Genomic DNA, 70,609 nt, shown 5'->3' on the forward strand with positions numbered 1-70,609 from the left:
AAATGCAGAGTTGTCGAGCCCAGTCCCAATGGGTGCATCTAAAAACCAGTTCTCACATCGAAGATTCAGGGAACATTGTGGAAGAGGGGCAGAAAGATTTTAAGAACTGGAGGATCAGGGGGTTTGCTGTGAGACAGTGTCTTCTAGTAAGGACAGAATCTATACTCATGAAGTCTCAACATCTTGGCTTCTGAAAGATAAACTTAGCAAAGACAACTACAAAAGACATGCTAATTTGGAAGGAGGAAGATCCAGGAATCCTCAGGTTTATACAAAGAGACACCATCTACTAAATATGCTGAGACTAGAGACATTGTTCCCTAGGACAGACCGTACCAACTGATTATCCAATGTTAAATAGTCAGCCCTGAAATGTAATGTTACCATATATAACAATATTACAATGCTACATTGTACATAACATACAAGTAATGATATATAGACTGAGCAGATTGTACTTGTGTATTAAGGACTATATATGTATATACATATACATACATGTAAAAAAATTAATGAGAAAGCAATCTGTGAATTTGAAGGAGAGCAAGGAGGAATGTATGTGAGGTTCAGAGGGAGAAAGGGGAAGAGAAATCATATAATCTCAAAATAATAAAAAATAACTCATAAGGGAAATAAAATGTAATGAATAAAAAGTATAGTCTATAGAAACCAACACTACAAGGAGAAATACAAAGAAGTATTTTATTTATGTACATGCTATTGTTGGAAATGTAGCCTCCTCCCTACTTTCACCTATCTTTAAGTATATCTAAATAATCATGATTGTTACAGGGAACAGAAGCCTAAGGAACGAAAAGCAGACTGAACAAGCCATGGGGGCAGGGCCATTAAGCGGTGCTGTTCCTCCATGACCTCTGCTTCAGTTCCTGTCTCTAGGTGGCTACAACCTGCCTCTCTCCTTCTCTCCCTTTCCCTCTCCCTTTCCCTCTTCATTTCCATCCTCTCCCTCTTCCTTTCCTCCCTCCTTCTCTCTCCCTTTCTCTTCTCTTACCTCTCACCCTCCCTCTTCCTCTCCTCCCTCCCCCTCTCTCATGCATGCACACAGGCCCGCTGCTCGCAATCCTGCAGGTAGATGTTATGACGAGAACCTGAGAAGGAATCAGCCAGGATTCCTTCTTGCATTCCCAACACACACTCCTATGGTCATTCACAACAGCAGCGTCTCCACTCCTGTGGAAACATCTCTACCCCTCTCTTCATACTGCAGGGAGCAGAGCTTTCCCTTCTTCCACTACACATGCCAACATTTGAGAAGAGCATTGCACAACAAAACTTACTGGTCTGTTTGCATCAAGTTGGTAGAATTCACTGAACATGGAACAAAGCATGAGGCAACGTCAATAATTAGGATGATAAAATGCAGGTCTTCACTCAATGTTCTTTTTATCTGTCTTGGCAGACAGCATGCAGGAAGAGCTGCAGTGGGCAAAGTGGGCTCCCTGGAGATGGCCCACTGTCTTGCTCAGCTGTGATGAGGGCACTCTGGTAAGGCACAGCCCCAGGAACGTTGTTCCAGGATTGCTTCTGGCTCCTGATGTGCTTTCTTGTGTTTGTCATTGCCACACCTCTCATTTATGTGCTTGGTGTGAGTGGACACAAGGAGGCCCTCACTGCCTGTAGCCTGGTGTGATTATTTCCTGGGTGACATTGGACAAATTTCCTGCAGATCAATGTGAAGCTGAACTTTTTGTAAACTTAAGGAACTTACTTGTAAGCTTCAAAGAATCCACATGAATCCACCTCTCATGGGTCAAGTGGACTCCAGATAATTACTCCTGTCAACCAACATTCAAAGTTTCTGACTTAATTGTGTACTCCAGAGGGAGGATTCCTTCCCCTTTCCCTGGTTCTGGGACTCAATTTTCAAATGTACCCTCAAAACTTTGTCTCCTTAACCTACTTAATTTTATCTTCTCCTGCATATCTATCTATCTATCTATCTATCTATCTATCTATCTATCTATCTATCTATCTATCTATCTATCTATCTATCTATCTATCCCTGTTCTAAGATCCTGCAAGGCCAGGTGCTTACTCAAATTCTGCATCCAGGACAGCAGTTACCCACATATGCTGTGGTCCAGTCTCACAGACTATTTCAACTGGGTTTGCCCTCTGCCAGCCCCAGATGGTCTCACAGGAACTGGACAACAGTGAAACCCCCAGCTCTCCAGGGACTTGGCCAGCTTCCCAATTTTCTTCAGGTGACCAAAGATGACATCACCCCCATTCAGCAAGAAGTAGTCTAAAGAACACAGAGACCTCACTCCTGCTCCACCATCACCCTTCCTAGTTCCTCATTTTTAATTAAACAGAAAGGGAGGAAAGTTAGCTTACAGGTGATCCTGGCTCCTCTCCAGACACCTAGCAATGGCTTCTGTCATGCTCTGCCACCATCCAGTGCCACCGAAGCCAGGTGTTCCAGGTGTGGGCTGTGTATAAAAGGACTGCCTGCCACGAGTTCTCTCTCTCTCTCTCTCTCTCTCTCTCTCTCTCTCTCTCTCTCTCTCTCTCTCCATCCTCAGAGAACCCTTTCTTTCCTGCCTCTTCTCTCTTTTCACTCTTAGCTCCCTCCCTGTCTCTATTCTTATCCAGGTCCTAACGCTTCTCCCTTCCCCCAATGACCACTCCACCCCCCCTTTACCAGATCTGTTTCATGGTGTCATTTCTCAGGGCCAGTCAGGTGCCCCCTTGCCCATCATATTTCATAACAACTAGGAACTGGTTTAACATGGAGAAATGAATTTCTACTCACCTGAAGGACTTATTCCTCCTGGCTGGCTTTCATATGCTGGAAGGTGCTGCGCCCAAGTTCCAGCTGTGAGCTACAGCATCCACTGGCCTGGCAGGACAACCCACTGGTTTACAATAGTGGCAGGAATGTCACGGGGGTACCCAAGACTTTTCTGTTGGATCTAAAGCACACTCCATATGGTGGTTTAAATAAAATGGCCCCCGTAGGCTCATAATCTGGATATTTGTTACAAGATTGGGAAGGTTTTCTGGGGCTTTCAAAGGGGGTGTGTGTCCCCATTTGTGATTTATGCCCCATTGTTCTGCTCCAGCTCCAGCGGCCATATCTTTATTGCTCAAATAGCATATTTCTTTCTCAGAATAAAAGCTGTTAGCATAGTGGGAAAGATTCTTCCCCATGGCAGCTTGCCTTTCTTTTGGGGCAGCTGAGGAGCTGACAAACATTTACATATCCTGCCATCCTGATAACATGGGCAGAGAAATTAACAATTGAGAACAGGAGGAAAATTATAAAGACCATGAGATGTCAACATCATGATTGCCTAAATACGACCTGAGTTGACCTGCCATAGTGAAAGGGGTAGTTTCCTGGGGCCTCACCCAGAAGTGATAAAATACAGATACTTACAGATTGTCAAGAGAGGGCGTCTTCCACACGAGTGAGGCCAGTTGTCTATCCAATATCAAGTGGTCAGCCCTAAAAGACATAGGCACAAAAACAGCATTAACTGGACACAATAGGTTGTATCAGTGTATCTACTCATACACACAGAGAACAGTAATAATGAAAGAAAGAGGGGCAAAGAATTTGACAGGGAAGTGAGTGAGATGGGGAGATAGAGGGGGATAGACGGAAGGTATAAATACACACATACGGAATCTACAGAGGAGGTCCCATGATGCTGAGGTAAGTCTCAGGCCTTGCAGGAAGGGAATTTTGGGTTGAAGTCTAGAGAGAATGATGTCTCTCCTAATCATCAGAAGCCATCTGTACATACCAGGGAGTACCCAGCCTGAGTGGAATGAGAGAGCCACATAGCTTTTTGCTGACCTCTGAAGCCTGTGGGGGATTTAGGGGTAGGAAGAATTAATTCCTTTAGCAACTGAAAGGACACCACAGCTCAATGATGATGGCACCGATTAGTAAGTAGCCCCGTCTCTTTCCTCCACTCCATGTCAATGATCTGTATTGGCAATTGAATGAATGAATTAGTTATTCATTCATTACTTTAAGGTTCATTTCAAACCCTTCATCTCAGGAGCAGCCCCAAGTCATTTCATGCCTAAGACTGAGCTCCTACAAGATTTGCTGAAGGCAAAGTGCTTCTGCGTGTAACTTTCATTTATTGAGGGTGGGCGTTCTGTGGTCCAGGCATGGAATGGGCACCAGAAAAGCAGCAGTGCAGATGATTTGGCAGAAATAAACATCGGTTGGCTGAGGCATGTGTCATCTGCATCTTGAGAAGGAATTTGTATTGAGCAATAAGTTAGTGTGTCAAAACCCCAGAAAGCCCAGGAACATGAAAAAAATAAGGTGTATGGCAGAGTTTCAGCTGAGAGTCCACATCTGATGTCTCAGCTTCAGGTTGGGTAACCCTTTTGTGACTGTCCCTTTCTGCTCTTCTCAAGACTTGGGGACTTCACAATGCTCAGGGCTCAGGTGGTCACCTGGAGTGTCTCTGCTGACAACTTCCAAACGTGCTTCTATCAATTTCAGCTCTCAGGCGGTTACTCTGATGGCCTCGTTGTCCTGCCTGAAACAGAAAGTCCACCACCTACTTCTGTAGCATCAAGACTTCTGTTCTGGGACTATGCTTCCTGCCTACACAATAGCCGGTGGGAGGGGCCAAATAAATTCCACTGGGGCCACGCCTACTGGTAAAACATAAATAGTGGTCTCTGGACTTGTCATCAGAGCTATCGTGCCTTCACCATGAAGTCCAGTGGCCTCTTTCCTCTCATGGTGCTCCTTGCTCTGGGTGTCCCGGCACCCTGGAGTGTGGAAGGGGGCAACAATGGTGAGTGGGTGTTATTTTGGTCCAACACTGAAGTATCAGAGGTGGGGGCTTCTGATGGTTTTAGGTGTCTTTCTCACCTTACCCTGGACCTCAGGGAGACCTCGGTGTCTTGCTGGAGTCTGAAGTCTCTATGAGGCTTCAAGGCACGTGGAGATGCTGCTCTTATTATGCAGACATTCTGTCGGCTCAGGTCTCACACAGCTCCTGGTCCCTCAGTCTTTCTGTTTCTGCCTCTGGCTTTAGTTCTCAGCACCTTATTCCTTCCCTTCATATTTATTTCTCTTGGTCTCCATTATCCCTACTCTCCCCTTCTGTCTTTATGAGGTCTAGCTTAGCCATGAGATGGAAGAACTTGACTGGGAACCTTGTGCCTTTAAGCCTCAATCTCTGATTTCCCCTAATCACGTGTCTTGTGTGTCGAAGTCTTTCTTTTCCCGATGGGTCAGCCATGTATTTCTTTTTGAAGTTATGGGCCATTGGAATGAGGGTCTGTATTCTGAGATGTGAACCTTTTTTGAGGAATAGTGGCAGTCCATGTCCTCTTAATATCTTGATCATCTCTTTAGATGCTGTCAAAATCGGAGCCTGCCCTGCGAGAAAGCCTACCCACTGCCTTAATCCTCGGAAATCACAGTGCATTAATGACTGGGACTGCACAGGAAAGGAGAAGTGCTGCGACGTTACCTGTGATCTCAAATGCCTGAGGCCTCTTCCCATTGGCAGACCAGGTGAGCCAGCAGAAATCTAGGTAGACAAAAAGGAACATGAAGAGACAGCCCTGAAGGGGACTGAGTGAGTGAAGTGGTCCTCCCAGGCATCCATGTTTCTAAGAGCTGTTGGGTCCAAGATGCATCTTGATGCCGTGGGCAGGGAGAGCCACTCGTCTGAAGTAGCCACACTGTGACGATGATGGTTTATAAGAAATCACTAGGCATTAGGCATTCTACAGCTTAATGGAAACCATTCAACCCTCTCAGTTGGTCCCCTGCACTGGCTGTAGGCTAGACGTTAGAGTAGACCATAGAGAGGAACCAGGTACTCCTTCAGGAGACATGTTGGGGTGGAGGTGATGGAGGTGAGGGGTGGATGGGGATGATCTTTCTTGCTTGGCCAGGAGACATTGGATTCACGAAGTGGAGATGTAGTGCCTGAAGTTCAAGATCCCCTGTCAATCTTTTCTCACCAGTGAAGAAGAAGTCTGGGAGTTGCCTCAAATTTCAAGGAAAATGTCTGATGCTTCCCCCTTTAAATCAGTGCCACAACGATGGCCAGTGTGATGGCAAATACAAATGTTGTGAGAGCATGTGTGGGAAATTCTGCCTTCTCCCAATGTAAGGTAAGGAGTGGGCTGGTGTACGTAGATCTCGGTTCTCTCCAGCCCTGTTCTGTGGCAAGGTTCCAGAGCTCAAGACTTATGCACCAGGAGATTCTACTCTAATCAAGAGCCCCTGTCTGTTTGTCCTTTAAGGGAACTGTCCTCTATTTCTTAGGGCAAAGCTTAGAATTGCCTGAGGCTTTGACTCTACTGTACCCTGTCTGGGTAATGGCTCTCTGAATCTCTTTGCTTGCAGACTGGAAATGCTGAAGTTGAAATGTTTTGCAAAGGCACTGTGTACATTATGTGTTACCCAGGTTCTATACTTCATGGTGTCTCTGGTCAGAGCACAAAGGATAGGTATAATCTGAGAAATGTCCACTTCAGTGCTCTGAGCTCTAAGTTTTCCCATGACAACGAGACTTGAACCTATTCTCCTGAAATCCCAAGACCTCTCAAGTACAGCCCCACTTCATGGTTTGGTCTTTCTCAGCCCGTTCACTTACAAGGACTGTATAGAAAGGATTTCACTGGCTCCTATATTGAGGGTCTTATCTTTTTTTCTCTTGTAGTCTGATTCCTGACATTTGGAAACAGCTCTGGACCCGTGCTCTGTGTGCTCTGGAAACTACTTCCCTGCTCTCAGGTTTCCCGGTTCTGGGTTCCCAGGCTCTGGGGGTGCCTAGGCTTAGGTCCTTTGGGTAAGATTTATTTCTGCCACCAAAGCTCTTTTTGGTCCATGCTCAGCGTTCATCAAACCCTAAGGAAATGCTGTTGGAGAGCAAATAAATAAAGGCAATCATTTCTCTAAGCACACCCTGACTGTGTGATTCACTGAAGGCATGGGCGTGGCCGCAACCAATAAGGGAAGGATTGCACATGAGGCCTCCTTCTTATATTCTTGGAGGAGAAGGAGGAGGATTCCAGGCTTGGGCAGTCTTGAATTCACAGTATGAATCTAAGGGCACTGACTCTATGGCATTTGGAAGAGTTTCTCTACCTTCTAAATGTTATGTTTTCATCTACAAAGTGGCAATAGAAACCACTCTCTTCCCACCTGTAGAGCATCAGAGGTTGCAGAGTGGTGCAAAGTGTGTGTGTGTGTGTGTGTGTGCGCGCGAGCGCGTGCGCGCACGTGACAGAGAGAGAGAGAGAGAGAGAGAGAGAGAGAGAGAGAGAGAGAGAGAGAGAGGGAAAGAGAGTCTAATGTAACTGAGGCTGGCCTCAAACTTTTGCTCTCCTGGAATTATGGGTCTCGGCGTCTTGCCACACCTATCTTAAATAGTATTGTTTTAATTTGGCAATTGAAGACTCAGTAACATTAGTAAGCTAAGATTCATCAAAGTTGCTGAACTTACAGCCTACATAGAATTCTCGAGCATTTTAGTCAACAGAGATTACAGACATAAAGAAACGAAGAAACAACCTGTACCAACAAAAAACCAATCCCTAAACAATAAAGTTTCGACAACATTTATTCACTGCAATGGTAATCTCTAGCCGTTATTTGTTTTTTTTGTTTCCCCACCATAAGTAATCGTTTGATTTGTATCTGCTCTTGTAGTGTTGGCAAATTATAATCGTGTATATTTATGGAATACAATATGATTTCTCTATTCTTTAAATTGACAAGTTATGATTGTTCATATTAATAGAGATGGTGCAATGTTTTAGTATGTGTACACAGCATGGGGTAATTGGCTTAAAGTAATAAACATATCTTTCATCAGGGTTCTCTAGGAGATCAGAAATGATAAAACAAACAATAATCATCCTGGGTGACATAACCCAGACCCAGAGAGATGTGTATGATATGTGGCTGCTTCATGTAGATGTTGGCCATTAAATAAATGATAGCCTACCTACAACTTACACACCAAGAGACGTCAGGCAGAGAGGAAGGGATGAGACACGTGGGTCTCCCTGAGAGTGGGAAATAGAATAGACTTTATAATTTTACAGATTAGGAAGGGAATGGGAGGAGAAATAGGGTTGAGGTAGGAAATTTGGGGCGAGACAGCTAGTATTGGGGGGCATTTACGGGGTGGGAATAGAAACCTAGAGCAGGGAAACTTCTTATATATATGAAGGCCATTCTAATGAGGTTTCCTAATAATGAGAGAAATGGAGCCAAACTGGCCAACTCCGGTCACCTAATGAGGCTTCCAGTACTGGGTGTGGATTTCATTCATTTGAATTGTTGGCCAAGGAAGTCTCAGAAATCGCCAAACAACCCCTGGATTGCTAAGGCAATGGGTTGTCCTTGGTTGCTGAACACAACACCCACACAACTCATTGAACATGGAGAGGTCAGGTTGTGCCTATGTGGAGCCTTTACCCATATATTCCAATGTCTTTGGTGTGGGCAGGTTCTCTGCAGGCTACCAAAGGAGAAACGCAAACACCAACCTCGCCACTAAACCTTTGACCCACATTCAGCTCTACTAGGATAGTTGTAGGAGTAACGGATTTGCACTGAGTAAGGACTATCCTTGTGTTATCCAATTGCTGATTTCTCTGTCCTCATCCCTTGTTTCAATCGGATACTGTGTTGTAATGCTTAGGTCTCAAGTTTGTGTAAACAATTCTTACCATTTATCCTCTGCCTTGTCAATAAATGCAGATTATCCAATGGCTGGGCAGAAGAGACAATAGGGTGGAAACTTCAATCAGCCAGGGGAGGAGAGAAAGAGGGAGATTCAAACTGGTCAAGAGGAGAAGGTCTAATAAGACACCATGGGAAGAAACATCTGAAGCAGAGGGAGCTAGAACAATATTAAAGTATGGTGGGGCTGGGGCTGAGAGGTGCCAGATGAGCATAAGGGGTTAAGGCAGATCATTTAACTGATGAGATGTTGATGTGCCACTTGAAATAAATTTTGATTTCTTTGTATGGTTATCGGGAACTAGAAAAGGTAAAGAAATACAGCAGCCAGATTAATTCATTGATTACATTTACATTAAAATATTCATTTGACACATAGTATTTCATTTTAAATGCCACACACCCTGTCTTCTCTTATACTGACAGACACTTACCTCGACCAGGTGCCCCCTGGGTAATAAATTCGCATGTATTCAGCTCTTTACCCCACTGACTTCGAATCAATTTCCACACATAGAGAAAACTGGGATTACTGGACTTTATGGTAGCTCGATTTTTAACTTGTTTTTTTCAGTGTGTGAACAATAGGTGTTTTTATTCTAATTTTCTTTAAAAAAGAGTCTCACTCTGCATCCCAGGCTGTCCTCGAACTCATGAAGAAATATATGTTTCTGCCTCCCAAGTGCTGGGATAAAGGGATGTGTGTCCACCTCTGACTTTATGTGGTTTTGACTTTTGGAGAACCCTGTAGAAAGTTTTCCAGCACTGGTGTAGCGATTTACATCTTCATCAGTGCCCTGTACAGGGTTGCTCTGGTTTCTATATCCTTACCAATGTTTGGCCCATCTTGTTGCCAGCATTCACTCCAATGATGGGCAATGGAGCTGGTATTTTATTCGGCATCTCCATAGCCATTAGCGCCAGTGGATATTTTCTTCATATATTTGCTGATCGTTTATATCTCTTTCTTGGAGATATACATAATCAGATACCTTGTTTATGTTCAATTTTTGTTGGTGAATGGGGAACAAAGTGTTTATTTGGCTTACATGTCTTGGTTCACAGATCATCAGTAAGGGAACACAGGACACAAACCCAAAGCAGGGAAGTGGGACCTGAAGCAGAGAGCATGGAGGAATGCTGCTCACTGGCTTGCTCTCCACGGCTTGCTTAGCTTGTCTTTTCTACAACCAAGGTCCAGAGTCCCAAGAGTGGCACCTCCCACAGTGAGCTGGGCCCTCCCACATCAATCATGGATCAAGAAAATATTCCACAGACTTGCCAATATGATAGAGGCATCTTCTCGATTGGAGTTTCCTCTTCCTACATAAGTCTATGTTGTGTTAAGTTAACAGAAAATGGATCCTTTGTCAACCTGAAGCACAGAGACATCTCTACTAAACCATCAAGTTTCCTTTCTTGTTTATGCCCAAGATCTCATGCTAATAACATGGCATTCTATACTACATTATAAAATACAGTCCCAAACCATGCTGTTTCTAGCTGTTGAGTGATATAAATTGCTTATTTAAATTGTTAACTTAGGATCCTTACCCAGGCCTCTACTATGACACAAAAATGTGTGTCTACTGCCTTTTTCTACAATGTGAATTTCCGTACAGATCACAAATACTGGTACTGTTAACATGTCAACAATGTATTTCTTTTGTAAACTTAAGAAACTTACTTGGAAGCTTTAAAAATTCATATGAATCCACGTTTCATGGGTCAAGGGGACTCTGATAATTACTCCTGTCAGCCAACAGTCTAAGTTTCTCACTTAATTGTCTAATCCAGAGGGAGAATTCCTTCCCCTTCCCCTGGTTCTGGGACTCAAGTTTCAAATATACCCTCAAAATTTTTTCTCCTTAACGTACTTAACTTTATCTTCTACTGCATATCTATCTATGTATCTATGTATCTATGTATCTATCTATGTATCTATCTATGTATCTATTTATGTATCTATCTATGTATCTATGTATCTATGTATCTACCTATCTATCTATCTATCTATCTATCTATCTATCTATCTATCTATCCATCCATCCATCCATCCATGTATGTATGTATGTATGTATGTATGTATGTATGTATGTATGTATGTATGTATCTATCTATCTATCTATCTATCTATCTATCTATCTATCTATCTATCCATCTATCTATCCATCTATCTATCTATCTATACCTGTTCTCGCGTCCTGCCTCGGCCAGGTGCTTACTCAAATTCTGCATCCAGGACAGCTCCAAAGCAGTTACCCACATATGCTGTGGTCCAGCGTCACAGACTATTTCAACTGGGTTTGCCCTCTGCCAGCCCCAGATGGTCCCACAGACCCTGCACAGCACTGAAACCACCAGTTCTCTTGGGAAAATTGGCAGCATCCCAATTTTCATCAAGTGCCCAAAGACGACATCACCTCCAGTCAGCAAGAAGTCGTCTAAAGAACAATAGTGGCAGGAATGTCACGGGGGTACCCAAGACTTTTCTGTTGGATCTAAAGCACACTCCATATGGTGGTTTAAATAAAATGGCCCCGGTAGGCTTATAATCTAGATATTTGGTACACGATTGGTGGAGCTGCTGGGAAGGTTTTCTGGGGCTTTCAAAGGGGGTGTGAGTGTCCCCATTTCTGGTTGATGTCCCGTTTTTCTGCCCCAGCTCCAGCTGCCATCTCTTTATTGCTCAAATAGCACATTTCTTTCTCCCACACAAAGCTGTTAGCATAGTGGGAAAGATTCTTCCCCATGGCAGCTTGCCTTTCTTTTGGGGCAGCTGAGGAGGTGACAAACATTTACATATCCTGCCAGCCTGGTACCATGGGCAGAGCAATTAACAATTGAGAACAGGAGGAAAATTACAAAGACCATGAAATGTCAACATCATGATTGCCTAAATAGGACCTGAGAAATGGAAATACCAGTTGACCTGTCATGGTGAAGGGGGGAGTCTCCCCGGGCCTCACCCCTAAGGGATAAAATACAGGTACTTAAAGATTGCCAAGAGCGGGCATCTTCCACATGAATGAGGCCAGTTGTCTATCCAATATCAAGTGGTCAGCCCTAAAAGACATAGACACATGAACAGCATTAACTGGACACAATAGGTTGTATGAGTGTATCCACTCATACACACAGAGAACAGTAATAATTAAAGAAAGAGGGGCAAAGAATTTGACAGGGAAGTGAGTGAGAGGGGGAGATAGAGGGGGATAGAGGGAAGGTATAAATACACACATACGGAATCTACAGAGGAGGTTCCATGATGCTGAGGTAAGGCTAAGGCCTTGCAGGAAGGGAATTTTGGGGTGAAATCTAGAGAGAATGATGTCTCTTTTCATCATCGGAAGCCATCTGTACATACCGGGGTGTACCCACCATGAGTGGGATGAGAGGCAGCCATAGCTTTTGGCTGACCTCTGTAGCTTCTAGTGGTTAGGAAGAATTAATTCCTTTGGCATCACAAACGACACCACAGCTCAATGATGATGGCAGGGATCAGTAAGTGGCCCCGACTCTTCACTTCAAGCCATGTCAATGATCTGTATTGGCAATTGCATGAATGAATTAGCAATTCATTGATTACTTTAAGGGTCATTTCAAGCCCTTCATCTCAGGAACAGCCTCAAGTCATTTCATGCCTGAGGAACTAAGCTCCTACAAGATTTGCTGAAGGCAAGGTCCTTCTGTGTGTAACTTTCATTTGTTTATGGTCGGCTTTTTGCAGTCCAGCCATGGAATGGGCACCAGGAAACAGTGGTGCAGAGGATTTTGCAGAAATAAACATCGTTTGGCCGAGCCATGTGTCATCTTCATCTCCAGAAGGAATTTGTATTGAGCAGAAGGTTAGAATTTCAAAATCCCAGGAAGTCCAGGAACATGAAAAAAGAATAGAGGTGTATGGCAGAGTTTCAGCTGAGAGTCCACGTCTGATGTCTCAGCCTCAGGTTGGGTAACCTTTTGTGACTGTCCCTTTCTGCTCTTCTCTACCTTGAGGACTTCACAATGCTCAGGGCTCAGGTGGTCACCTGGAGTGTCTCTGCTGACAACTTCCAATCCTGCTTCTATCGATTTCAGCTCTCAGGCGGTTACTCTGATGGCCTCATTGTCCTGCCTGAAACAGAAAGTCCACCACCTACTTCTGTAGCATCAAGATTTCTGTTCTGTGGCTAAGCTTCCTGCCTATGCAATAGCAGGTGGGAGGGGCCAAATAAATTCCACTGGGGCCACGCCTACTGGTAAAGACATAAATAGTGAACTTGGGACTGCTCATCAGAGCTACCCTGCCTTCACCATGAAGTCCAGCGGCCTCTTCCCTCTCACGGTGCTCCTTGCTCTGGGTGTCCTGGCACCCTGGAGTGTGGAAGGAGGCAAAAATGGTGAGTGGGCATTACTTTGGTCCAACACTGACTGGGCTCCTGATGGTTTTGGGTGTGTTTCCTTTTATAGGATCTTTCTCTCCTTACTCTGGACCTAAGGGAGACCTCCGTGTCTCGCTGGAGTCTGAAGTCTGTATGAGGCTTCAAGGCATGTAGAGATGCTGCTCTTATTATGCAGACATTAGTCAGTTCAGGTCCCACACAGCTCCTGGCCCCTCAGTCTTTCTGTCTCTGCCTCTGGCTTTAGTTCTCAGCACCTCACATGTTCCTTCCCTTCATATTTATTTCTCTTGGTCTCCATTATCCCTACTCTCCCCTTCTGTCTTCATGAGGTCTAGCTTAGCCCTGAGATGGAAAAACTTGACTGGGAACCTTGTGCTTTTAAACCTCAATCTCTGATTTCTCCTGGTCACATGCCTTGCTTGACAAAGTCTATCTCTCTCCCCCGGAGCAGTCGGGTATTTCTCTTTGAAGTTGTGGGTCATTGGAGTAACGGACTATATGCTGAGACGTGGACCTTTGTCGAGGAATAATGGCGGTCCATGCCCTCTTAAGATCTTTTTTTTTTTTTTTTTTTTTTTTCTTTTTTTCAAAGCTGGGGACCGAACCCAGGGCCTTGGGCTTCCTAGGCAAGCGCTCTACCACTGAGCTAAATCCCCAACCCCCCCCTCTTAAGATCTTAATCTTCTCCTTAGATACTATCAAAGTTGGAGCCTACCCTGCCAGAAAGCCTGCCCCGTGCCTTCAACATGAGAAACCACAGTGCGGTACTGACCAGGAATGCCCGAAAAAGCAGAGGTGCTGCCAAGATAATTGTGACGTCAAATGGGTGAATCCTATTCGTATTCGTGGACCAGGTGAGCCAGCGGGAAACTAGGTAGAGGAAAATGAGCATCAAGAGACAGCCCTGAAGGGGGCTGAGTGAATGAAGGGGTCCTCCCAGGCATCCTTGTTTCTCAGAGCTGTTGGGTCCAAGATGTCAGTTAGCCAAGGCATCTTGATGCTGTGGGCATGGAGAGCCACTTGTCTGAAGCAGCCACTCTGTGAGGATGAAGGTTTATAAGATATCACTAGGCATTAGGCATTCTACAGCTTAATGGAAACCATTCAACCCTGTCAGGTTGCACAGCCAGTCCCCTGCACTGGCTGGAGGCTAGACATTAGAGTAGACCATAGAGAGGAACCAGGTACTCCTTCAGGAGACATGTTGGGGTGGAGGTGATGGAGGTGAGGGATGGAAGGGGATGACCTTTCTTGCTTGGGCAGGAGACATTGGGTTCATGAAGTGGAGATGTAGTGCCTGAAGTTCAAGATCCCCTGTGAATCTTTTCTCACCAGTGAAGAAAAAGCCAGGGTATTGCCCCAGATTTGCAGGAAAATGTCCGAAGAGTCGGTGCACGATGGACACCGACTGTCTTGGCGAACTCAAGTGTTGTAAGCTCAATTGTGGGAAAGTCTGCCTTCCCCCAGTGTAAGGTAAGGAGTGGGCTGGCGTACAGAGATCTCTGTTTTCTCCAGCCCTTTTCTGCCGGAAGGTTCCAGAGCTCAAGTCTTATGTGCCAGGAGATTCTGCTCTAATCAAGAGCCCCTGTCTGTTTGTCCTTTAAGGGAACTGTCCTCTATTTCTTAGGGCAAAGCTTAGAATTCCTTGGGCTTTAATTCTACTGTACCCTGTCTGGGTAATGACTGTCTGCATCTCTTTGCTTGCAGAATGGAAATTCTGAATTTGAAACGTTTTGCAAACGGCACTGTGTGCACTATGTGTTATCCAGGTTATATACTTCATGGTGTCTCTGGGCAGAGCACAAAGGATAGGTATAATCTGAGGAATGTCCACTTCAGTGCTCCCAGTTTTCAGTGTTATCATGATAATGAGACTTGAACCTGTTCTCCTGAAATCCCAGACCTCTAAATATGGCCCCACTTGACAGTTTCCTCTTTCTCAGCCCGTTCCCTTACAAGGACTGTATAGAAAGGATTTCACTGGCTCCTATGTTGAGGGTCTTATCTTATTTTCTCTTGTAGTCTGAATCCTGACATTTGGAAATGGCTCTGGACCCGTGCTCTATGTTCTCTGGAAACTACTTCCCTGCTCTCAGGTTTCCCGGTTCTGGGTTCCCGGGCTCTGGGGTGCCTAGGCTTGGATCCTTTGGGTAAGGTTTATTTCTGCCACCAAACCTCTTTTTGACCTATGCATTCATCAAGCCGTAAGGAAATGCTGTTGGAGAGCAAATAAATAAAGGCAATCATTTCTCTAAGCACACCATGACTCTGTGTTTCACTGAGGGCATGGGTGTGGCAGGAACCAATAAGGGAAGGATTGCACATGAGGCCTCCTTCTTACATTCTTGGAGGAGAAGGAGGAGGATTCCAGGCTTGAGCAGTCTTGAATTCACAGTATCAATCTAAGGGTACTGACTCTATGGCATCTGGAAAAGTTACTTTACCTTCCAAGTGTTATGTTTTTATCTGCAAAATGGCAACAGAAACCACCTGGAGAGCATCAGAGGTTGCAGAGTGGTGCAAAGTGTGTGTGTGTGTGTGTGTGTGTGTGTGTGTGTGTGTGTGTGTGTTTTACCAGAGTTCATTGACACACCATAGCCACTTATTGCCACCTGATGTTACCAAAATGTGGTCTATGTGTGTGTGTGCACATATGTGCAGTATGCTTACTCATGTGTGCCTTTGAAGGACAAAATAGGACACCCTACTCTTCCTCTGTCACTTTCTGGTTATTACCTCGAGCCAGGATCTCTATAGTGAACCACAAGCTCACCGTTGGCTGGCCAACGGGCAGGTGCTCAGATCTGCCCATCCCCTTCCTCCAATTACTGTGGTTATAGGAAAACGCCCGGCTCTGCATGTGGGTTCTGGGGACTTGAACTGAGTTCTTCATGCTTGTCCAGTCAACACCGTGTTCCCATACCATCCCCCCACAGTAGCCCTCCCTATTTCAAATTTCTACTGAACATAGGCTGCAGAAGAGAAGACCTGTTTGAGTCCTTGTGTGCTCTGAGGGTGGCTGCGGTGACGGCACTAAAATGTACAAATCCGAATTCACCAGAGGTTTGGAGTGTTTCAAACTGTTGAGTGACTGCTTTATTAATATTAAGACCAGAGGGCTGGGGCAATGACTCAGCAGTTAGAGTGCCGGCTGCTCTTCCAGAGGTCCTGAGTTCAATTCCCAGCAACCACATGGTGTTTCACAACCATCTGTAATGGGATCTGGTGCCCTCTTCTGTCATGCAGGTGTACACGTGGATAGAACACTTGTTATACATAAATAAATAAAATACACATAAATAAAATTCTCAATAAAATAAAAAAGATTAAGACTAGAAATGAACGTGTGGAAGTAACACGCCTGAAACCACATTTTAAAAACATACATTAAACTGTCTGGTAGACTTCTCACTGAGGTAGAAAACAATGAGGGACACAGTTCTCCAGCAGTGTACAAGATGTCTAAAGCGTCCCAGGATGCTACGCCGATTGAATGTGTAAAATAGGGAAGAAAGTTACCAAATGGTCATGTCTTATTTCTATTTTTAATTGTGTGGGGTGTGTGTGTGTGTGTGTGTGTGTGTGTGTGTGTGTGTGTGTGAGAGAGAGAGAGAGAGAGAGAGAGAGAGAGAGAGAGAGAGAGAGAGAAGTCTAATGTGGCTGAGGCTGGCCTCAATCTTTTGATGCTCCTGGGATTATGGGTGTGGGCGTCTTGCCATGCCTATCTTAAATATTATCGTTTTTATTTGGCAATTTAAGACAATAACATTAGTAAGCTAAGATTCATCAAAGATCCTGTGCATACAGCCTACATAGAATTCCAGAGCATTTAAATCCACAGTCAGAGATAACAGACATAAAGAAATGAAGAAACAAACTGTACCAACAAAAAAATCAATCCCTAGGGGTTGGGGATTTAGCTCAGTGGTAGAGCACTTGCCTAGCAAGCACAAGGCCCTGGGTTCGGTCCCCAGCTCTGAAAAAAAGAAAAGAAAGAAAAATCAATCCCTAAACAATAAATTTTGACAACATTTACTGACTGGAATGGCAATCTCTAGCCGTTCTTTGTTTTTGTTTCCCCACCATAAGTAATCGTTTGATTTGTATCTGCTTTTTTAGAGTTGGCAAATTACAATCGTGCATATTTATGGAATACAATATGATTTTTCTATTCTTTAAATTGACAGGTTATGATTGTTCATATTAACAAAGATGGTGCAATGTTTTAGTACCTGTACAGAGCATGGGATAATTGGCTTAAGCTAATAAACATATCTTTCATCAGGGTTCTCTAGGAGATCAGAAATGATAAACAGTAATCATCACGAGTGACAAAATCCAGACCCAGAGAGATGTGTATGGTATGCGGTTGCTTCATGGAGATGTTGGCCATTAAATAAATGATAGCCTACCTACAATTTATACACCAAGAGACATCAGGCAGCGAGGAAGGGACAAGACACATGGGTCTCCTCCCTGAGAGTGGAAATAGAATAGACTTTATAATTTTACAGATTAGGAAGGGAATGGGAGGAGAAATCGGGTTGAGGGAGGAAATTTGGGGCGAGACAGCTAGAATTGGGGGGCATTTACGGGGTGGGAATAGAAACCTAGAGCAGGGAAACTTCCTAAATATACGAAGGCCATTCTAATGAGGTTTCCTAATAATGGCAGAAATGGAGCCAAACTGGCCTACTCCTGTCACCTAATGAGGCTTCCAGTACTGGGAGTGGATTTCATTCAGTGGAGTTGTTGGCCAAGGCTGTCCCATGGAAATCCTCAAACAACCCCTAGGTTGCTAAGGCAATGGGTCATCCTTGGTAAAAGTTGCTGAGCACAACACCCACACAACTCATTGACCATGGAGAGGTCAGGCTGTGCCTATGTGGAGCCTTTACCTGTATATTCCGGTGTCTTTGGTGTGGGCAGGTACTCTGCAGGCTACCAAAGGAGCAATGCAAACACCAACCTCACCACAAAATCTTTGACCTGTATTCTACCCTGCTAGGATAGTTTTCAGAGTAACGGATTTGCACTGAGTAAGGACTATCCTTGTGTTATCCAAATGCTGATTTCTCCGTCCTCATCCCTTGTTTCAATCGGATACTGTGTTGTAATGCTTAGGTCTCAAGTTTGTGTAAAAAAGTCTTACCATTTATCCTCTGCCTTGTCAATAAATGCAGATTATCCAATGGTTGGGCAGAAGGGACAATAGGGTGGAAACTTTTATCAGCGAGGGGAGGAGAGAAAGAGGGAGATTCAAATTGGTCATGATGAGAAGGTCTAAGAAGACACCATGGAAAGAAATATCTGAAGCAGGCGGAGCTAGAACAATATTTAAGTATGGTGGGACTGGGGCTGAGATGTGCCAGATTAGCATAAGGGGTTAAGGCAGATAATTTAACTGATGAGATATTGAGGGGTTGCTTGAAATAAATTATGGCTTCTTTGTATGATTACTGGGGACTAGAAAAGGCAAAGAAATACACCTGCCAGATTAATTCACTGATCACACTTGTATTAAAATGATTCACTTTACACATAGTATTTCATTTTAAATGCCACACACCCTGTCTTCTCTTATACTGACAGACACTTACCTCAACTAGGTGCCCCCTGGGTAATAAATTCGCATGTATTCAGCTCTTTACCCCAGTGACCTCGAATCAATTTCCACACATACAGAAAACTGGGATTACTGGACTTTATGGTAGCTAGATTTTTAACTTGTTTTTTTCAGTATGTGAACAATGGGTGTTTTTATTCTAATTTTCTTTAAAAAAGAGTCTCACTCTGCAACCCAGGCTGTCCTCGAACTCATGAAGAATTATATGTTTCTGCCTCCCAAGTGCTGGGATTAAAGGGATGTGTGTCCACCTCTGACTTTATGTGGTTTTGACTTTTGGAGAACCCTGTAGAAAGTTTTCCAGCACTGGTGTAGCAGTTTACATCTTCATCAGTGCCCTGTACAGGGTTGCTCTGGTTTCTATATCCTTACCAATGTTTGGCCCATCTTGTTGCCAGCATTCACTCCAATGATGGGCAATGGAGCTGGTATTTTATTCGGCATCTCCATAGCCATTAGCACCAGTGGATATTTTCTTCATGTATTTGCTGACCATTTATCTCTCTTTCTAGGAAATATACATAACCAGATATCTTGTTTATGTTTAATTTTTGTTGTAGAGTGGCAACAGAAGTTTTATCTGGTTTACATGTCTTGGGTCACAGATATTCACTAAGGGAACACAGGACACAAACCCAAAGCAGGGACGTAGTAACTGAAGCAGAGACCATGGAGGAATGCTGCTCCCTGGCTTGCTCAGCTTGTCTTTTTCTACAACCAAGGGTGGCCCAAGGGTGGCCCCTCCCACAGTGATCTGGGCCCTCGCACATCAATCATGGGTCAAGAAAATATTGCACAGACTTGCCAATATGACAGAGGCATCTTCTTGACTGGAGTTTCCTTTTCCCATATAAGTCTATGTTGTGTCAAGTTAACAGAAAATGGATCCTTTGTCAACTTGAAGTGCAGACACATCACTATTAAACCATCAAATTTCCTTTCTTGTTTATGCCCGAGTTCTCATGCTAATAACATGGCATTCTATACTACGTTATAAAATACAGTCCCAAACCATGCTGTTTCTAGCTGTTGAGTAATTTAAATTGAATATCAACGTCTGGATGAATATATAACTTTAAAATACTTCCTCTCTGTTGCTGTACAGGCTTCAGACTGTAATCCTATGTGAGGCCAGCAGAGGGCTCCAGTGTGCAAAGAAGGACCAGTAGTTGGGTGAAGATGGCTCTGGTTAATATCATGCTTGAGGACACATGCTCCACTATGTTCATAGAAGCCTTATTTATAATAGCCAGACAGTGGAACCAACCCAGATGTCCCTCAACAAAGGCATGGATACAGAAAATGTGGTACATCTACACAGTGGAGTACTACTCTGCTATTGAAATCAGTGATTTCATGAAATTTATAGACAAATGAATGTAACTAGAAAATATCATCCTGAGTGAGGTAATCCAGTCACAAAAGAACATACATGGTATGCATTCACTGATAAGTAGATATTATCCCAAAAGTTCAGATTACCCAAGATACAATCTGTAGGCCACATGAAGCTCAAGAAGAAGGATGACCAAAGTCGGGATGCTTCAGTCATTCTTAGAAGGGGAACAAAGATATTCATAGGAAGAGATGCAGAGACAAAGTTTGGAGCAGAGACTGAAGGAATGGCCTTCAGAGACTGGGCCACCTGGGGATCTAGCCCATATACATACAGCCACCAAACCCAGTCACTATTGGGGCTGCCAAGAGGTGCATGCTGACAGGAGCCTGATATAGCTGTCTCCTGAGAGGCTTGCGCCAGAGCATGACAAATACAGAGGTGGACTCGAGATGCCAACCAATGAACTGAGAATGGGGTCCCCATTGGAGGTGTTAGAGAAAGGATTGAAGGAACTGAAGGTGTTTGCAACCCCATAAGAACAGTAACAACCAACCAAAGCTCCCAGAGACGAAACCACAATCCAAAGAGTACACATGGACAGACCCATGGCTCCATCTGCATATGTTGGATGGCCTTGCTGGGCACCAATGGGAGGAGAAGCCCTTGGTACTGACCAGGTTGGACCCTCCAGTGTAGGGGAATGTCAGGGCTTGGAGGCAGGAAGGGGTGGGTTGTTGAGTGGCGGATCAATCTTATAGAAGAAGGGGGATGGGGATGGGATAGGGTATTTATGAACAGGAAATCAGGAAAGGGGATAACATTTGAAATGTAAATAAATAAATAAATAAATAAATAAATAAATAAATAAATAATATAAAACCCATCAGTCTCAGGTTAACAACAGACAGGGCAACAGAGTTAATCATGGGCATGGGTCCATAGGTTACATCAACCTGTTTACTTCCATGCCTAAAACTGGTAGTGTCCAATTTTTGAGCAGCATAAAGGAACTACTCTAAAACTTCTTCCTTTGTTTCATTGTTTCTTTGTTTGTCTTGGCTTCTTTTTTTCTTTTTTTCTTTGCTTGTTTCTTTATTCCTTTGTTTCTCTCTCTCTTTCTCTCTCTCTCTCTCTTCCTTTTTTTCTCTTTTAGACATGGTGATTCCCCTTTGTTCTTCATTTTTCCCATATTTTATAATGTATTTTATTTGCTACTTCCTTCCATACATCTGTGTAATCTTTTCTACACTTTTCATTATTGTGCAATATTTTGACTTTACCTCACTCTTTTATTTGTCTTTTTTAAAAAAATTGTTATTTTATTTATTTACATTTCAAATGTTGTCCCCCGCCCAGTCTTCCCTTTGTAAACCCCCATACCATCTCTACTCACCCCTGCCTCTATGAGGTGCTCCTCCACCTGCCCATCCACTCCCGCCTCACTGCTCTAGTATCTCCCTGCACTGGGGCATCGATCCTTCATAGAACCAAGGGCCTCCCCTCCCATTGATGCCAGATAACGCCATCCTCTGCTACATATGCAGCTAGAGCCATGAGTACCTCCATGTATACTCTTTGGTTGGTGGTTTTATCCCTGGGAGCTTTGAGGGGTCAGGTTGGTAGATATTGTTGTTCTTCCTATAGGGTCACAAACTCCTTCAGTTCCTTCAGTCCTTCCCCTAACTCTTCCATTAGTGTCCTCAAGCCCAGTCCAATGGTTGGCTGCAAGATCAGCATCTGTATTGGTCAGGCCCTGGCAGAGCATCTCAGGGGACAGCTATATCAGGCTCCTGTCAGAAAGCTTCTTGCTATCAGTAATAGTGTCTGGGTTTGGTGTCTGCAGATGAGATGGATTCCTAGGTAAGGCAGTCTCTGGATGGCCTTTTCTTCACCTTCTGCTCCTTTCTTTGTCCCTGCATTTCCTTCAGATAGCAACAATTCTGGGTTAAAATTTTTGAGGTGGGTGGGTGGCCCCATCCTTCAATAGTGGTGCCATGCCTATCAACTGGATAAGGTCTCTACAGGTTGTAGCTCCCCTTTGTTGGGTATTTTGGCTAATGTCATCCCTGTTGGAACCTCTTCCTTCCTGGCATCTGGGACTTTCTAGTGGCTACCACTAGTTACCTATCCCCTACTGCTACACACCTCTGTTCAACTTCCTGACTTTTCCCCTGTCTCCTCCACATCTGATTCTGCCCCCCTTTCCCTCTCTCTCCTCTCTTTCTCCCAGGTCCTTCCCTCACTCTACCTCCCATGACTATTTTGATCCCCTTTCTAAGTAGGACTTAAGCATCCACACTTTTGTCCTGTTTCTTCTTGAGCTTCATATGGTCTGTGTGTTGTATTGTGAGTATTCTGAGCTTTTGAAATATCCACTTATCAGTGAGTACATACCACATGTGTTCTTTTGTGACTGGGTTGCCTCACTCAGGATGATATTTTATAATTCCATTCATTTGCCTGAGAATTTCATGAAATCATTGTTTTTAAAGCTGAGTAGTACTCCATTGTGTAAATGCACCACATATTCTGTATCCAGTTTTCCATTTAAGGTTGTTTCCAACTTCTGGCTACTATAAATAAGGCTGCTATGAACATAGTGGAGCACGTCTCCTTATTATATGTTGGAACATCTTTTGTGTATATGCCCAGGAGTGGTATATCTGGGTCCTCAGGTAGAACTATTTCCAATTTTCTGATTTCCAGAGTGGTTGTACCAGATTGCAATCCCACCAGCAATGGAGGAGTGTTCTTTCTCCACAACCTTTCCAGCATCTTCTGTCACCTGAATTTTTGATCTTAGCCAGTCTGATTGGTGTGATGTGGAATCGCAGGGTTGTTTTGATTCACATTTCCCTGATGACTAAGGACTTTGAACATTTCTATAGGTGCTTCTCAGCCATTTGAGATTCCTCAGCTGAGAATCCTTTGTTTAGCTTGCACCCCATTTTAATAGGATTATTTGATTCTCTGGAGTCTAACTTCTTGAGTTCTGTGTATATTTTGGATAGCAGTCCTCTATCAGATGTAGGGTTGGTAAAGGACTTTTTCCAATGTGTAGTTTGTCGGTTTCTCCCATTGACACTGTCCTACACCTTACAGAAGCTTTTCAATTTTATGACATCCCATTTGTCAATAGTTGATCTGAGAGCCTGAGGCATTGGTGTTCTGTTCAGACAAAATTTCCCAGTGCCAATGTGTTTGAGACCCTTTCCTACTTTCTCTTCTATTAGATCCATTGTGTCTGGTTCATGTGCAGGGCCTTGATCCACTAGGACATGAGCTTTGTACAATGAGATAAGAATGTTGTAAGTGTTTTGTCTGCATGTATATAGGTGCAATTCATATGTTCAGTGAGTGTAGAGGCCAGGAGAGGGTGCCAAAATCCCTAAACCTGGAGTTACAGGTGGCTGTGAGCTGCCACTGTGTGTGCTGGGAACAGAACCTGGGTTCTCTGTAAGTGTAGTTCACTGCTGAGCCACCTCTCCAACCCCCATGCTTTCTATTGAGACAAATCTCACTGTGTATCTCTGGCTGCCATGGAACTATGTAGACCACATGGCCTTGAACTCACAGGGATCCACCTTCCTCTGCCTTCTGAGAACAAAGGCAAGTGTCACCATCCCTGGCCTTTTCATTGGTTTTAAAAATTAAGTAGTCCTGTTTTAATTTTTTCTTGTCTTTTCTCTTCCTCCTCTTCCTCTTCTTCCTTTTTCTCCTCCTCTTTTTCTTTTTCTTCCTCCTCCTTCTCCTCTTCCTCCTCTTCCTGTTCTTCCTCCTCCTTCTGTTTCTGTTATTTTCTGTGTCAGGGTATCTGTGTTGCCCTGGCTGTCCTGCAATTCACTCTGTAGTTGGGGCTCCTGTTTGTATTTCTTATTCCCGTCTCACATTTATCTAAATTTGTTTTTAAGCTATTGTCATTATTGGCATTTTCTTTTCATTACATGTTTTTAGTAGAAATAAAATCGCACCACTTCTCCCCATGGTTCTCACCTTCAAGTTGAATAGCCTCTTTATATTTGACTGTATTCACTACACACAGGTACATACATATACACAAACACATATGTGTGTGATTGTACAAATATATGTGTCATGTTGTCACCCACAGATTTCAATCAAACTGGAATTGTTGGCCTTTTTAAAAGCATTATTTATAAGGGCCAGCTGTTACTTGGATGTATAGTTGGACATAAGTCATTAAAGAAAGCAGCCCAGTACATCATAGTTAAAACACGGGGTGTATATAACAAAGAAAGTGCATTGGATGTGGTGAGAGAAAACACAAAAGTCACATGTAAATGAGTGCTCATCAGAAGAACAGTTGATTTCTCCATGGGAGCGTTGAAAGCTGAAGATCCTAGAGCAATGCATTGCAAGTCTTAAATGGCTACGAAGGAGAGCCTAGACTCATGTATGAAGTGGAAATTTCTGGCTTCTTTGGAGACTCACTTGTGCCATAGGATGTTTATTGGAAACTGTCTCCTAAGAGGATGGTTTTGTAGAGGCAGACATGTGGGAGGATGCTTTGCAGAGAACAGACACGTGGTATTTTCTGGAAGCCACCTGGAAAAAGGGCCTGTGATGTTTTTGCCAGAGCAGATGCTTGAGAGAACACATGATATTTGGGAAGGGTATAAATATAACCAAACAGACAGTGGTTGGGGCTGTGTGGCATTGGTTCACCTTGTCACTCTGCTGGTCATTGCTGAGCTTTGCTGATGCTCGTCTTTGCTGTCAATGCTGTGGCATTGGCTTGCCCTGCTTTCTTCGTTGATCATTGTTCTTTGTGACTTCGTGGACAAAAACACCCCTAAGAACTTCTGGTCATGTTCCGGTGGCTGTTAGCCATGTCTCAGACTTGGGCAGATTGGCAGAGCCTTGTGGTTTCTTCTGGATCAAACTGCCACTGTTGATTCATGAGTGGTGTTTGCAAGTAGATTGAGCTACTGCTGCTGATTTCTGTGAACTGAGCTGCTGCTATTCTGATAATGTAGACTGGATTTGCCTGCAAAGAACTATTTCTAAGCAGGTCCACATCCTCCTTTGCCTTATTAACCTTTCCTTTCCACTAACTCTCATGGGTGGTGGGCTACAAGGGAGGTTAAAGCATTTGAGTACACATACTTAGATTTTGTAAAATATAAACCTATAAATATACCCAACAAAACTATCTGCCATGATTGAAGAGAAAGAAAACTTTTCATGATATAAACAGCCTAAAAAATTATATCCAGGAAACCAAACTTAAAAGAAAATACAGGAAGTAATATTTTGCTTAAATGGTTTTCCAATTAGAGTGCAGGGAGCAAACGAAATATAGAAAAAGAAGAGAAGGGCTAAAACAGAAATAAAGATGTCTGGGAAAGTCATAAAGGTCCTAAGAAATTATACTAATCTTAGCTACTAATCCCATAAAAATCTCTATTATACACACAAGTCTCTCTTTCTCTCCTGAGCTGGAACTGACTTGGATGCTTCCTCTCTCAGGACTAGCTTTCATGGCAACAAATGCACCATGAAAATTTCCTAAGGAGGGAGGCAAACAACAGTTGGTCCCAGCTATAATGTCCACAAATCACAATAACTGCCAGCATGCCATGAGGATAACCTAAGGTTGCATAGTGGCATACATACCTTGGTGGTAACTGACCATTTCCTATTTGGCCTTGAGAACCACTCAAATAGAAGGAAACCATGCCTGGTCCTGGAAACCCAGCCAACTCCCCAGGATTAGTGAAGTCATGGATCTTGCAGAAGCACCTATGACTACCACTTTACTAAATCAGTGTGATCTCTATCTACATTCTAAATATTTGTCCTTATGCCCACTATGGAGTCATTACCCCATAACAAGGCAACTTCTCTTTGCAATACATGGAGACCATTACAGAAAATGACAACCAATCAAAATGCAGAGTTGTAGAGCCCAATCCCAATGGGTGCACCTAAAAAAATTCTCACATGTAAGATTCAGGGAACATTGTGGAAGAGGGGCAGAAAGATTTTAAGAACTGGAGGATCAGGGGCTTTGCTGTGAGACCGTGTCTTCTAGTAAGGACAGAATCTATACTCATGAAGTCTCACCAACTTGGCTTCCGAAAGATAAACTTAACAAACTACAACAGACATGTTAATTTGGAAGGAGGAGGGTCCAGGAATCCTCAGGTTTATACAAAGAGCCACCGTCAACTAGATATGCTGAGGCTAGAGACATTGTTCCCTAGGAAATACCATACCAACCAATTATCCAACGTTAAATAGTCAGCCCTGAAATTTAATGTTACCATATATAACAATATTACAATGTTACGTTGAATATAACATACAAGTAATGTTATATAGACTGAGCAGACTGTACTTGTGGAATAAGGACAATATGTTTATATGCATATACATACATGTAACAAAAATTAATGAGAAAGCAATCTGTGAATTTGAAGGAGAGCAAGGAGGAATGTGTGTGAGGTTCAGAGGAAGAAAAGGAAAGAGAAAATCATATAATCTCAAAATAATAAAAATAACTCATAAGGGAAATAAAATGTAATGAATAAAAAGGTATAGTCTATAGAAACCAACACTACAAGGAGAAATATAAAGAAGTATTTTATTTCTGTACATGCTATTGTTGGAAATGTAGCCTCCTACCTACTTTCACCTATCTTTAAGTATATCTAAATAATCATGATTGTTACAGGGAACAGAAGCCTAAGGAACGAAAAGCAGACTGAACAAGCCATGGGGGCAGGGCCATTAAGCGGTGCTGTTCCTCCATGACCTCTGCTTCAGTTCCTGTCTCTAGGTGGCTACTGCCTGCCTCTCTCCTCCTCCCTCTCTCCTTCTCTGTCTCCCTCTTCCTCTCTCTCCTCTCCTTCTCCTCCCTCTCTCTCCCTCTTCTTCTCCTCCCTCCCTCTCCATCTCCTTGTCCTCCCTCCCTCTCCCTCTCCCTGTCCCTCCCCCTCCCATCCCTCTCTCCTTCCTCTTCCTCTCCTTCCTCCCCCTCTCTCATGCACGCACGCACGCACGCACGCATGCACGCAATCCTGCAGGTAGATGTTATGACGAGAACCTGAGAAGGAACCAGCCAGGATTCCTTCTTGCATTCCCAACACACATTCCTATGGTCATTCACAACAGCAGCGTCTCCACTCCTGTGGAAACATCTCTACCCCTCTCTTCATACTGCAGGGAGCAGAGCTTTCCCTTCTTCCACTACACATGCAAACATTTGAGAAGAGCATTGCACAACAAAACTTACTGGTCTGTTTGCATCAAGTTAGTAGAATTCACTGAACATGGAACAAAGCATGAGGCAACGTCAATAATTAGGATGATAAAATGCAGGTCTTCACTCAATGTTGTGCATCTCTTTTCTTTTCTTTTTATCTGTCTTGGCAGACAGCATGCAGGAAGAGCTGCAGTGGGCAAGTGAGCTCCCTGGAGATGGCCCACTGTCTTGCTCAGCTGTGATGAGGGCACTCTGGTAAGGCACAGCCCCAGGAACGTTGTTCCAGGATTGCTTCTGGCTCCTGATGTGCTTTGCTGCGTTTGTCATTGCCACACCTCTCATTTATGTGCTTGGTGTGAGTGGACACAAGGAGGCCCTCACTGCCTGTAGCCTGGTGTGATCACTTCCTGGGTGACAGTCCACTTTATTAGACAAATTTCCTGCAGATCAATGTGAAGATGAATTTTCATGGAGCCTTTTCCCTGACCCATGAGTTAAAGGGAAAAGAATTCAAGGAACTGAGTTTCTTTTCTTAATTCTCTGCTGCTATCAGCTGTAGTTAAATTGCCAGAAGCCATCAGCTTCTGGACCTCCAGAGTAGTAAGAGAGAATTAAAGGCCAGAGGTCTTCTTCAGCCTTTGGCCTTCATCCCAACTCACTACTGGACCATGTTGGGGCAGAACCCTGGCACTATTTTTGAGTCCAATTTGCATCGTTCAGGACTGAAATAAAGGCCCCACTACTCCTAAGTAAAGGCTCTGTCAGTGAGATGCTCTAAGGGTTGTTCAAAGTCCTTTCTTTGGTGCTTCTTCTTCTTCTTTTTTTTTTTTTCTGAGCTGGGGACCGAACCCAGGGCCTTGCGCTTGCTAGGCAAGCGCTCTACCACTGAGCTAAATCCCCAACCCCTCTTTGGTGCTTCTTATAGCACCATCTCTCCCTGTGCTCTTCCGCCCTTATGCTCGCTCCTTTTCAAATAGAAACTCTGTACCTGAAGGCTGTTCTGAGAACACAAGCTCATGGTTGTGTCTGTGACTGATTTCAGTGATGCCGTCTTGAAAGGGATACCGTGCTAGAGAATGAAGTCCTGATCAACCCTGAAGACTTCTGCAGCCCGAAGTCTCTTCCCCACTCTGAACTGACATATGTTCAGGAAGTAGAGAGGTCACCGTTGGATGTTCTCAAGGTAAAAAGGAAGATTTCCAAGAATGCTCTTGTGTTGTGTCCTTGGAGAGGTCCAGGGGACAGTACCAAGACTCCTACTGAGCAGAGAGAAGGAGCCTGACATTTGCTGCTGAGAAAGGTCATTTGCCTTCCAACCTGTAGGCAAGGCCAGTCAAGGAAATATATAAAGGAGAACCTCAGCTCAGTTCTCAGTCAAGGCCATTTCTGACAAAATGAGTGTCACCAGCTTCTTCCTTACATTGCTCCTTGTTCTGATGACAATAGCAGCCGCAAGGGGGCCCCTCAAATACTCAAAGAGGTGTATGGGCATCAGGTTTTGTGCTTTGAAGACACCCCTCTGTCCCACCACAGCTGGACCTCTGGTGTTTTTCTTCCCAGATGACATGGTTTAGCATTGACTCAATACATAAGTGGTAGGCACTTGATGTTCTACACTGAGGGAAATTGAATCTTAAAGGCGTCTCTATTGTGATGTGCTGCTGTGGTCTGGTGGAGCTGGAGGCATTGCTGATGAGGTATTTGCCATGTTCTATCGGAACATGTCTTCTCCTGCATTTCCTAGATTACCACTGTGAATCCCCACTAAGAAGAGGGTCAAACAGGGATTAGGGTTAGTGGTACATGCAGTGACTGGCAGTTACAGTACCTTTTATTGAATGATGAATTTCTATCCAGAGTCTAGGAAATAGGTCTCTGAATACGGGCACAAGAAGGGTACTTCCTTTAACTGCAGAACTGGTAAGTTTAGGAATCCCACCCAGCCCCTGTACTGCAGAAGCAAGAGATTTCAGGAGATAATGATGCAGAATAGTATCTTTTTTATTGAAAAGGTTGAATTTGAATCTTGTCAGGTTCCGGAATCTTAAAGAAAACAAGTGTAAGGAGGAAGTAAGAAGCACGGACTATTTCCGGGGCACCTGTGGGATCCTGCATCCTGTAGACATCATAGACTTCTCTTAGTTCGGTGACACCCAGGGAACGAGGACAACCTGTGAGGTAGGACAGGGAAGAGTGGAGGGATTAATTGGTGTATGTCCCATGCCTCTGTGGCCCCCCTTACTGCAGGACACTGCTATATTTCATCTCTGGTGGGTCACAAGCAGAAACACTTCCCTTTCTTTTGTTGGGGCGGGGGGAAGAGAAAGGTAGTTCTTGGAGGTAGGGCCTTGAGGAGAGAGTTGCTTCTAACAGGGCTGTGTAGACACGAAGAGATTGCACAGATTGCGATAAACTTGGAATGAACTTTCACCAAACCTAGCACAAGAAGTGACAAGATTCTATTATAAGCTGGCACACATGCCTTGCCAGGGGGGTACGTGCTTGATTTTTATCACTTGTCAGACTGTGCAGAAATCTGTGGATGATACGTACTGAGGGTAGGAATTTAGGACACAGTTATAGCTCTCGTATCTTTGTCTGCCTTGCCAGGTGCTTTCCACACCTCCCCTTATAGCAACTTTACTGGCGTGCACAATCCTACAATGGCCCAGGGATTAGGCACGAGTAGCTTGTAAGCCCTCACCTGGTGATAACACTTACCTGCCTATTGGCTCAAGTCTTCAGTTGGCCGGGGAACACATTATTTGCGAGTGATCCGGGTCTTTACTTTGGTTTCAAAGGGATTCATTTCTCCTCCTCCATGAGATCTTCTCATTTTGAGACCAAAATGGCTGCTGGTACCACTCATTTCACTCCTGCTTTCCTCATGCACTTTCTCCCTGGTGATACTGCTTGGACTTTTTGATTTGAAGTTACTCCGAGAGTTCTCACTCCGGCTGTATGCCCCAAAGGTAGAACTTGATCCCCTCCCGCTCGCCAGAATCCTTAGATCCATTTTTTCACTATAAGGGTCTTCAACCGACTGTGAGAATTTTTCTGTTGAGAAAAAAGCATGTCTCATTCTCTATATCCACCTTTCTGTATCCTCTGGATTAGTTGTGCATGAGAACTCTCTGTTGAGAGCCCGCACTGCTGTGTTTGGAGGTACCGTGCTGATGTTTTGTTGCTTATAAAACCATTGACTTTTTAGCCTAGTTAGAAATTGCCATGATCTACTTGTCAAACAGCCCTTCACACCTGACAACGAGGATGTTACCCAATGCCAATGCCCGCATTCCCCCCTCAGCCCTCCTTACCAACACGTTGCTTGTCAAGTCACAGAGATTCACAGTAGGGCTATGGTTAAAGCTTGAAAAGACTCAAGTTTCCTTCAGGGAGAGAAGCCCTGGGAAGACAGCATTCTGTAGACTCCCTTTTGAGAACATTGTTCTCAAACGTCTTTCCCATAGAGCAAAATTGCCACTCACCTCGGGGCCCCCTTGCGGCTGCTTCTGTCACCAGAACAAGGAGCACTGTAAGGAGGAAGAACCTGGTGGGACTCATCTTGTCAGGAAGGGTCTTGACTGAGAGCTGATCTGAGGTTCTCCTTTATATATTTCCTTGTCTGGCCTTGCCTGCAGGTTGGAAGGCAAACAACCTTTCTTATCGGTAAATGTCAGGTTCCTTCTCTCTGCTCAGTAGGAGTCTTGGTACTGTTCCCTGGACCTCTCCAAGGACACAACACTAGAAATCTTGGAAATCTTCCTTTTTGCCTTGAGAACATCCCACAGTGACCTCTCTACTTCCTGAACATATGTCAGTTCAGAGTGGGGAAGAGACTTCGGGCTGCAGAAGTCTTCAGGACTTGATCAGGCCTTCATTCTCCAGCACGGTATCCCTTTCAAGACGGCATCACTGAAATCAGTCACAGACACAACCTTGAGCTTGTGTTCTCAGAACAGCCTTCAGGAGCAGAGTTTCTATTTGAAAAGGAGCGAGCATAGGGGCGGAAGAGCACAGGGAGAAAGGACTTTGAACCACCCTTAGAGGATCTCACTGTCAAAGTCTTTACCTAGGAGTAGTGGGGCCTTTATTTTAGTCCTGAACACTGCAGAATGAACTCATAAAAATAAGTAGATAAGAAGAAAAAAAAAAAGAAAGAAACAAACATTGAGTGCAGACCTGAAATTTATCATTCTAATATTTGACATGTCCCTGACGCTCTTCACCAGCTGATGTTGGCTCAGTCCAGAAACTGTTGCTTTGTCACATGGTCAGTGGATTCTACCAACCTTGATGTGAACAGAGCAGTATGTTTTGGTGTGTTCTTAGCTGGAGAATGGACAGCAATGCTCTTCTCAAATGTTTGCATGTGGAGTGGGGGGAGTATGCTCAGGGAGTATGAGGAGAGGGGTAGAGATGTTTGAACAGGAGTGGAGGCTCTACTGTTGTGAAAGACCATAGGCGTGAGTGTTGTGGATGCGAGAGAGAACGCTGGCTGACTCTTTCTCAGGTTCTCCTTGTGACACCTACCTGCAGAATTGTGTGTGTGTGTGTGTGTGTGTGTGTGTGTGTGCGTGCGTGTATAAGTGAACTAGAGGTAGGAAAGTGTTTATTTCCTCTTTTGTCTCACAATCTACAATGAAGGATATGAGAACAGAGACTCTGGTAGCCACCCAGAGACAGGAACTGAGAGCCGAGGTCATGGAGGAACACTGCTTAATGGCCTGCCCCCATGGCTTGCTCAGCCCATTTTTGTTTGTTTGCTCTTTTTGTGTAACATTGTTCTTACTTCCATATACCTGTAGATAAGTAAGACTTAGGTGGCAAGCCGTATGTGTAACAACAGCATAATTTTTATTTTTTTTTGCAATTTTCATTTCTATAAACTCTTCTTTTTACTCCATTGATCTCTCTTATAAATGATTTTTGAGACTACGATACAATTACCTCATGTCCCACTTCCTTTTCCTTCCTCCACAGCTTCTCATATACCTTCCTTGCTCTGTTTCAATTCCATGGCCTATTTATCCATTAATTGTTATTACATACACATGTCCATAGAGACACTAATAGAACCTGTTCAGCCTATGTAATGTTACTGGTATGTATATATTTCCAGTGCTGAGCACTTAGCCTTGGATAAGCAACTGGTATCCCTGGGGATAAAGATTTCTCCTGATCTCAGCCCTCCTTACACACCTGAGGTTCTTGGTCTAGGCTTGAGGCCTCATGGGCTTTCCCCATCCTCTTTGGTATGTCTCTTGTTTTTGTCCTTGTCTACCTCATGCTTAGGTAACTATGTTGGTAAGGCTGTATGGGAGTAGCTTCTGACATTTCTAGTAGGTGCAGTCTCACAGCAAACTCTTTGTATTTTTGTGTTTTACACTCTTCCAAAATGATACCTGGAACTTAGGTACCAGAGTTGTGCTGTAGGTGTTGGTAGGGACTGGGCTCCACAATTGCTTTTTAAGTAGTTGTGGTTTTTTTGTAATGTTCCCTGTCTGTTGCAAAGAGAAGCTTCCTTGATGTAGGGTAAGGACTACAGGTTCCTAGTATGAGTCATGATTCCGTCTACTTGAGTGGGTCTTGAGTCCAATTAGGTAGCCATTGGTGGCTGCCAAGTTCTGGATGCTACTACTGCAGTTAGGATAATCTTGCCTTCTGGTCGTTGTTGTGGTTAATAGGCATCGCAGTCCTAGGTAGGACTATTTTTTTAAAAATATTTATTTATAATACATAAGTACACTGTCACTATCTTCAGACACACCAGAAGAGGGCATCAGATCCCATTACAGATGGTTGTGAGCCGCCATGTGGTTGCTGGGATTTGAACTCAGGACCTCTGGAAGATCAGTCAGTGCTCTTAACCTCTGAGCCATCTCTCCAGCCTGGTAGGACTATTTTTTGCATGGCATTTTCATACCATGTAAACCTGACCTCAGGGAGGAGGCTTTCATTCAGTTCCAGCTCAGGGCTCTCTAGGGCCTGTGCCTGAAATGTATGTTGTGTTCAGCAATACAGAGTTACCTTCCAGTTCTCTGGGAGAAACCAAAGACAGCAGCAGGAGCCTATATTGTTTTGGAGTCTCTTGGACAATCCTGATCAGCAAGTCAAAAGAGAGTGTCTCACGACTAGTGGTAGAGATTTTGTTAAATAGTTGTGATTTTTGGGGAGAACTGTCAGTTTTCATTTAAACTATATATGTGAATTTATACATTGAGTTACACGAACTTTTAGATCGATCATTAATAGTATAATTCTTTAAGATATTTTCAAACACTCTTACACTTATGTTACCTTCCTTCCCCCTCTTCTGTATGCATCTCCTCCCTCCTCCCTAATTAGATCCCCCCTCCAGGTATTTCCCATTTTCCTCGTAGACCACCTGTACCATCCTATTTCCTTCATTACTGGTCCTCACACCCCACCGACACAATGGTCCCCATCCCGCCCTTAGTTTCTGAAGAGCATATTTTGTGAGGGGGAGAATTCCCCATGGTGGTTTTAACCAGCTGCACTTACAATGTTCTCTTGGGAATGTTCTCTACAAGGTCTGAGCTGAGCGAAATATGTAAGTTGGAATCAAAGTGAGGGTTTCCCACTTGTGTGGGAGTCTGTATTTCTATAGTCCTGCCCCCACCCTGAAGCTTTCTGTCTATCATTTCATTCCGCCTAGTTATGGAGTCTGTGCTGTGGTCAGAGCAGGGGAGAAGGGAAGAACATCCGTGCAGTGAGCCAGGGTGTGGTCTCAACAGAGCTGGGGTTGTTCCGAAGGGAGGACGGAAGAGCTTACTTTCTTTGCTCTTACTTTAAGTTCTAATCTGCTAAGGGAACATGTTGTGCAAGGTGAGGAAAAGGGAGAGGCATGTTTTTAGGAAAAGAAAGCAGATGAAAGTAACATGTCACTAACTGTGGCCTTTGTGTGGCCCTGCTAAGCAGAGCTCTTAGTAGATCATGCTGAAACCCTCCTGACACCATGCTGCTTCTCGTGCCTGCATACCCCCACTCTGCCTACTTCTTTTCTTTTGGAAAAGCTCCAGGAACTGCTCCATGCAGAGACTGAGAGTGAAAGCGTGGACCTGATAGACTCGATTACCTTTTTTTAGATTAAAGAATTCATCTGTTACATTATCTGCTGTGCAAAAGGTTCAGATAAAATCCTGGGAACATATTAAAAAAAAAAAAAAAAAAGAGGTCCAGAAATCGCAGAACACAGCCTTATGCTGGGATGTTGATAAAGAACTAATTAAAACAAAACAAGTATAAGCCAATGTGCGTACTGCCTCCAGTTGGGTGTACGAGTAAAGCTTGCTGGATAATTGTTTTGAAATAGAGTCATAGCACACGGTTTGAATGCCAGCACTAGGAGTGTTGAGCTGGTGTACTGTGTAATCAAAGCCAGCATGGGTGACATAAACAACATTCTTTCAAATGGAGATGCTAAACAATTAAGAATATTAAAATGGGCAATGTTTGTCATAAAGTTGGAGGATAATATGTTTAAGGAACATATAAGAAAAGCTAAATGTGGGGTTGGGGATTTAGTTCAGTGGTAGAGCGCTTGCCTAGGAAGTGTAAGGCCCTGTCTCGTCCCCAGTCCGAAAAAAAAAAAAAAAGAACCAAAAAAAAGAAAAGCTAAATGTTTTCTCAATTCTATAAAAAATTCACTTAGAAACTTCCAGAAGATAAAAGAAGTCACTCATGTATCTCAAGAATAATTAAAAAGTGGGGTTGGGGATTTAGCTCAGTGGTAGAGCGCTTGCCTAGCAAGCACAAGGCCCTGGGTTCGGTCCCCAGCTCTGAAAAAAAGAAAAAAAAAAAAAAAAGAATAGTTAAAAAGTAATAGTTAGGGTTGGGGATTTAGCTCAGTGGTAGAGCGCTTGCCTAGCAAATGCAAGGCCCTGGGTTCGGTCCCCAGCTCCGAAAAATAGAAAAAAGAAAAAGTAATAGTTAAACTGCACAAATATTGTACAGGAGTCATTTCGTCCACCTTCAGAAGTTCCCATGGCCCATCACAGTCTCAGCAATGTTTAAAATCCCGAAATTCAAAGTTTCTTCTGAGACTCAAAGAAATCTCTTAGCTGTGACCCCTTGTAAAATCAAAATAAAAAAGCAAATTACATACTCTTGAAGCAAGAAAGAATTCTACCGGAGCCGACAATGAAGAGAATCTTCAATTTTAAAGGACTTTGGATTCTAAAAATGACTGAACGTTTAATGTGTTTGAATTTATAAAGACTGTGGCGGGAGGAGGTCTTTACATTTAATTGCTTTTAATGTGAGACCTTGGAGATGAATAAGACAGGGAAAAAAAAAGGTTGTGGCTTAATAGGGATGTGTTCGTGTGTCAGGTTGACAAGGGGTCAGTTGTACTGGCTGGTTTTATGTGTCAACTTGACACAAACCTGAGTCATCAGAGAGAAAGGAACCTCCGTTGAGGAAATGCCTCCATGAGATCCAGCTGTAAGGCATTTTCTCAACTGGTGGCCATGTGGGAGGGGCCACCCCATGTTAAGTGGAGCCGTCCCTGAGCTAGTAGTCCTGGGTTCTATAAGAAGGCAGGCTGAGCAAGCCAGGAATCCAGTAAGTAGCACCCCTCCATAGCCTCCAGGTTCCAGCCTTACTTGAATTCCTGTTCTGACTTCCTCTAGTGATGGACTGTGATGCGGAAGTAAAAGCCAAATAAACCCTTGCCTCTCCAACTTGTTTTTGGTCATGGTGTTTTGTGGCAGCGATGGAAACCCTAACTAAGACAGGGTCCAAGAGACTCTCAAAAACAATGCCAGGCTATTGGCATTGCCTTTGGTGGCCTCCTAGAATTTGAAGGCTGGACCTTATTGCTGAACACAACACATACTTTTGGGCAAGGACTTGTGGAAATCGAGCTAGAACTTCCCTGGTTTTCATAGTATCAGAAGGAACGATGTCAACAGCAGTCCTGCCTATCCTGAAAGCCTACAGTCACAGTGACCGGCCTGGTAAGGCATCTCCGGTGGTGTCATCCATACCAGCGCTCCCACCTTGTGTGTGTGGAGTAACCAACAGCGCTCTTGTAATCTGCTCAGAAGGAGTGAATTCATGCCCAGATCTTTGAATTTAGCCAGGTACCTATGGCTGAAGAGGTCATAAATCCTACAGGAGAGCCTACTACTGCCGTAATTCCAAACCAATCTAGTTTCTGATTGTATTCTGAATACTTAGCCTTAAATCCGCAGGTAAGTGTAGTCCTCACTCCTCATTGAGGGAGCTGCTCTGTGCAGAGATAAATACTAAACAGACATCTATAACTGGTAGAAATGCAGATAATTAGTGGACCTGGGTACCCAACTCCAACTGGCATATCTGCTAAACAACTCTTACACTTAAGGCATAGAGGATATTCCAGAAGTCAAGGCGGATAAACTGTGTGTCCCAGAGGATGCCTTCAGTGAGAGAGTGTCTTTAAGATATGACAGGAAGGTTGCATCCATGAGGCCAGGACATTGTGGTTGCTTAAACAAGACCTGCATAATTCTAGCAGCTGTCACCAGGACATTATGGATGAGGAGAATTTCAGTGTTCCTTGCTAGAGGAAGACAATCAATGCTTTCAGAGAGAGAGAGAGAGAGAGGACCAGCTTTTTCCCCATGGACAAGATTCCTGACGGGTTATCCAATCCCAGGTGCTCAGCCATAAACAGACACATATACTTGAGCAACACCGATTTGATTTATTAGGTTAGACATATTTCTATATACACACAAATATACGTACATTTATTTATTTCAGGAGAATTATTTTATTTTTGCTTACATTATTTTTTCATACAATGTATTTTGATTATATGCCTTTTCCTCCTCTATGTCCTTCCAAATCCATCCCACCCCCTTATTCACCCAACTTTGGGTTCTCTCTGTCTCTCCATCTCTCTGTGTCTCTGGTTCTCTTTCTCCTTCTCTTTCTCAGAAAGAAAACAAGAAGAAGGCCACAAAACCACCTCCCAAAACACAAAAAGTACTAAAAACTAAATGAATGTATCAACACACACACACATACACACACACACAACACACACAGACACATACACACACACGCACACACTCACACGCACACACACATACACACGCACACACACACACAGACACACACACAGACACACACACAGACACACACACAGACACACACACAGACACTCAGACACAGACACACACACACACACACACACACACACACACACACACACACACACACTGGAGTTTTTCTGTTGACAAACTATCCTAAATAAGGGATCTGCTTTGCAGTGTGGTTGATATATCCAGTTCCACCACATTTCAGAAAACTGATTTTCCCTTTTCAACCAGGTATCAGTTGCAAACAGCATTTTGGTTAGGGTTGGGATCCCTTGTTCACTTTCCTTTCTCAGTGCTGGGACCCCATCCGGCTCGAATCTGTGCAAGCCTTGAGCGTGCTGTCACAGTCTCTGCAGGTTCATATGTGTATCAGGCCTGCTGTGTTTTGAAGACACTATTGCTTTGGAGTCATTCATTACCTCTCTCTCTCTCTTACAATCTTTCCACATCTTCTTCAATGTAGATCCCTGAGCCTTGAAGGTAGGGTTTTGATAAAGATACGCATTTAGGCCTTAGTGCTCCAAAGTCTTGTACAATCTGAACATTGTCCAATTGCGAGCCTTTGTCTTAGTTCTTATCTACTGTAAGTAGATGGTTCTCTGATGAGGGTTGAGTGAGGGGCTGTCCTATAGGATAGCAAAATGTCCTCAGGAACCCCTGTATTGCTATGTTCCTTTAGCATAGTAGAAGAAGTCAGATTTTACCTAGACCCATCATGGCCTATGCATTCTCAGGTTCTTGGCCAGTTAAGCACTGTCAGGTATGGGTTCCATCTCATGGTGTGGCCATTAAATCCCACAAAGAGAGGTTGGTGACTCCCGTAACATTTGTGGCACTATTCCATTGGAATATTTAGCAGACAGGTCTCTCTTGTAGACTGCAGAGTCTGGCTGGGTGACAGTGATGATTACTTGTGTCCTCTCGTTGTTCATGCACAGAATATATTACAGCACCATGAGCACTAGTCAGGAGGGATGAAGCTTCTAGTTGGAGATCAGATCAATTTCTTCATGTTTGAAAAGTAAGTGGTGTTTCAGCAATAGGGCATGCTGTGGGGTTATAAAGTTTAGATAATAGTCTTGGCTATAGCTTGTAGTGTGTGTGTGTGTGTGTGTGTGTGTGTGTGTGTGTGTGTGTGTGTGTACATAATAACAAGATGCAGCCCACTCCTGGCACTGGAAGATTTATCTGGTGGCCTATTTTGTCTTGTTGGGGCATTGTTTCATGCATTATATGCTGTCTTTGGGTTTTACTGCTGTGAGCAGACACCATGACCAAGGCAACTCTTATAAGGACAACATTTAACTGGATCTGGCTTATAGGTTCAGAGGTTCAGTCCCTTATCATCAAGGCAGGAGCATGACAGTCTCCAGATGGCCATTGGTGCAAGAGGAGCTGAGGGGTCTACATCTTTATCTGAAGGCCACTAGAAGAAGACTGGCTTCCAGTCAGCTAGGATGAGGCTCTTAAAGCCTATGCCCACCGTGACACACCGCACTCCAACAAGGCCACACCCACTCCAACAAGGCCACACCCACTCCAACAAGGCCACACCCACTCCAACAAGGCCACACCCACTCCAACAAGGCCATGCCTCCAATGAGTGCCACTCCCTGGGCCAAATGTATTCAAACCCCTGTATGTGGTGCTTTCATTTAAATTTCCTTCCTGCCTGTATATATTTAGGAAGTTTCTATAGTAGAAGGTTTCCATATGGCTTTGCAAAGGCTTAAGTGTTAGTTATCCCTTCCAGCAGTCCCTTCTTCACTCTGCCCTTTCACCTACCTCCCTGTTTAACCCTTACATTCAGTTTCCCTTTGTTTTGCCTTTTTGATCGTGAGCCTCACCACCACAGCTTAGCCATCTCTTCAGATCCCTTCACCCCTTATGACACTATATTCCTTTTCCCTGTCCTTGGAAGGTTCCCCTCCTTCCCTGTGGTCCCTTACAAGGTCGCTAATGTCTGTTGAGGGTTTTTTTGTTTGTTTGTTTGCTTGTTTGTTTTTGTTTTTGGATTGAAGCCTACCTACCTATTGAAAGCTCAAAAGAGAAAATTCACATATAGTAAAAAAATACAATATTTGTCTTTCGGTCTGGGTTGCTTTACTCAGAATTATTTTTTTTCTAGCTCTATGCATTTGCTGGCAAATTTTGTAATTTTTTTCTTAATAGCTGGGCAATATTTGAGTGTGTAAACATGACACGTTCTCATTATCCATTACCAGTGGATGGACATGCAGCTGTTTCTCTGGCTTTTGTGAATAGAGCATCAATGTACATGGATGAGTACGTATGAATGAGTCTCTCTGCCGTAGGATAAAGTTCTTTGGATGGATGCCCAAGACTCCATACTTTGAGGACTACCAGTTTAGTCCTGTACTGTTTTTAATTGGCTTATTTGTTTTCTTGAGTTCTTTATGTAGTCTTTACTACCTCTATCGGGTGCATACCTACTAAGTGTCTTCTGCTTTGCTCCAATGATGACACCCTTTGCTTCACGGATGCTTTTTAGTTTCACAAGGTTCCATTTGTTAATTGTTGGTCTTAGTGGATGTACTGTCGGTGTCCTGTTCAGAAAGTCTTCTCCTGTGCCAATGAGTTTATTCCCCATTTTCTATTCTATCGGGTTCAGGACATCTGGCCTTATGTTGAGGTCCTTGGGGTTGAGTTTTGCACTGGGTGATAGATCTGGATTGATTTTCATTTTTCTACAGGCAGCCATTAGACCTGACCAGCACCATTTGTTGAAGATGCTGGCTTTTCTCCCCTGTATACTGCTGGTTTCTCTTTCAAAACGAAGAGGTTGGTAGGTCTGTGAAATTGTGTTTGAATCTATGCTTTGATTCATTTTATTAACATGACTTTTTTATGTGAATATAGTTTTTTATTAATATAGCTTTATAATAAAATTTGAAGTCTTGGATGGTGATAACTCCAGAAATTCTTTTTTATTTTCTGTGAAAAATTGTTTCAGAATTTTAATAGAAATTGCATTGAATCTGTAGATTGCTTTTTATAATATGGTCTTGTATTGACTAATTTTATGTCGATTTGACATAGGCTAGAGTCACCTGAGAGGAGGGAATTTCAACAGAGAAAAGCCCTCCAGAAGATTAGGCTACACTCAAGCCAGTAGAACATTTCTTTTCCTTTCTTCCTTTTTTTTTTTTTTTTTAGTAGTTTGTAAGATACAAGTTTAATGTAAAACAGATTTAAAAAAAGCTTCTTCTCTCATACAGTGCATCCCAACCATAGTTTCCCCTCCCTCCATTTGCCCCAGTCTCCTCCTCTGTCCTATAGATTCTCTCCTCTGTTTCACTTGAGAAGAGAGCAGACCTCCCAGGGATATCACCAAACACAGCATAACAAATGACAATAAGACTAGGCACAAACCCTCATATCAGGGCGTGGGAGAGTCAACCCTTAAAAGGAAAAGGGTCCCAACAGCAATGGAGTCCAAGATACCCCACTCGCACCGTTTAGAGGTCTACAAAACCACCAAACTAATCACCATAACATATTTGCAGAGGACCTAGCACAGACCCATGCAGGCCCTGTGAGTGCCGCTTCAGTTTCGATGAGACCCTGAGTCCTGCTTAGTTGTTTCCTAAGTTGTGTTCTCCCAGAGTCTGTCCTTGATGTCCTGGTGTCTCCTCCCCCTCTTCCGTGGGGTTCCCAGAACTCTGAGGGGAGGGAACTGATGGAGATCTCTAATTTGGTCTCTCCCTCTACCTAACGTTTGGCTGTCTCTGCATCCTCTGTCATCAGCTGCCAGAGAAAAATCCCTCCGATGATGATTAGGCTAGACACCAATCCATGAATACAGCAGAATATCATTAGGAATCTTTTCGTTGATGTCTTTTCCTATCCTAGATCTCTGGGCTATCTAGCCTCTACTTCCTGGACATGCAGGCAGTGTGGGGCAATTGGTTCCCTTTCATGGTGTGGCCCTCAATTAGGTCAGTCATTGGTTGTCCACTTCCACAAGTTCTGTGCCTCCATTGCGGCAGCGTATCTTGGAGGCAGAGTAGGTCGCAGGTCAAAGGTTTTGTGGCTGGGTTGATATTCCATCCCCACCAGTGGCAGTTGCCTGGTTACTGAAGATGGCTGGTCCAGGTTTTGTATTCGCCATCACTAAGAGTTCTTTCTGGGCTCTCTCTCTGTTGAATCCTGTAAGTTTCTACTGCACCAGGGGGTGAAGGGAGAGGTGGAGGAAGAGTATGGGGAGAGATGCCTGGAATTAGAGGGCATTTGGGGATCGATATGAAAACTTAGTGTGTGGACATTTTTCTTAGTTAGTGATGGATGTGGGTGGTGCCATCCCTGGGCTGATGATCCTGAGTTCAATAAGAAACCAGACTGAAAAAGCCGTGGAAGCAAGCCAGTGAGCAGCACTCTTCCATGGCCTGTGTTAGCTCCTGCTTCCGGGTTCCTGCCCTGCTTGAGTTCCGCTCTGACTTTTTTTTTTTTCTTTTTTTTCCTAGGCAAGCGCTCTACCACTGAGCTAAATCCAACCCCTTTGACTTCTTTTGATGGTGAACAGTGTTGTGGAAGTGTAACCTGAATAGACCCCCTCCTTCCCAAGATTCTTTGTGGATGGTGTTTCATCACGGTGTAGAAGATCTAATTAGGGCAGATCTTTTTCACAATGTTTATCTTTCCAATTCATGAGCATGGAATATCTTTCCATCTGTTGGTGTCTTCAATTTCTTTCTTCAGTGTCTGAAAGCTTTTAATATACCCGTCTTTCATTTACAGGGCTATAGACATCCTGACAGTGTTTTTCTAGGCTATTGTGAAGAGTACTGTTTTCCTGATTTCTTTCTCGGTGTGTTTATAATTGGTAAATAGGAAGGCTACAGATTTTTGTGTGCTTATTTTGTATCTTGCTACTTTGCTGAAGGTGTCTGTCAGCTGTAGAAGTCTCCCAGTAGAGTCTTTAGGGTCATGGATTACAAATAAGGATAGTTTGACTTCTTCCTTTCCTCCCACTGTTTCCTTGATCTCTTTTAGTTGCTTTACTGCCCTAGCTAAGGTATTAGAAAATGGAAATTCTTGTCTTATTCCAGATTTTAGTGGAAATGCTTTGAGTTTCTTTCTATGTATTATGATATTGGGTGTAGGCTTGCTGTCATCATATTTATTGCCTGTCTCTTGTATCTCCAGTTTACCCAAACTTTTTTAAAAAACTTTATTTACTTATTCATTTTATGTATGTGAGTACACTGTCGCTATCTTCAGACACATCAGAAGAGGGCATCAGATCTCATTACAGATGGTTGTGAGCCACCATGTGGTTGCTGGGAATTGAACTCAGGACCTTGGCAAGATCAGGCAGTACTCTTAACCACTGAACCATCTCTCCAGCCCCTCTCCACGACTTTTATCATGAGGGATGTTGGGTATTTTCAGGGGCTCTTTCTACATATAAAGGGATGATCATGCAGCTTTTGTCTTTTAGTCTGTCTATGCGAATATACCCACTTCTATATGTGTAACAATATAACTAAAGAAGTTATTATGAATTTAAGGGGGAGTTGGGTAGGACATGGGATGAGTGGAGGGTGGAGAGTAAGGAGGAAAACAACGTAGACACAGTACTCATGTATAAAAAATCTACAACTTACAGAATTTACTTTTATTTTATTTAAGAATTACTGTTTGAGAATTTCATATGTGCACAAAGTGTTGTTGATTAAAGCAAACCGACATTTCTCTCCTTCTAATCCTTCACTACTCCCTGCTAAAATGCCTTCCGAATGCCAGGCGTTTCTTGTTAACTCCCCAAGTTCACTTGGAGTTGCTAGTATATGCCAAGGGCCTGGGCCATCTCCTGGAGCATGTATGACCTTTTTGGGAACATATCCCAAAGAAGACTGACTCCCACCCTATCAGCTGACATCTACTGCCCAGGGCTCCTCGGGTACTGGTAGAACTTAGTTAGACCTTTGTCCATGCTGGGATCTTGAGTAATTTGATCCTGGGTATGACTCAGTCACATGGTCACAGCTGCTGTGGGTTCTTGTGCCTGCCAGCCCTGCCATGCCTAGGACACAGGGGATGTCCACTACCTCAGGCTCTTACAGTCTTTCCCTCCTGTTTTAGATAGCCTCTGAGCCTGTGGCAGGAGTGTGATACACAACCTTTTCTCATCCTGAAGGGCAGAAAGGACAAGAAAATGAGTCTTGACAGTTGTAAGCTCTCCCATTGCTTTATGTGAATTGTTCAGGCCCTTTAAGAGATATGTCTTCTTAGTTTCACCCAGCAGATCAGAGGCACATCTGACTGATCCCCACCACTGCCAACTTCCAGGTCCAGATTCCTTCTATCTTTAAATTACAGTGACTTACTCCTTCAGATTGTTGGCCATAGGGCTTCTATAATTCCATGTCATACCTAGTCTTGTATCTCTCACTATTTTCAGCCAACCATTACTTTGCAATCATAGCTTTAAGAGATAGTATTACTTTAAAGAGATAAGCATACCATGGTTTGAGGAGGGCCCCCGGGAAGCATTGTCTTCGGATCCCATCTGGACTTGGTCTTGCTTACCTAGGAGACTGTGTACCTGCAGGGAAGCATGACCTTTATCTCCATCAAGGCTCCCCCTCCCTGTTCCTTCAAGGAGCCCTGTGTTCTGACTCTCTTCTAGATTCCAGGAAACCACTGCAGCGTACCATCCTACCCACCAAATCTGTAATCTCCATGGATGCGGATGTGAGCTCCCTGCTCTCTCTAAGCCTCAGGAGCACCAGAAGGCCAGAGGATGTCATGTTTCCTGAGATTTTAATGGCATCTCAGCAGTTTGTAACTCACTTCTGATTCCTGAGTAATATTGGGGAGGAAGTCAGGAACTGTGGCAGAATTATGAACTTAGGTCTAACTGCATGATTAAGGAAACTTAAATGCCACTTGACTTTCTCACAGAGCCTTGAAGTGTACAGCTGACAGCACCCGGTAACAATGAGACACATTTTTTTCACTTTCTTCCTTTCATTCTTGGCTCCAAAACATATCACACAACAGGCCGTGGTCTGTTGTCTGCAGTAGGAACCTCTCATTCTCAACAGACATCTGGAGAGAAACCACTAGAGCCATGAGCATGACTCTTGGCTGGAACTGGTTACTAGTCTTGCACCAAGACCTTCATGTTGAGTCCACTCATGGTTAGCATCCAGTAACACTAGGAGGTAAAATTAGGTCCTCAGTATTCAGACACACACGCGTAATAATTAGAACACTATTAAAAACAACCCATTTAGATTAATTTGAAAAAAACCTCTATTGGCTCAGGATGTATCCCTGTCTCCTCATAATGACATGTGTTGGTTTGGGATAGTTTTACTTTTGTCTGAAGAGATACCGCTATTTTCCTTCTAATTACCTTGTCATATTCCAGTCTCATATAATGAGTGGATTTCAGACATTTTTGTAAACAGACAGGTCTGAATTAGCATGTGGGCTTGCAGATAAGCACTAACTATGGAAGTAGAAACACCTTAAGAATATCCAGAGGTGGACTGTAAGTCAGAGAGGACAAGCTAACCCAGAAGGGCATAGCACATGTGCACAGCAGAAGGATTCAATGCCGGGCAGTGGCAACAGTGACTATAGGCTTGCACTAGAAGGCATGGGAAGTGTTGATATGAAGTTGAGTATAGGGAGCAAGTTCACTGTGGCTCACCAGGGCATCAATGTTGCCCCCTCCCTGCCACATCCCTTGTTAAGGCTCATGAAATATCACTGAGGAGGGAGTGGAAAGATGGTAAGAGCTAGAGGTCTTGGAATATTGCTATGAAATGTCTTCTGGACACGAAAGGGCCAGTGTCTTCATGTACTCATGGTAGCCATGTTTTCCAGTAGAAGCCTTGCACAAGATCAAACCAGACAACAGTGGAGAACAGAGAGTAGTAGGGCTCAGGGGTTGCACACCTAGCCAAGGGGCCATAGGCTGTTGATGGCTGCTGTGGGAAGGAGTCCTTTTCTTTAACAGTATTGCCTGAAATAGGTTGGACGTGCTCTGGAGGCTGATGTCCTCCATCATTGTGCACACAGGAGGTACTAGTTGGACTTGATTATCGTTGAGGGAGAGGAGAAGGACATGATGATGTTGATGAAGAAGAAGATGAGGAGGGGGATGATGATGATGAGAAATAACGAACTTGAGAGAAAGATGTTGGGAGAGCAAAGAGTTGGGGTGAGGCTTGGGTGAGAGTGACCATACTTAAAGGCCCATCTTCCCACATATTCCCACACTACATGCTCCAAAGTTAAACATACTTTAAAAAGAACCAGTTCAGTTTGGAACAGCCTGCCATCTTCCTTAAACTATTACGCATGATCCCAAACTAAACCAGGTTGAATCTGTTCCAAAATCATCCAAGGTCTCTCCCTAGCCTCTGCACCTTGAGACTGAAATGAGACCACCCCCCTCACTTTAAATTAATGCATTCTCCTGACCTACACTTCTGGAGAGGAATCTCCATTTTAAGCCGTGAGAGCAGAGAAGCTGTGTATTTCCAGAGCACACCGGTACAGCACATGCAGACTAGGTGGGTGCATTCCAGTGGGAGACGTTGCAGGAAAGTATGTGCTAAGCCCACGTATGTCTAGATCACAAACCTCTGCTGTAAAGCAGCAGCAGAATGCTGGCTTCCATGTTCTGTTTTCTGGGCACATCAAGGTAATGAATGGCTCAAACCTCTTAACTTCCAGCTCTGGAGGATGCACAAGTAAAGAGATGGCTCCAGTCTCCAGAGTTGTGAGGGAGTGGCTCTGACTTCTGGGCATGAGTACCTGTTCTCACAGTGTCTCAGGCAGGTCATTGGCCATTTGCTCTCCCTCAGACAAGTGTCAAGTGTGTCCTTGACCAAGAATCTGTCAGGGATATCTATTGGCAGAGTCAAAGAAGTGTCCTGGCCTCTGCCTGTTTCGTCTATGAAGTTGTAATGAGGTTTAAAATTAATATATTAACATCAAATACATTTTGACAGTGGATATTTAATTTTAGAGAAAGTAAAGACAGATTCATTTGAGAGTGAGCTCGTTCCTGTGGCACACATGGAAACCAAATTCCTCATCCACAGGACTGTGATGTTTTTACTCCGAATTATTTCTGAAATAATTATTTCCACTCATGGAGGATTTACTCCCTGGGATCCTTATTAAATGCTGATAGAAAGGTGTGTGTGTGTTTGTGTGTGTGTGTGTGTGTGTGTGTGTGTGTGTGTGTGTGTGCATTAGGCTTTGCACTTGGATGACACCCTTTCTCGCCATTATAGCTGGTCCTTTGGCGTGACTCCCCACAGATGGTGTGGTTTAGCACAATTGCTTCACATAAGTTGTACGTTCTTCATGTATCACACTTAGGGACATTGAATATGAAAGGAGTATATACCATGAGCAAAATAGTTGGGCCAAGAGCAAGGATGTGCTGCTGGGACTAGAGGGACCAGTGGACCAGGAATTTACCATGGAGCACATGTTTTCTGACTTTTCCTACATTGCCACTTTGAAGACCCAGCTAGGAAGAATGTCAAGGGGAGATTTAGGGCTAGTGCCGCATATAGTGACTGTCAGAATTCCAGTGCCCTCTGTTGGATGGTGTGTCTGTATCCAGAGCTTGGGAAGTGTTTCTGAACACTCTTCACAGCAGTGACACAAGAAGATCACTCCCTTTAATCGTGAAACCATTAATTCCAGGAATCCCACCCAGCCCCTACATTGGGTGGCATAAAGAAGATTTCAAGAGTCAAAACGTAATGATGCGAAATGTTCTCTTTTTATTGGAAAAATGATATTTTCATAACCATTGGGTTTAGGAATCTCAAAAACAAGTTTGAGAAGGAAATGAAATCCATGAATTGTGTCTGGGACCTCCCAGGAGTCTCTCCATCCTGAAGACAAGACAAGCTTCATTGACACTGTATGGCTCCTAGGGGGAGAGAGGGCAGCCTGTGAGGTGTGAGGCTGTCAGGCAGAGGGTAAGGAGGCACCCTTGTTCTTGTGGTTTTCATTACTGCTATTCTCCGACTTTAGCGTGTCACAAATAGGGACTTTTCTTTCTCATACTTCTCCTTATTTTATTGAGAGGGAAGCAGAAGCTAATCATTGGACCTACAGTCTTTCAAAGGGATAAATGCATTCTGACAGGGGTGTGTGGACACGAGAATAATACTCTAACCCTCTGCTCCATGCCGAGCACGACATCAACTCATGACAAACAAAATTCTAAGAAGCAACGTGCTTGTATCACAACCTGATAAACATGCTGGCAGAGGTTGCACATACTCAGATTTGTTTATTTGTTGGCTAACACAAGGGAAATACACTGAAAGCCCCCTAAGGATAGGAATTCAAGACCTAGTCACACCTCAGGTACCAGTTTCTGCTCTGCCAGGCGCTTTCCCCATCTCCCCAAAGGCCATAGTCCACAGCTCCCATGGTGTGCATAGAAGGGCTCAGTCCCACAATGACCCAGGAAGTACCCACCCACAACTTCTAACACTGGGTTAGCATCCCCCAGGCCTGGTAAGATCCTTACCATTATTTCTGTCCAGGTCTTCAGTTCCTTTGTAGTCATTTTATTCATTCATTTCTTGTGCAAACCGTGGCTTGTCCTTTTTCCGTGTGAAAGACCGCTCTATTTCCCCTGCAGATAAACTCCTCTTGTCGTCGCCATCATCGCTGCTGGCCATATCTCGTGTAAACTTCTTTTCCTCATAGACATCCTCACGGATGATGCTTTTGGGGAGTTTTGCCTTAAAGGAACACCATGAGTTTTCACTTTGGTCGTTGTGTTTGTCACGGGTAGAACTTGATCACACACACACCCTGCCCCCCATTATACTTACTTCAGAACTTTCACTAGAAAAGTCTTCAGCCGACTGTGAGAATTTCTCTGTTGAGAAAAAAGCATGTCTCATTCTGTATATCCACCTTTCTGTATCCTCTGGATTAGTTGTACATGAGGACTCTCTGTTGAGAGCCTGCGCTGCTGTGTTTGGAGGTACCCTGTTGGCTGTTTTGTTGTTTATAAAACCATTGACTTTTTAGCCTAGTTAGAAATTGCTATGATCTACTTGTCAAACAGCCCTTCACACCTGACAACGAGGATGTTACCCGATGCCGATGCCCGCATTCCCCCTCAGCCCTCCTTACCAACACGTTGCTTGTCAAGTCACAGAGACTCACAGTAGGGCTATGGTTAAAGCTTGAAAAGACTCAAGTTTCCTTCAGGGAGAGAAGCCCTGGGAAGACAGCATTCTGCAGACTCCCTTTTGAGAACATTGTTCTCAAACGTCTTTCCCATAGAGCAAAATTGCCACTCACCACGGGGCCTCCTTGAGGCTGCTTCTGTCACCAGAACAAGGAGCACTGTAAGGAGGAAGAACCTGGTGGGACTCATCTTGTCAGGAAGGGTCTTGACTGAGAGCTGATTTGAGGTTCTCCTTTATATATTTCCTTGTCTGGCCTTGCCTGCAGGTTGGAAGGCAATCGACCTTTCTTATCGGTAAATGTCAGGCTCCTTCTCTCTGCTCAGTAGGAGTCTTGGTACTGTTCCCTGGACCTCTCCAAGGATACAACATCAGATCATGTCCAGAAATCTTTTACTTTGAGAACATCCCATGGTGACTTCTGTACTTCTGAACATATTTCAATTCAGAGTGTGGAAGAGACTTCAGGCTGCAAAAAATCTTCAGGACAAAGCATGTCTTCATTCTCCAGAATTCAATGCCCTTTAAGACAGCACTAACATGCTTCATCATGGATAGAATTCTGACGTTCTGTTTATTTCACAGTAACCCTCATCTAATACTAGGTCTTCAGGGAGGAGGCTCCCAGACCAGACCCAGCTACCTTTTTGGAATTTTGTGCTTGAAATGCACAATGTCTTCAACAAACAGGAGTTTCCTTCCTTTAGTCTCGTGGAGGCAACCAAGAGCAATGCCAACAGCCTACATTGTTTTGATTGTCTCTTATACTCCTCCAACCAACATCTTGAACGTAAACTTTCTTGTACCCAGTGTTGGAATTTTTGTTAGATAGACTATGGCTCTTGGGGTATCATTGTCAGACGAAGTAAAGTATCTTCAGTTAGACTATATATGTATACACATTCATACAAATAAAAGAGATAAACAAAAATAATCTAATTTTGTATGGGTCTTTCTAACATCTTAGCGTTATTTTTTCTTCCTTCTCTCTTGTGTTGTATTGACCTTGCTCCCCAGTTAGTTTCTTTTCATCCCTTGCATACTTTCAACCCCCAATCGAGTGTTCCTTCACACTGCACCTTCTTTGACTTCTTTGTTTCTATGGTTACTCAAGGCATATAACCTCACCTAAATATTCAGAGCTAAGAACCACAGCCAAGGGACTTCACATAGCATTTGTCTTTCTGGGTCTGGGTTTTCTAGCTCCATCTATTTACCTATACATTTTATGATTTCATTCTTTAAAAAAAAAACTATGTATGTGAGTACACTGTACCTATATTCAGACACACCCAAAGAGAGCATTGGATCCCATTACAGATGGTTGTGAGCCACCATGTGGTTGCTGGGATTTGAACTCAGGACCTCTGGAAGAGCAGTTAGTGCTCTTAACCTCTGAGCCATCTCTCCAGTTCCTAATGATTTCATTTTTTGTACACCTGACTAGTATTACGTAGTATTTATGCCCTACATTTTCTTTGTCCATTTGCCAGTTGGCTTTTGGGTTATTTTCATTTCCTATCTATTGTGAATGGGCAGCAATGAACGTAGATGAGCAAGGGGTACAGAAAATTTGTTATGCGAGCTGATAAGAACTACCAGCTGTGATGCCCATGAGTCACAAAAAGGACCAGCATGGCAAAATATACCTAAGGATGTGGTGGCTCATGTCTTGTCCTTCTGCAGTGGTGCAGTGATAACCATAGCTGACTAAATGGAGTAAGGCCCACTCAGCAATCACGCCTGGTGCTGGAAATCTAGCCAACCACCATGGGTTAGAGAGGTAGTGGGTCTTAGAGGAGACCCTTCTGTGGGCGCTCTCCTAAACCAGCATGAGTCATACCTGAATTCTACATTCTTATCCTTACACCCACGGAAGATGATAATTCTCACCCCTCCCCCAAGCTGCTCTTTGCAATGTATGGAAACCATTACAGAATCCCGCACCTGACAAACATCCAGAGAGCAGCTGACTGTGGGGTGCTCAGTCCCAACTGATACACCTGGAGCACAACACTACACCCAAGGCTCGGTGAACATTGCCAAGGAGAGGCAGAAAGATGGCAAGGGCTAGAGGACATGGAAATCTGCTGTGACACTGGGTCTCCTGTCAATGGCAGGACAACTTCAGCCACGACACTTCAACAGCATGGCTGCTTAAACAAGACCTGAACAAGGACACGGCCAATAGAGACGCTAACTTGTAACAGGGATGCTGAGAGAGGGAAACTTATTCCTTCCCAGGGATGAGGCTACTAATTAGTTATCCAATAGCAGATGGTTAGGCCTCATCTTCTCTCTCTCTCTCTCTCTCTCTCTCTCTCTCTCTCTCTCTCTCTCTCTCTCTCTCTCTCTCTCCCCCTCTCTTTCTCTCTGTGTGTCTCTGTGTGTCTCTCTGTCTCTTTTTCTCTCTCTGTTTCTCTCTCTCTCTCTCTCTCTCTCTCTCTCTCTCTCTCTCTCTCCCCCCACCCCTCTAATCTATATTCAGCTAAATTAAAAGAGGCCATGAATTTTATAGGGAGTTAGGGAGACATGGAAGGGGTTAGGCAGGAAACCTGGACGTCCATATGCAGAAAAATGAGATTAGACCTACATTTTCATCTTGCATACATGCACCCATGCGCGCGCGCGCGCGCGCGCACACACACACACACACACACACACACACACACACACCCCACACCAAATGGATCAAAGATCTAAACGTGGCCCCTGAAACGCCTAAGTGGTATAGGTGTATGAAGGACTTCAAAAATAGGATTTGGTTTGCCCAAGGACTAAGACTAAAGGTTGACAAGTAGGTTTTCACAAAATGAAAAAGGTTATACACAGCTAAAGGAAAAAACTATCGCCTGGGTGAAGAAGAAGCACACGGGAGGGGAGTGGATTGTTGCAAGCTAGACATCTGCTAGAGGCTTAACACTCAGAGTATAAAAAGACCTCAAAAGACGAGGGGACAAGAGAAAAAAAAACAAAATCCACTCAAACAAATTAGGGGCAGGAGAGATGGCTCTGTGATGAAAAGCTCTTCCAGAGGATCCAAGTTCAACCACTGGCATCCACTTGGCAGCTCACAACTGGCCATTACAGTAGTCCCAGGTGATCCAATGCCCTCTGCTGGCCTCTGTGGATGCCAGGCATTGTGTGATGGACGGATTAACATGCAGACCAGACAGTCATACACATAAAATAAATACGCTAAAAAATGATCCATCTGAAAAGTGGGCCTCAGTCCTGAAGAGAGAATTCTCAAAAAGAAGAAAAACACAGCAAAGAAATAACTAGAAATGTGCTCAAAACTTCTAACCAAAGTCACACACTTTTCCTACCTCCCAATTCCTCCACCACCCTGTGGAACCTTTCCTTCCCAACTGTTAAGTCCCTCAGGATCAACTCCTGGAGCACTTGTGGTCTCTCTGGGAACACGTCCCTGAAGAAGACTGACTCCTACCCTATCAGCTGACCCACTGCCCAGGGCTCCTCGGGTACTGGTAGAACTTAGTTAGACTTTTGTCCATGCTGGGATCTTGAGTAATTTGATCCTGGGTATGACTCAGTCACATGGTCACAGCTGCTGTGGGTTCATGTGCCTGCCAGCCCTGCCATGCCTAGGACACAGGGGATGTCCACTACCTCAGGCTCTTACAGTCTTTCCCTCCTGTTTCTAGATAGCCTCTCAGTCTGTGGCATGAGTGTGCTACACAACCTTTTCTCATCCTGAAGGGCAGAAAGGACAAGAAAATGAGTCTTGACAGTTGTAAGCTCTCCCATTGCTTTATGTGAATTGTTCAGGCCCTTTAAAGAGACATGTCTTCTTAGTTTCACCCAGCAGATCAGAGGCACATCTGACTGATCCCCACCACTGCCAACTTCCAGGTCCAGATTGCTTCTATCTTTAAATTACAATGACTTACTCCTTCAGATTGTTGGCCATGGGGCTTCTATAATTCCATATCATACCTAGTCTTGTATCTCTCACTATTTTCAGCCAACCCTTACTTTGCAATCATAGCTTTAAGAGATAGTATTACTTTAAAGAGATAAGCATACCACGGTTTGAGGAGGGCCCCTGGGAAGCATTGTCTTCGGATCCCATCTGGACTTGGTCTTGCTTACCTAGGAGACTGTGTACCTGCAGGGAAGCATGACCTTTATCTCCATCAAGGCTCCCCCTCCCTGTTCCTTCAAGGCGCCCCGTGTTCTGACTCTCTTCTAGATTCCAGGAAACCACTGCAGCGTACCATCCTACAGACCAAATCTGTACTCTCCGTGGATGCGGATGTGAGCTCCCTGCTCTCTCTAAGCCTCAGGAGCACCAGAAGGCCAGAGGATGTCAAGTTTCCCTAACTTGTAATGGCATTTTAATAGTCTATAACTCACTTCTGATTACTGAATAATATTTGGAAGAGAGTCAGAAGTTGGGGCAGAGTTATGTTCCTATGCCTAACAGCACCAAGAGATAAATATCATATAAAGTAGCATTTGAGCCTCCCACAGTTTCACAGAGGCTTGAAGTGCACAGCTGACAGCATCCAGTAGCAATAGGATATAAATATTCACTTCCTGTTTACCTTTCATTCCTGGATCCAATGGGGGCAGCATCAAGACGCGGTCTATTGTCCGTAGAACCACTGTGCAACTTTCTGTCTCCATAGTCATCCACCTGATTCACAGTCATAACTCTTGCCTGGAACCAGACGCCACATCTGTTTTCTACCCAGACCTTTTTGCTAAGCCCTTGCAGGGTAAGCAGGCAGTAGAAACAGGAGGTAAAATCAGGTACTCAGTATTCACAGGCACTGGTCATTGCCCCTGCCTGTGCCACAGAGCTCTTCGTCTAATTTAGAAGAGGAAGTTAAACTCGGCTATATTAGAAATCATGTCATCACATGAAAAAATATGAAAATGAAGTTCCAGGAGAGGTGCATGAAGGGTTTTCCTGACCACAAAGCATTCTCTGTAGTGCCGGGGAATCTAGAACTATGATATACAACTAACTTCTTCATTAGGTCTCATTTAACAGCAGAGGCAGAACTCATCTCACTCCTCTGCATGGAGACCTCCGGTTTTCCCAGGGCCGTGCGTTGAAGATGCTTTCTTTATTCCAGTTCATGCTTTGGCATCTTTGTCCCATATTAAGTGGCTGCAGTTACGTGTACTCGCCTTTGGGTCCTCAGTTTTGTATCACTGGTCTCCATTTTTGGTTCTGTGCCAGTATCATGGCGTTTCTTTAATTACCATGGCTCTGTAATTTAACTTCAGAACTGGAATGGTAATCACTCTAGCATAGTTTTTTTAGTTCAGGATTGTTTCGTCTCTCTGGGGGGTCTTTGTGGTTCCATATTAATTTTAGGGTAGTTTATCGTTGGTAGACATTTTCTGGTAGAATTTTGGGATCTTTAATGTATGGCATCATGTGTTTTGCAAATGTGGATAGTTCAGATCCCTTTAATTTCCTTCGCTTACGTTGCTTCAGCTAATGTTCCAGTCACAAAATTACAGTTTGGCAAACTCTTGGTAATCTTGGCTTTCAATCTTTCTCAAATCCCCTTTCTTCATTGTTCCAGGATCAGCTCTTTCAGCACGAAGACACCATGTCTTCTCCATCAGACAGCCAGTTCCTTTTTCTGTCATGGGTCTCATTTTTTATCCATACATTAACTTTCTATGTTGAGATGCCTTTTCCAAGTTTCCTTCCATTCTCTTGCTGTGATATTAGTTATTTAATAAAGTTAGTTGCATTTCTGACTTGTTTGTTTGTTTGTTTCGTTTTGCTCCCTCCCCCTCAATCTTAATCTCCATTTAGATATCCGTATCTTCGGTGTGGAGAATTGGACCAGGATTTTCTTCTTTGGCCCATAAATGAGATTAACATTACCACATCTCTTTATTATTAAGCTCAGTGAGAACTCATTCTTGGCATTCGGAAAGGACTGAGATCACAAGGCACCATGGTCCATGTCAGATTCGTATTCTTGCAGCCTAATCTCCAAAGCCTGCGTAAGAGAAGTGGAAAGGATTAGACGGACTCCTCAGAGACCACGTAGCTCTCCTATCTCTGACTTGACAATCTGGTCTTTTTATCCACGTTCCTTCTTCTTCAGCACAGGACAAAAGAACGGATTTCCTTGTGACATTTCCTTATGCGACATTTCATGTGCTTGGCTCATACTCACCCTCCCCTTACCTTGTCTTGTTCTCTCTTCCACCTCTCACTGGACACCATCCTTCACCCTGTTGTCCATATTTCGGGTATCTATGCAAGCGCGCGTGCACACACACACACACACACACACACACACACACACACACACTCAGTCACACACAGTTTTTATTTATTTCTCATGCAAGAGAAAGCATATGTCTATCTTTATGACCCTGGCTTATTTCATTTAGCACAGTGATTTCCCTCTCGCACACAAAGGATGTAAGTTTACTCTCTTTGTGACTGAATAAACCTGCACTATATACTATCCAATCATTTTTGGTGGACATTTGGGCCGATTCCATATTTTTGCTATTGTAAATGGCACTGCAACCACACCAATGTGCATGTATCTCTGTGAGAGGTTCCCTGTACTTGTGGACAAAGCTGTCCCCAGAAGACATAGGTTATTAAATTAAAATCTCAGTGCCAGGCATAAGACTTTTCATTGTGAGTTATTGGCTATAGTAGTATTTGCTTTTCCCTTATATCCATTAGGTTCTTGGCCACCCAAACAATGTTTGAGATAAGTAAGTCTTGTAGAGTGGGCCTTAAGTCCAGTCAGAAATGGACGGTTACACCCAGGACTTTCATGGTCTATTGTACAAGCACATTGTGCAGGGGGGTCACCATTGTAGATTGAAGGGAATGTAGCTTGGTCAGTGTTGACCTTTCTCCTTTGGAAGCCTTCAGATTACCTTACAGTAACCTTAACTGAATGGAATCAGTACAAGTGAAGGTTTTAGGTGAACAAAAGCTTGACTTCTCTGTGTTCAATGAGATATGCAGGTGCTGCCCTCAGCCACAGAGCCTTACCATCCTTGTGTGGAGAGCAACCAATAGTCTTGGTAACAACACCCTGGGCTGCTTGGGAACTTCCATGGCCCCCTTCGACCAACAATTCAATTAGATTCAACCAACTCCCAGCACTGGATGTTTCCCATGGTGGTGAGAAGTGTCTAGTTGGGGCATTGTCTCTCCTACTATTTGGTGGTTCCATTTATGATTTCTTTCATGTATGCGTATGTTTTAAGAAGTTTCTACTGTATTGTGTTTCCATATGAGCACCTCAAAGGACACTAAGTTTTATCTGTCCTTCTCCATATTTCTTCCCTATTATCTCCTTCCCTCTCTCTTCCCATTCCAGTCTCCCTGCCCTCCATCCATCTTTAACTATATTTCCAAATTCCCTTCCTCAGAAGATCTATCTCTTCCCATGAATGCCTTATTCTACACCAAACTGCTATGATTATACTGATTGTGGCTGACTTATTCAAGACTTAACACCTAACACCCACATGTGAGCTAATACAAGGCATATTGGTCTGAATGGGGTTACCTCACTTGGGCTGACAGCTTTTCTCCTTCCATCCACTTACACGCAGATTTCGCGATTTAGTTTTCAGAAAAACATTTACCCCAAATAAATGCACCACACTTTCTTGACCTGTTGATGGTGCTCTAGGCACTTTCCATTTTCTGGTTATCATAAACAGAGCAGCAAAAAGCAGGGTGGAGCTGAAACCAGTGCCCTTGTAATAAAATTTAGGGCCCTTTATTAATATTCCCAACAGAGACATAGCTGGGTCTTGAAGTAGATCTCTGCCCAGCATCCTGAGGAACCACCACAGTGATTTCCATAGTCACTGTTTAAGTTCACACTCACACCAGCAGTGGTTGAGTGTTTCCCTTACCCCACATCTTCACCAGCCTGAGCTGTCATTTGCTGGCCATTCTGACTGATGAAAAATGAAATCTCAAAGTCATTCTGATTCGCATTTCCCTGATGACTAAGGATGCTGAACATTTCTTTAAGTGCTTCTCTGGCATTTGTGTTTCTTCTTTTTGAGAATTCTCTGTTTGGCTGTGTACTCTGTTTTTAAATTGGCTTATTTACCTTCTTGATGTCCACTTCTTTGAGTGCTTTTTTAAAAATTTCAGACGTTAGTCCTCTATTGGATGTAGCGTTGGTAATACTCTTTTCTTATTCTGTGAGTTTCTGTAGGATGCTGTGTTGTCCAAATGACAGTGACCTTTGTCACATAGAAGCTTCCAGTTTCACAAGGTCCCATTGTTAATTGCTGGTCTTAGTGTCTGTGCTATTGCTGTCCTGTTCAGAAAGTCTTCCTGTACCAACGAGTTCAAGACTATTCCTCATTTTCTCTTCTCTCAGATCCAGTGTGTTTAATCTTACGTGGAGGCTCCTGATCCGTTTGGAGTTGAGTTTTGTGCAGGGTGATAACTCTGGATCTGTTTGCATTCTACATGCAGCTATCCAGTCTGAGCAGCAGCATTTGTTGAAGATGCTGTCTTTTCTTTTCTAGTGTGTGTTTTGATCTCCTTATCAAAAAAACAGGTATCCATAGATGTGTGGATTTATTTCTGGGCTTTCAATTTGATTCCATTGATCGATGTGTCCATTTTTATGGTGATACCATGCTGTTTTTATTACTATAACTCTGTAATACAATTGGAGGTCAAGGATGGTGATACCTCCAGCAGACCTTTCAATATTCAGGATTATTTCAGTTAATGGAGTTTTTGTGTTAAAATTAACACAAAATTAAATGAAGTTTTCTTTATCTTTCTTTCTTTCTTTTTTTTTTTTTTGCTTAAAATTGCCATTTCAATTTCCATGAAGAACTGTATTGGAATTTTGATGTGGATTGCATTGAATCTGTCAATTGCTTTTGGTAGGTATGGTTCTGCCGTCGATTGTAAAGCTATGACAGATTTGCTTCCCTAGGCAAGGCCGAGGAGATTACAATTGAGGAAAGATGCCTGCTATTAATATGCTTTTCCTGTTATCATTAAATATATAGCAATCACTAGGTATTGATCCATCCCTTTGGGCAGATTTTTATAGACCTACGAAGGTGGACGATCTTGCAGTGATGTTATATAAACAAAGAGATAATGATTCTATAGGTTCCCGATTTGATTCAAATAATTTTAGGAAGAATATTCTTAGAGGTGGTCTGTGTTGCCTTGCCAGAAAGAGGTAATAAAGTTAGAATCAAGAATAAAATGTGCCCGCTCTCGTAATAGTAAGTAAAGTCTGTATACTAAGAAATACAAGGGCCGGAGAGATGGCTCAGCCATTAAAGGCTAGGCTCACAACCAAAAATATAAGAAATACAATGCTTACATAATTACACCAAAAAGAGAAATAGACCTGGGGGACAAATTTGTTTTCAAGTCAAAACATTTAGGTCTAAGGATAAAATCACAGGTGTACAGTATGATAAGGCAAGGCCACATAAAAACTGTTGCTTTGAACTTATGAGCATGTTATCATGAAGCACTGCTTTGAACTTAATATCAACATCCTTCCGTAACTCCCATTTTATGTAATTTTCTAAAGAAGTTTTGGTCTAAGAAAGTATAAAATGACCAGAAAAAAAATAAAGTAGGGAACTGTAGAGAAATAGTCTTTGCCAGACCTGACAGTGCTATTGTATGCTCAAACTCACAGCAGCTGTGACTACATGCATAAGACAATATCAAACCAGGCAAAATTGTAGCATGTATAGGGGAGAGTCATGATGCCATAGCTATACAAGCAACTACTGTCACTTTATGCCTGCTGCGAGAAGGAGACTATGTTGCCTTCAGGGATGGAGCCTCTGAGAGCCAACCCATGTTCCAGAAGGTCATCCTACACCTGTGCACACTAAGTAGACTCAGTAGACTAAAAAAATGGAACAGCACATAAAGTTGGGCAGAATAACAGTAGTGAGAGAACAGAAGAGAATCTGGAGAAAATTGATGCAATCAAAAATATTATGAGCATGTATGAAATTCTATAACAATAAAAGGAAGATTAAAGGATACCAGTTGTGACGGGCTCTGCGTGGAACTACTCTTTGATCATGTTTGGGTGGATGGAATCCTTTCTCAAGGATTTGACTTCTAAATACTCTCATGTTTAGTGTCCAGGACTTAGAAGTCAACATTTTGTTTGGCAGAGACTGTAATTAAACCTATAATAACCCACAATCTGTCTTCTACTATCTGCCTTACTACATACAAAATTTGGTCATTCTATGACTAAATCTTTAAAAGTCTACCTCATTTCATCCTTGACTGTACCTTACCAATATCTTAGTCTCACCTACACATATAATGTTCTGAAAAATGGACTCATAGTCTCCAAATTTCCAGATCACAGAAAAGCCAATTTTCTTTTGTTCTGAAGCTTGAGTATTCCTCTAGTTTCATGTTCTCCCTATTTAGTGTATGCAGAGAAATGCTGGCCACACCCTGGGAATGAACAATAAAGGGGTCACTGCTTTATGTTGTAGCTAGAAGGATTATACTTTCTAAAAACAAAGGGATGGTTTTGACTCCTGGTCAAGTGACTCTGAGCTTGTGATGTTGGAATCAGGTGTGTTGGTATTTGGCCGCACTAAGGGTCATTCCCTCTTTTCCAAAAGCTTCAGACATACCCATGAATAAATAATTCAGTTAATTCCTGTCACATAATCACAGAATGGGGGGCAGCCCTGCCTCATCTCAGTCAACAGGCATGAAATGGGGCTAAAGGTTACTACCTGAGCTTTTCTTGCATAGCAATGATAGGAAATGAGCCTGGAGAAAGAAACAGCTTTTATTGATGATAGGTGGTACGTGGGCCTGACCTGGAACTGGAAAGATATCTTTATTCCTCCATGTTATCTCCTGTTCCTAAAGAACTTAACTTCTCCGGAAGCTTCCAGGATATCTGAAAATAGATCATTTAGGCAGGAAGTTGTCGTTTAGAAGACACCCCTCCCAACTGTTATATTTGGTCCTTTATTCTGGCTGTCCACAGTGACATACTCTATCAACACACTCTATCTTGCTGGAGTGGTAGAGGCTTAACATATCAGTGCATGAGATATTTGCTTCTGAACGGAAGCTGGAAAAGAAGATAATGCACTTGAAACAAGAGCAAGGGAATGTTAGCCAATACAAACATGAGACTGCCAGGGTTCCATGAAACCCTGCATGGCCTGCCCCGTTACAGTTTACATGACATTTCTGAATACACTGTTTCTCAAATCCCACTAGCCAAAGGGTCTCAAGGGTGGGGAGATGTGCTCAGTATGTGCACAGGGTAATGGGAAAGCTCATCTCTTCTTTCCATATTGCATTTCTAGAAAGAGATCTAGATATAGGATGGTGATTGCTACTATTCATAATTGAAATATCACTCGGAAGTAATGCCCCCCAAAACCTTAAGCTTGTAGGAACCAAAGGATCTAAATAGATAAGAGTAAAGCATGCTTGAACAGGGGCCTCAGTGAGAAAGGACAGAAACTCTTAGTGCCTGATGTCCTGAGTTCAATCTCTGTGCCCCATGGAAGAGGGAAGAAACCAACTCCCAAAAGTTATCTGCTGAACTCCATAGGCATGCCCTGGCATGAATGGACACACACACACACACACACACACACACACACATCCATATATACACAACCAAAATATATGAACAAACTAAGAAGCAATGGATGCCAAAACAATGTCTTTATTGGGAAACACTTGTTTTCTATTCTGTGTAACTCTACAAGAGTGTTCTGTTCTTTCAATTGGAGTTTATCACTTGAAAAGATGCCATCCAAGCACCAAAGCCAATAGGAACTTGGAGATTTTGACAGTCAAAAGAAAGTGGTGTCGGGAAGGCTCTGTTTGTTGAAGAGCACCTGCGTGAGGTTGCTCCAACTTTAGAAAGTCTCTGGAAGGAATGTGTGAGTGGGTCATGGCATCCGTGCAAGGTGTTGAGGACCACAGGGCAGTCAGCATCTTAAGAACCGCACAGTCCACACAGGTCAGGTGACTCCTATGGAGAGAGGACATAGATGACAACACAGGTTAGTGAGAGCTGGCAGAGGGCAAGTGTGACTAAGTCCCTTCTCGTTTGATCAACTTGCAGCCATTTGGGGTACTGACCGCTACTGACCACTGGACCCACAGTTCTGTTGCTTGCCATCTCTTCACATGAAGTGTCCCTTAATGCAAGCATGAAGGCAGCACCCCCTTTACTCCCCAGGCTTCAGACTTCTCTCCTGACAAAGCAAGCGACCCCTGTAAATGATTCCCTAGCACCCTGGAGCCCCATTTCTCACAGCCCCTGCATCACAAACGAGGATTTTTCTTGGGGCTCATTTATCTTCTGTATTCAGAAAGATGCCACAAAACCTTAAGGGTCTCTGGTCTCCAAACAATAAGTGAACCCTAAAGAGTATTGAAGAACGTTAACTGGTATGGGAAACAAAACCAATAACGCTTTGTAACTGAGCCTTGTGAATCCAAAGCATAAGAAGTTACCAAAATGCATCTTAAACTTACCAATTGTAAAGTGGTGATGTTCAAAGAATTAATAGCTACATCTGTGCAAAATCAACCTGTAGCAAACACTCACTAAGGAGAGGGATTTGAGACACACTGATGGCCCAGGTAGCTTTCTCTGCCTCTACCAGGTACTTGCGTCGTTCAGCAGGGGATGGAGCTCAACTCCATAAAGTGTCAACTCAGCAACTCCATTGCTGTAGGTATTGCTACAATCCCCCAGGGGTCCAGGGACTCCACCATGCACCACCTAGAAACACTGAGGTAGACAGCTCTTCTGTTTGCAAAGATACTTACCTCTACATGTGTTTTAATTCTGAGAGATTAACGAATGTGTTATTCAGTGAAGGTGCCTTGGTATAGCATTAAGCCTCCGTTTGGACAGTAGCACATTCCTGGACCATGGTGGAAAGATTTTGTGTGATGAACACTGCCATGTAGATGCTCTTGGAATTGCATAAAGTACCCATGATAGGGTTGGAAGCGGTGTCTAACGGGTAAGAATGCTACTGTTTTACTGGACTGGCCAAGCTTTCTTTTAAGTCTGTGAATGTTTGCATGTTGTTGACGCACTTGGGGAAGGTCTTGATGTAGGTCATATCCTTTGCCCTTGATTTGCTGCTGAGAAACGTCTTTCCGGAGATGTAGTGGTGCTTTGTAGAACTTCAGAGAAGCTCCGTGGGATTTCAGCTTGGTTTGTGATTTCACCTGCCCTGCGGTCTTTAGCTGCCCTGTTTGGGACTTCACTTGGGCTTCATGGGATTTTACTTGGGTTTGGGATTTTATTTGTGACTGGGATTTCAGCTGGGACTTTTGTTGGGCAAGCTCATCTTCTTCATCACAAACTATGTCTTCCTTCAAACCTGTCCGCTTTTGTGATCCGTGAGCCTCTGCCGTGTCAGCATCAGCATCCTGGCTATATACATGGTGCTTAGTTTGCACAAGGATGCTTTCTTCAGGGGCCTCTTCCTGTACTTCTCTGTGTCCATAGAGGAACTGGCCTTTATCGATAAATACGAGTGGGGATGTTTTTACTAGAAAGTGTCCTTTTGTCCCACCTGGTAATGGATAACAAGAATCTGAGTTAAGTTTTCTGCTCCCTTTCAGGTCTATCCCAGAATTTCCCCCATCAACCCACTTACGTTCCCACAGGCATGTGGATGTGGGTGGAGAAGACTCAGAGTCCATCAAGAAGATCACCCCATGGAGGGTTCTCCTCACTGCCAGAACACCCTCATGGACATTCTCCCTGAGCGCCTCTCTGCCAGGAGGCTCCCTGCACTCACCATAGATTCCTATCCCGGCTGCTTGCTTCTCCAGAAGGAGGAGCAGAGAAAGGCTGAAGAAGATGGACTTCATCTTACGAGGAAGGGCCTCCACTGAGAGCTCAGCCGATCTCCTCACTTATATGCTCTTTGCTGGTGCAGAAATGTGGCTGAAGTCACAAAAGGCATTACCTGTCCTTACTTATCTGGCCTGCTGGCTTCTCCCTTTTTCTCAGTAGGAGATGGTGTAAACATTCCTAGAGAGGAGAGATACATGATATCGGAGATTTGTCTTACCCCCACATGTCCCAGAAGACCTTTAAATCATTATCATCACCTCAAGATCATCACAGGATGTTTCCAGGAGAAATCCAAGGCTGAGATCACAGAAAGAACCAGGGCCTGTCCAAGGCTTAGAAGTTCAATGTGGGGTCTTGTCAACAGCGTCCTGAGCTTCACGCTGTATCAAAAATATAATATGTGCTTTTCTTCTTTTCAAATGAGATGGATGCAGATCTGTTTCAGGTGAGAGGGAAACAGGAAAACAGTGAATTTCTGGAATCCAAAGAAAATTTTAAAAATAACGGAGGTACACCTGCATAAAAGTAACTCTAATGTACATTACTACTGCCCTGTGTGAGAATCCTCCAGTGTTTCTGTCACTGGTAGCTTTGACGAGAGACTCTGAGTGCAGTATATGGCCCTCATCTGCAGGCTGGAGAGCAGCAGAGGCATGCTCAAGAGGGCTCCGTGGTCTATAGATTCAGTAGAGTCAGCACTGGGGCTGCATCTCAAGAGTGAGGGGAGCTGCAGAGGGATGTTCCAGTATGGGAGATATTTGCCATGTTTGGCTAGAGACAGGATGACTGTTGGAACATGGAGAAAGGAAACTGGCTTCCTCATTACATTATTTTCCTGAAATCATCTAAAATCCACATTGCCTGCTTAATGAAGGAAAACTCTTCTACAGATGAGAAACACCTTCCCCCAGTCTGTGCTGGTGTCTGCCCTCCCTGGTGAATGTGTTGGTAGAAGAGTGTTGGGAACACACTGAGACTGGATGCAGTGGGAGCCTGTCCACTTCCTGGACTCATAACGTTCCCTGTATCTGTGAGAAGACTGAGTGTTTCATGAGACAGGCCTCAGCTTCCCAGGCAGACAGTGGTATGGGCAAAACACAAAGGAGTCAAGCATCTCTGCAGAAAGCCTGATGCACTCAACCCAGTCCTGCAGGGGATGCAACAGAAGGCAGGTGAAATGCATTTTAGGTCATTCCATCTCCAAATGTTAGTTTGCCTTGAAGAATGGTGTGTGGAAGGGGTTAAGGTAAAGCCTCAAAGGAAGAACATGGATACATGCACTAAGCCATTCAGCAGAACATGAGGATGTTTTTTCTAGGTTTTAATCTAGGAGCTCTGAGGTCCTCCTAATCTTATCTCTTCCTCCCACGCCTGAAGATAACTCACCATAGAGATGCCAGTCACAAGATTTGACATTACCAAAAAGTCCAATTGCTTCCTTTTCCTGCTCACTTCTCCAGTATTCCATGTACTTCCCTTGAGAATGTGCCAGGAGGAACTCCTCTGTGTTGAATTTACTTGTGGAAGACTGAGTGTAGGACATGATTCATTTAAGTGGTCAATAACCAATGTTTGCATTTAACCCCTTGAGCAAAAGATGACAGTCCTTAACCTCAGTGTCAGTGCAGACTTTTTTGCTCTGTTCACTTTCCCCTCTCTGACATTCTCTACTGTCATCCCATGACCTGGTTGGTTTTTTTCTTGGGTGAAAGTCTTCTAGAGTGAGTGGGAACTTGCCACATTCACATCCTGAAATTCATTGGGACACGCAATGGCTTGGGTACCCAAAGAAGGCAAGGTTGTAATGTGAATGTAACCCCAACACTGAGAACTGACTTTTGAGGCAGCCAAGCCCCCAACTTATACAGAATATGTTATGGTATAGTTTGAACCACCACGAATTCGGTAATGACACAGAATGCCCTCCCTACATATGCGTGGTGCTGTAGGAAATGAATGGTTGTTGGGAAAAGGAGCACTGGTGTTCTCCAGAGACAAGACCCCTAATAGGTTATCCAGTTGCAAACACACCAGCTCCAAATCTTTATCAATAAGGCAAGTACTAAATGGATTCAGGATGTTGTGTTCATATGCACACACACACCTATAATAATACATGTTCTATAATATGTATCATACATATGCAACATATACATATGTAACAATGATAATTAAAGGAGAGGTTATGAATTTGAAGAATAAGGGAGACATAGGAGGAACTAGGGGATACGTAAATGATGTTAAAACAGTATTCATGTGTGAAACTCACGAAATGTTTAAATATATCAAATGAAGGCACAAATTTGAGTGACTAAGGAATGGTTGGTTCATGTGTGCAGAGTAGGGAAAGAGTAAATGGGATCAAAATACAATGCACATAATTCTCCAAGAATTAATTTTTTTAAATGTGTATAAAAACCCTATTCTCAGGCAAAGAGAAATGTGACAGCTCTATGTAACAAGGCATTTTGGATGGGATCCCAAAATCAAAAATATTGGGGAAAAACTGACTCATTATGCAGAGAGCAATGTGACATTATTTAGTATTAAGGTAGCAATGTTAATCGTTAACTGTGAGAGCTGCACGGCAGGGCAACCTTGGGATGCCAGGACTTCTGGGCACACATGGGATGCCCTTTGCCTGGGCCTGTTGAGCTCCCACTCCTGTTGTGATCTAGCAGGACTGTCCTGGTCACTTCAGACTTCATGCTCCCCTCCACCTTCTAGGAACGAGGCTGATTCCACTCTAGCTCTTCTTTTTCTTGTCTCTTAATTTGCATACCTGTGTCTGGGTCCTACTCTATTCTCAAAGGGAAGTGATCTGGATAAAGAATTATCTGCATTCAAATTTTGTTGGTATTTTTGTACACAGAATTTAACGTCCCCCCAGCCCCAAGTCTCAGATTTCTTATTCTGTGTAAAGAATGAAGTTCATGGGGTTTTATTTATTTTTCTTGGTGTTACACGGGACAGTTTTGCGAAGTTGTACTGAGAGATTAACTTTCACAAGGACACGCAGAGCCCAGAAGCTCTAGAATTCCAGTTTTTTAAAAAAAAAAAATTCTGAGAAATACTTTTCTAAGAATAAGAAAACACTGAGTTTATAAAATTGGCAAAAGGCTCCTATCGTTTGTTTTAAAGGAGGCCATTACAGAAAACTATAACCAATCAAAATGCAGACTTATGGAGCCCAGTCCCAACTGGTACCTCCACAGCACACTTCTGCACCTAACTCCTAGATCACTTCAGGAAATGGAGTGGAAGGATTGTAAGAAGCAGAGGACCAGGCAGTTTGCTTTGAGGCTATGTCTCCTAGGAATGTCACAAGCCACACCCATAACTTCTTACCAACATGGCTGCCTAAACCTGATCTAAACAAAGAAAGCAACAATAGACTTACTACTGTGAAACAGGAAAAGACCACGATGTCTCAACCCTAGACAAAGAGCTACAGGCAACTAAGGAATGCTGCATGGGACAGACAGGCATGAACACCCCTGATACTTATTTAACATCAGCTCTAGATCTTTTAAGACCAATAATGTTCACACAAATCAATAAAATAATCAGAACAGGCACAAAAACCTCAGTATGTATCTTCTTTGGTTTCCTGCTGAGTTTACTATTTTAGAAAACCTCTTTCCAGTTATTCAGTTTCAGTACCAAAAAGTTAAGGATGCTGGAGAGACTGACATAGGACTTCTTCCTTCCCTTTATGGAGGGTGAGAGGAGTTTTAGAAGTCATGAAGACTGAGATCAGAATAGGGCATTTAGTTGTGATAACTAAATGATGAGAAAGAAGAGGGCCCAGTGAGAACAGGTTGTTTTCAGATGGGTGGAAAAGAGCTTTGACTGAGTGACATCTTGCCCCTGATGGTCTTGTTGTGTCGCTCTGGAATGTTTCCCTCCATGCTACGGACCATTTTTTCTGAGCTCAGATATACTGGATTTATCAAGTATGAGCTTTCTTAGAAGTCAGCTCTACAACATGGTGGTTCTAACTTGTGTGCTCTCCCAGGGCACTCGCTGAATCAGAGAACCCATAATCCTCCTCTCTAGAACTCAGTTATTACGTCCTAAATGTGAGGAGATGGTTTCTCATATCATCTGTTCTGCTTGAAATGTGGGGCTGTGGAACCAGGAAAGATGTCAAGACTGATGAACACTGGGTACCTGCCACACTTTATCTCTTAATGTTGGTGCCTGATTACCAACTAATGGGGTAGCATTACTAGAAGGAAGATAGCTTCCTTGTCTCATTCTGCACATGGAACATGATGTAACTCAAGTATCCTCTAGGGTGGCCATTGTTTGCTCTATTCTTTTGTTTCTTTGTCTGTGTTCTCACTCCCCCCAACCTGAAATGACTATGTGACCTCAAACAGGGTATCAGGATCCAAATGCATTTTCCCTAGCAAATCCAGGTATGAAAGAAAGATATGAGATTGGCGAGGGTAGAGGCTGTGGGTAAATACACTAAAAGTAAATTCTATAATTGTATGAAAATGATGTTGTATAACCCAGCACCGTATACAGTGAGTATATGCCAAGGGGAAATTTTTAAGAAAGTTATGAAGGTAGGAATATTTGCTTCCTTCTATCACCACATTCTTGTACAGACCAAGTCCCTGTGAGTAACAAATGGAACTTTTAAATGACTTTAATCATGCCCGTCATATTCCAAATCCACAGTTCTCTTCCTGCTTCTGACTTCTCTCTGAGGTTACCCACACACCCATACTCAAGCGCTGGGAAATTCAACCGGAACGACTATTCTGGCCTGTTATCGTATAGATAGTATTACTAAGGTTTGGAGAGAGCAAGAGAGGAGACTGTGTCCTTACTCATATCACTTAGGAAAAAAGCTCAGGTCAAGAAAACGTCACAGTGTTGAGTTTTTCCATTAAATATAGAATGGAACCAAAGACTAGAGGAGACCAGAATGAGACAAGAAAGTGGACAACTGAGTGAAGGTGAAAATGCTCTAGTCCTTGCTCACGTGCACAGCATCCCCTCACATCCGCTCACGTCTGCTTACGTGCCGAGCGTCTGCTCACGCGCACAGCGTCTTAGACGAGCAGGAACAAGGCCTGATGGGAGTCTAAAAACCAATGGCTTCTTGGACCAAAGTCATTTTTGCTAGTGCCTTCAACCATACTCTGGATATCATATTCCTTTAATACTTTCCATTGGAAGACATACTAATTAGAAGACAACAGCAAGCTACAATTGTCAGGAGACCTGTGGGATGTGGCTTGGCATCTGTCTTAGTAAGAGGTTCTGCTTTTGTGATAAAACACTATAACCAGAAGCAACTTTGGGAGGAAATGGTTTATTTGACTTACTCTTATAGGCAATAGACCTTCACTGAGAGGGAAGTCAGGACAGGAACTCAAACAGGGCAGGAACCTGGAGGCAGGAGCTGATGCAGAAACCACGGAGGGATGCTGCTTACTGACTTCCTCCTCATAACTTGCTCAGCCTGCTTTCCCAGGACCACCAGCTCCAGGGTGATACCATCCACAGAGAGCCGGACCCTTCCTCACCCACAGCAATTATCATTCAACAAAATGTACCACAGGTTTGCCCACAAGCCAATCTGATGAGGTCATTTTCTCAATCGAAGTTCCAAAATGACTCCAGCTTGTGTCAGGTTGACATTATACTAGCCAGCACAGCATCAAGCTGATAGGGTTATGCGTTGCTATTTAATGGTGGATTGCATCTTAGTCGAGAAGTTTAGGAATCTGAGCCACCTTGGCGTATGCTTGTTCTGCTGAGTGACGTTGAGAAGATAATGTCCCCCTTGATGGAACTTTACACGTAGTACAAAGCAAAGGGTGAAAAAACACTCAAGGAAATGTTATTACCGTCTTTGTCCATCAAGAGCATTTTGTGACTCCGGTGTCAATATCCCCAGAGAGGCTGTGCAGGGGCAGCAATGTGAGGCACGCTGGGCCGTATATCTTTTGAAAACCTGGATCTCCCAGAATAAAAAACAAATCTATCCAATAGGAACAAAAACAATATGGCAGGTAAAAAGCATCCTACCTGAGAAGTGGTTCTGCAAGGGGAGTAAGTGGACAAGAGAAGGTAACCATGGTGAATGCAATCAAAATATACTATGCACGTGTCCGGAATTGTCAAAATGTAAATTTGTGAGGGGCTGGAGAGACGTCTTAGCGGTTATGAGCACTGACTGCTCTTCCAGAGGTCCTGATTTCAATTCCCAGCAAACACATGGTGGCTCACAACCCTCTGTAATGGGATCCGATGCCCTTTTCTGGCATGTCTGAAGACACCGACAGGGTACTTATATACATAAAATAAATAAATAAATTTGTATATGTATATGATGTATATGTATGTGATGTGTATGCATAGGCATATATTATATATGCAAATACATATGTTGTACATGTATATGATGTTGATGTATGTGTATAAATTTGTGGTGGGTGATGACAAGGAAAGAGTGTTTTCTGCACACAACATGGAAGTTAAACATACAAGTTCATGGTAATTTGTGGCAGCATGCATAAGACTTAAAAAAAAAACTCAAGTCCGACAAAACTCTCAGAGAGATGGGGTAGGAGAGGTGGAGATCATGTTCCCACCCCTAGCTAAGGAGCTATTGGTAACTAGGAGAGGAAGAGTCAGGCTCTTTAGCTCCGAGTGACCAGTCTCCAAGGCAGGCGTCCCACCCAAGAATATTTGGGCAACATACATTGGACTCAATGGATTAAAGAAGAGAGAATGTGAGCTGGGTGGTTAGAAAGGAGGAGCGGATCTGGGAGAAGTTTGGGGCATAAGTATGATCAAATGCATTGCATGAAATTCTCAATGATTACAAATATTATTTGAGAAAGAAATTAAAGTTGAGAGAAACTGGGCATCTTGCTCAAAATTGGGCAGCTAATACAGCTCTTGAAAAAATAAAATCTCTGAGACACTATTAGAATAATAATGGTGATGACCTAGTGTGGTGAACGTGTGCATTATAACATACTGAAGGGGGTTGGAGAGAGGGCTCAGAGGTTAGGAGCACTGGCTGCTCTTCCAGAGGTCCTGAGTCCACTTCCCAGCATCCACACAGCAGCTCGCAACCATCCATAACTTCAGTTCCAGGGAGTCTGATGCCTTCTTCTGGTTTCTGTGGGTACCAGGCACACATGTGGTGCACGGACCTACGTACGGGCAAAAGACTCAAAAGATTAAATAATAAATTAAAATAATAAATTAAAATAAAATACCAACTGGAGAAATTGAGCCAAATACTAGGAGACGGAGAGAGAGAGAGAGAGAGAGAGAGAGAGAGAGAGAGAGAGAGAGAGAGAGAGAGAGAGAGATCTTTCATGATCACAGATTAATCAGCAGAGCTAATACTGGGGTAACGACCATCTTATTGAAAAGCAATCTGCAAGTTCAGTATACCTGTCATAATTTTCATGTCGCCCTTCGCAGAAGTGTAGAGAGCAATCCTAAAATTCTTGTTTGAATGAATCCCGAGTCTCCAAAGCCATCCTGAGCTGAAATGGGAATTCTGGAACAGTAGCAAAAGCAAGCAATTCCCCGTCAAACTGTACAACAGAACAGACTGTAAGGTCGAAACCAGCAAGACAGATACGCAACACACACAAATAAAAAAAATCCCAGAGAAAATGGAATAAGACAGAGAACTCAGAAATAAACCCATGCAGTTTTGTCTACAAAGGTGCCACGTTAGCTGAAGGCAGCTTTTTAGCAAATAATTTTGACAGCATTGGCTGTCTACGTGTAGATAAGTGAAAGGAGGTACTGCCCCACACCCTGTACAAGAACATACTCAAAATCAACCAAAGACTTGAATATAAGACTCAAAACGTGGAAAACTCTACAGGAAAATAGAGGGAAAGTAACGTGTGCCGGGCATAGGCAAGGGTTATAAGATTCAAAAAGCCCGGGGGGGGGGGAAGGGGGATTTTATGGAGTGAGAGTTTCTACACTGGAAAGGGAAGCACAGATTATACAGAGAGCTTGCAGAATGGGGAGGTCTCTGAAGCAGTAGCAAGTTTTAATTGTATTAAAGTCACATGGCAAGATCAAGAGTGCTCATTCATTCAGGAAGCAG

General features: G+C 43.5%; 5 protein-coding genes across 5 annotated transcripts; 2 read left to right on the top strand and 3 right to left on the bottom strand.

Moving 5' to 3' along the window:
* Nucleotides 1-4,708: 4,708 nt before the first annotated feature.
* Nucleotides 4,709-6,128, top strand: LOC116900781 (antileukoproteinase-like). The gene is made up of 3 exons (XM_032902491.1): nucleotides 4,709-4,793; nucleotides 5,360-5,521; nucleotides 5,980-6,128. Exons 1-3 carry the CDS (start codon nucleotides 4,709-4,711, stop codon nucleotides 6,126-6,128), a joined length of 396 nt encoding a protein of 131 aa, XP_032758382.1.
* Nucleotides 6,129-13,010: 6,882 nt separating this feature from the next.
* On the top strand, nucleotides 13,011-14,570 carry LOC116900782 (antileukoproteinase-like). Its single transcript, XM_032902492.1, has 3 exons — nucleotides 13,011-13,095; nucleotides 13,791-13,952; nucleotides 14,434-14,570. The coding sequence occupies exons 1-3, from the start codon at nucleotides 13,011-13,013 to the stop codon at nucleotides 14,568-14,570; spliced, it is 384 nt and encodes a 127-aa protein (XP_032758383.1).
* A 14,704-nt stretch (nucleotides 14,571-29,274) lies between these two features.
* LOC116900783 (seminal vesicle secretory protein 5) lies at nucleotides 29,275-30,871 on the bottom strand. Its single transcript, XM_032902493.1, has 3 exons — nucleotides 30,780-30,871; nucleotides 30,013-30,348; nucleotides 29,275-29,462 (listed from the first exon to the last, which is right to left on the bottom strand). Exons 1-2 carry the CDS (start codon nucleotides 30,853-30,855, stop codon nucleotides 30,053-30,055), a joined length of 372 nt encoding a protein of 123 aa, XP_032758384.1. The 5' UTR covers nucleotides 30,856-30,871; the 3' UTR covers nucleotides 29,275-29,462; nucleotides 30,013-30,052.
* Nucleotides 30,872-47,160: 16,289 nt separating this feature from the next.
* On the bottom strand, nucleotides 47,161-48,827 carry LOC116900784 (seminal vesicle secretory protein 6-like). The gene is made up of 4 exons (XM_032902494.1): nucleotides 48,735-48,827; nucleotides 48,257-48,303; nucleotides 47,947-48,163; nucleotides 47,161-47,337 (listed from the first exon to the last, which is right to left on the bottom strand). Exons 1-3 carry the CDS (start codon nucleotides 48,808-48,810, stop codon nucleotides 47,987-47,989), a joined length of 300 nt encoding a protein of 99 aa, XP_032758385.1. The 5' UTR covers nucleotides 48,811-48,827; the 3' UTR covers nucleotides 47,161-47,337; nucleotides 47,947-47,986.
* Nucleotides 48,828-60,317: 11,490 nt separating this feature from the next.
* LOC116900785 (seminal vesicle secretory protein 3A-like) lies at nucleotides 60,318-62,529 on the bottom strand. The gene is made up of 3 exons (XM_032902495.1): nucleotides 62,441-62,529; nucleotides 61,452-62,212; nucleotides 60,318-60,645 (listed from the first exon to the last, which is right to left on the bottom strand). Exons 1-2 carry the CDS (start codon nucleotides 62,511-62,513, stop codon nucleotides 61,491-61,493), a joined length of 795 nt encoding a protein of 264 aa, XP_032758386.1. The 5' UTR covers nucleotides 62,514-62,529; the 3' UTR covers nucleotides 60,318-60,645; nucleotides 61,452-61,490.
* Between the last annotated feature and the right edge of the window lie 8,080 nt (nucleotides 62,530-70,609).

Source organism: Rattus rattus, chromosome 5 (genome assembly GCF_011064425.1).
Source record: "Rattus rattus isolate New Zealand chromosome 5, Rrattus_CSIRO_v1, whole genome shotgun sequence".
Lineage (NCBI taxonomy): Eukaryota > Metazoa > Chordata > Mammalia > Rodentia > Muridae > Rattus > Rattus rattus.

Coding starts and splice junctions, on each gene's coding strand:
- LOC116900781 (XM_032902491.1), top strand. CDS start 4,709: ATGAAGTCCAGTGGCCTCTTTCCTCTCATGGTGCTCCTTGCTCTGGGT. Junction 4,794..5,359: donor TGTGGAAGGGGGCAACAATG/GTGAGTGGGTGT, acceptor TCATCTCTTTAG/ATGCTGTCAAAATCGGAGCC. Junction 5,522..5,979: donor TCTTCCCATTGGCAGACCAG/GTGAGCCAGCAG, acceptor TTTTCTCACCAG/TGAAGAAGAAGTCTGGGAGT.
- LOC116900785 (XM_032902495.1), bottom strand. CDS start 62,513: ATGAAGTCCATCTTCTTCAGCCTTTCTCTGCTCCTCCTTCTGGAGAAG. Junction 62,213..62,440: donor AGCCGGGATAGGAATCTATG/GTGAGTGCAGGG, acceptor ATCCATTACCAG/GTGGGACAAAAGGACACTTT.
- LOC116900782 (XM_032902492.1), top strand. CDS start 13,011: ATGAAGTCCAGCGGCCTCTTCCCTCTCACGGTGCTCCTTGCTCTGGGT. Junction 13,096..13,790: donor TGTGGAAGGAGGCAAAAATG/GTGAGTGGGCAT, acceptor TCTTCTCCTTAG/ATACTATCAAAGTTGGAGCC. Junction 13,953..14,433: donor TATTCGTATTCGTGGACCAG/GTGAGCCAGCGG, acceptor TTTTCTCACCAG/TGAAGAAAAAGCCAGGGTAT.
- LOC116900784 (XM_032902494.1), bottom strand. CDS start 48,810: ATGAGTCCCACCAGGTTCTTCCTCCTTACAGTGCTCCTTGTTCTGGTG. Junction 48,304..48,734: donor AGCCTCAAGGAGGCCCCGTG/GTGAGTGGCAAT, acceptor TTTTCTCAACAG/AGAAATTCTCACAGTCGGCT. Junction 48,164..48,256: donor TTTCTAGTGAAAGTTCTGAA/GTAAGTATAATG, acceptor TGTTCCTTTAAG/GCAAAACTCCCCAAAAGCAT.
- LOC116900783 (XM_032902493.1), bottom strand. CDS start 30,855: ATGAGTCCCACCAGGTTCTTCCTCCTTACAGTGCTCCTTGTTCTGGTG. Junction 30,349..30,779: donor AGCCGCAAGGGGGCCCCGAG/GTGAGTGGCAAT, acceptor TTTTCTCAACAG/AAAAATTCTCACAGTCGGTT.